At 42.1% G+C, this 72089-nt stretch overlaps 2 protein-coding genes and 1 long non-coding RNA gene across 4 annotated transcripts in view; 1 reads left to right on the plus strand and 2 right to left on the minus strand.

The window, feature by feature from the left end:
- Positions 1-7095: 7095 nt before the first annotated feature.
- On the plus strand, positions 7096-41659 carry LOC127004954 (mucin-2-like). Of its 2 annotated transcripts, none has more exons than XM_050873270.1 (3): positions 7096-7192; positions 39370-39497; positions 40166-41659. In XM_050873270.1, exons 1-3 carry the CDS (start codon positions 7169-7171, stop codon positions 41541-41543), a joined length of 1530 nt encoding a protein of 509 aa, XP_050729227.1. In that variant the 5' UTR covers positions 7096-7168; the 3' UTR covers positions 41544-41659. The 2 variants fall into 2 exon arrangements, with proteins under 2 accessions (XP_050729227.1, XP_050729233.1); XM_050873276.1 differs by having other exon boundaries at positions 7165-7253.
- LOC127004969 (uncharacterized) lies at positions 26111-27995 on the minus strand. The gene is made up of 3 exons (XR_007758173.1): positions 26885-27995; positions 26555-26662; positions 26111-26258 (listed from the first exon to the last, which is right to left on the minus strand). It is a non-coding gene; the product is annotated as an uncharacterized LOC127004969 (long non-coding RNA).
- A 13562-nt stretch (positions 41660-55221) lies between the features above and the next one.
- LOC127003257 (potassium channel subfamily K member 13-like) overlaps positions 55222-72089 on the minus strand; it is a 39833-nt gene continuing 22965 nt past the window's right edge. Inside the window, exons 2-6 of the mRNA XM_050869681.1 lie at positions 67593-67731; positions 66626-66833; positions 62779-62865; positions 60194-60385; positions 55222-55740 (exon numbers count right to left, since the gene is read on the minus strand). Coding sequence (XP_050725638.1) covers positions 55687-55740; positions 60194-60385; positions 62779-62865; positions 66626-66833; positions 67593-67731 — 680 coding nt within the window. The 3' untranslated portion in view covers positions 55222-55686. The remainder of the gene's footprint in view (positions 55741-60193; positions 60386-62778; positions 62866-66625; positions 66834-67592; positions 67732-72089) is intronic.

A 72089-nucleotide genomic window follows, 5' to 3' on the forward strand; every position in this document is an offset into this window, starting at 1 on the left:
ACTAGGTAAGGACTATTTATCCGCCGGAGGCACAAAGGTCAAGATGATTGAACTTATTCAGTTGTTTGATTCCGAGTTCACTTTAGGTTTATTAAGGAAAACCCGCATGATCACATCCACCAGAGGGTACTTGACGTCCACGAACAGTTTCGACACCTGAGCCTTGACTAACTTTCTAGTCTAATAGGTACTGCCGCAGTTATGTCTTGGTGCCATATTGAAGAATTTTAAACAAACAAATACCCCGATTCTTAAAAACCCGGACTCTCTATATCAGTGGTTCCCAAACTGGGGGCGCGCCCCGTGGGGGGGGGGTGAGCTGGATACCGGGGGGACGTGATTTCTTCTGCCAAAAAATTGCAGTTTTGCGCACACACACACACACACACACACACACACACACACACACACACACACACACACACTGTTTGAATCATCACACGTGAGTTTCAATATATATATATATATATATATATATATATATATATATATATATATATATATATATATATATATATATATATATATATATATATATATATATATATATATATATATATATATATATATATATATATATATATATATATATATATATATATATATATATATATATATATATATATATATATATATATATATATATATATATATATATATATATATATATATAAACAAAGGATGGGGGGGCGTGAGGATTTCTTAGAAATCAATAAGGGGCATCATGTAAAAAAGTTTGGGAACCACTGGTCAATACGCAATGCTTTCGTCTAAAAGAAAATGCCAGTCTTATCCGCTATGACGGCCTTTGAAATAAAGTGACGCAAACAGAAACGCTCTTTTTTATAACACGGTCAGCCTACAGTGGCGCTGCTCATACCGTGTTATCTTTCCGTGATCAAAATACAGCAGCGCCTTCCTCAGCACATCACTGATTCCAAATGCCTGGACAGCATGTCCGTGCGGAGGCGGATACCCTTTATAATAGGTCGCGCCCTTGAGGGTAGGCGTTGCCTTCAGGTATGGGCGGCGCCTCGGAGGGTAGGTGTGACCCTCGTGAAAAGGTTGACTTTATTAATAAGCAATGGGGGGTGGGGGGTGGAGGCTGCGGCAGAAACCCTGACCTTTGACCCGATAGTCGCCGTTCGAGCTGCGTCGCGGCACCAAACGCGGGATGATAAGCACCCCTCCTAGCTTTGTGGTGCTTTCTGGCCCCATTTGAAATATGGCAATGGGATTCTGGGCTGGCTTATGAGAAAGGGGAGGCCATCGTGACAATTATTTTAGCGCTCAGTAAAATAATTAGTCTTCGGCAACGTAACCGTCTTTTGGATGTCTAGGCGATGCAGTAAGATAGACGGAAAGAAAAGTCCGTCCCCGTCATTTATTGGATTTACATTGACACTGATATGAACACACTGTTGGGTACGATTATCGGTCGAGACGGCTACATGAGTTGACATAGCATCGAGGAAAAAAAAAATACGCTGGTCTAGATCTTCCTACTTCCCGCAAAGGAACAGGAAATTGCTATATAAAAGCAAACACAAAATACCCCTGTTTTTTTTGTCCCACTCTTTCCCACTCACGACACAAGGGCAATGGTGCTTCCTTGCCTCTTAACTTCCTCCATCACGCCACAATCAAGGGCGGAGCATAGCGGACTGACCCTGAAACACGGGGGGGGGGCTTTCTTCCATGTGCACCATCCACCTTGGCGAGATAATTACTGATTCCTGGTGACACATGGGTAGCAGAAGTAAACGAAACAAGCATGAAACAAACGATGTCCCAGTCCCTTTCCGAGACACTGTACCACGCCAAGCATTTCAAATAATTTTAGCGACGAAATATACCAAGGTAAATTTGAAGCAACGATGAGTCAGTGATTTTAAAGGCAAATAAGAAGCCCAGTTTGAAAGTGGCTTACATACCTCTGGCATCAACGGGTTCTTGTTGATGCTCGGGTTCATTTCAGTTGGCAGCACACCACAGCCATGGCTCCACATCACTGGTTCTGGCACTGGAAAACACACATGCAAACACATTTTAGTGGCGCTAAGCCATGCGTATCCACCATTCACACATATTGCCACAAAGAAAAACAAAATCGAGACAATGTGAGAACAGGACAACAGATTGCATCAAGATAATGTATGATGACTTTGAGGTGACATGTAAGATTCGGTGCAGAACAAGGAAAGAAAATATGAAAAAAAAACAATATTTGGTGAGAAAATGCTAACGGCAACATCCTGAAGAAGACAAGTGTTGGGAGGAGTGGATCAGGCGAGGCGGCGGGGAGGTGAGCGAGGTCAAATAGGGAGGTCAAGGCTTTAAGCAGGTCAAGACGAACGAGTGCAAGCTTACTGTCTCACTTATCTATCTATCTAACTATATATATATATATATATATATATATATATATATATATATATATATATATATATATATATATATATATATATATATATATATATATATATATATATATATATATATATATATATATATATATATATATATATATATATATATATATATATATATATATATATATATATATATATATATATATATATATATATATATATATATATATATATATATATATATATATATATATATATATATATATATATATATATATATATATATATATATATATATATACACGCGACCATCAAATCAGAGAGCCGCGATGTACACAAGTGCGTCGCCTCATCTAAGGTCACACACCCTCGCTGGCTGTTACATGGCAGCGCTGTATACTCCCCGCTGACGCTCCAGGTGAGAACATTAAAACAGGAGTCACCCCTTCTACATCAATAAAATAAGTAACGGATATTGTTTCACACTCCACCTTATCCGGGCTACGCAGCCCACCCTGTCCACCCTTTTTGTACTTCTTCCTCCCTTTCAGCTCTTCGTGGTGGAACCACAATCCAGGGAACAAAGGCCTACTCAGAAGGTGCAGGCGGGGCGTGGATTACCACCACTGGGGCGTCGCACAACAAGGCTGACGAGAGGTTTTCGCAACACCACCACTACAAAACACAGACCCTACCTTGATATTTACAGCACCTTGGTGTTTTGGGGTGAGCGCTGCCGCCGATGTCCTCATTATTTGCGATGATTGGACGCTCACGGACTGTGTGTGAGTCATACGAGGGATGAGGACGTTAGAAACACACTGGTGGGGAGTCCTCGAGAAGCAACCACACGCCTATGCAACGCCCTTCCTTATGAACTTGTCTGTGTTATTGTAATGGAAATGGTTCCTTGTCGGCCGGGACCTAAACTAAATTGGATGGAGGCGTTTGCCATTAATTTAACAACCTCTGTGTGTGTTATTGTAAGCAGAGGTTGGGCAAGAATAGAAAACAGACGGTGAAGAACTATAGTACAGTAACTTCCCATTAACCTAACAACCCATGCGTGTGTTATTGCAAAAGGAGGCTGGGCGGGAATAGAAAAGAGACGAAGAACTAGTAATGCAGTAACCTTCCATTGACTTAACAACTTCTGTACGCGCTATTGTAAAAAGAGTTTAGGCGAGAACAAAAAAACAGTTGATAAGGAACTAATAATACGGTAACCTTCTGAACATAAATGCGGTGTTCGTCTCTTCCTGCTCGAACGCATTATCTATTCTTTTCTCAGACCACACCCACGAGGCTCTTGATTGCATCTTTTTTGACGTAAAGCACGATACTGATTTCTTGTTTCCTCTCTCTCTCTCTCTCTCTCTCTCTCTCTCTCTCTCTCTCTCTCTCTCTCTCTCTCTCTCTCTCTCTCTCTCTCTCTCTCTCTCTCTCTCTCTCTCTCTCTCTCTCTCTCTCTCTCTCTCTCTCTCTCTCTCTCTCTCTCTCTCTCTCTCTCTCTCTCTCTCTCTCTCTCTCTCTCTCTCTCTCTCTCTCTCTCTCTCTCTCTCTCTCTCTCTCTCTCTCTCTCTCTCTCTCTCTCTCTCTCTCTCTCTCTCTCTCTCTCTCTCTCTCTCTCTCTCTCTCTCTCTCTCTCTCTCTCTCTCTCTCTCTCTCTCTCTCTCTCTCTCTCTCTCTCTCTCTCTCTCTCTCTCTCTCTCTCTCTCTCTCTCTCTCTCTCTCTCTCTCTCTCTCTCTCTCTCTCTCTCTCTCTCTCTCTCTCTCTCTCTCTCTCTCTCTCTCTCTCTCTCTCTCTCTCTCTCTCTCTCTCTCTCTCTCTCTCTCTCTCTCTCTCTCTCTCTCTCTCTCTCTCTCTCTCTCTCTCTCTCTCTCTCTCTCTCTCTCTCTCTCTCTCTCTCTCTCTCTCTCTCTCTCTCTCTCTCTCTCTCTCTCTCTCTCTCTCTCTCTCTCTCTCTCTCTCTCTCTCTCTCTCTCTCTCTCTCTCTCTCTCTCTCTCTCTCTCTCTCTCTCTCTCTCTCTCTCTCTCTCTCTCTCTCTCTCTCTCTCTCTCTCTCTCTCTCTCTCTCTCTCTCTCTCTGTTGCTTTCTTCCTTTTTTGTATTGCATTCATTCTTTTTTCTTCCTTTCTTTCTTTCTTTCGTTCTTTCGTATTTCTTTTTCACTTTACTCTTTCCTTTCGCCCCCCCCCCTCTCTCTCTCTCTTTATCTGTCTGTCTCTGTCTGTCTGTATGTATGTATGTCGTAGGTGTGGTTTTGGTGGCTAAAAGGTTTGGGCAGGCACTAATGTCGCTTAACGAAAGGGGTTTGAAATAGGTCTAGAAGGAGGCTGCTTGCGTCTGTTTGTGTGGTTGAGGCTGTTGTGGAGCGGCAGGACACATTGGCTAAGAGGGGATTTGGAGTTTGGAAGATGGCGGGCCGAGGGTAAGGAAGTGTGGGTTGTGGAGATGATGAGGTCAAGGATAGGAGTGGGATGGGAAGGATGCGGGGTGCGTAGGTGGTGAGGGTGAACTGCTGGGTCACGATTTAAAGGATCGGTGAAATACTGAAAATGTTGTTACTACTTTTTTTTCATTCCCTCCCGCACTAACTCACTCAGTCGCCCATTCAATTATTCACTGATGTACTTTTCTCAGTCTTGAAATTGACCTTATATACACACACACACACACACACACACACACACACACACACACACACACACACACACGTATACACGAAAAAACGTATCCATTAGCAGCCATTAAGGACAGCAAAAATTAACTTAAAAGCGCTATCGAAATTTCCTTTTTAGCAAATAACTTGGAACCGTAATAACACTACGTGTGTTTGTGTGTGTGTGTGTGTGTGTGTGTGTGTGTGTGTGTGTGTGTGTGTGTGTGTGTGTGTGTGTGTGTGTGTGTGTGTGTGTGTTTGAATTAAAACTTAAGCTCTTTAACTCTAGTCGAAATTTAGACAAGATGAAATACCATCGGCTTCCCTTTCACCCAGCCTCAACGGAGAGTGAAAATGCCTATATAAAAGTTTATTCGATAAAAGAATAATACTAAAGACCAAACCACACATGGGAGAACACTTAGATAAAGGCGAAATATCAGACGGCTTCTCTTTCACTCAACTGCATCGGTGAGTGAATATACCTTCCTATATTATTTTTCGTGTGAAGGCCAAAGTTTCATATTTTAAAGTCATAACATTGATAAAAATGAATGCTCAAACGTAACACCGATCATGCTTGGCATCAACATTAGAAACATGAACGATTAGAAAAAAGTGCGGAAAATGTCTAATGACGAAAAGGATGATGACGGCAGTTTTGACAGGTCAGTATTACACACACACACACACACACACACACACACACACCACACACACACACACACACACACACACACACACACACACACCACACACACACACACACACACACACACACACACACACACACACACACACACACACACACACACACACACCACACACACACACACACACACACACACACACACACACACACACACACACCACACACACACACACACACACACACACACACACACACACACACACACACACACACACACACACCACACACACACACACACACACACACACACACACACACACACACACACACACACACACACACACACACACACACACACACACACACACACACACACACACACACAAACACACAACACACACACACACACACAAGACTGTACATGTACTTTACCTAACTCTTGAAATGATATACATATAGCTGCACATGCCGGCACACTCTGAGCCCAAAAGGAAAGACTACAATAGAAAAAAAAGTAGCCGCCGCCGCAGCAGCAGGAGCCCAAATCTTCAATCAACCTTAACTTCAGCGACTCAGACAAGAGGAGCACCTAGGGGCAGCATGGGCCAAGCAAGGGTCATATATCACGGCAGCTACTATATATAAAAGCGCCTACGTCACTAACTAGCTGGGGGTCGTCCAAGAGATCCCTCAAGAAAGCCTACCGGCGCTACAGCCAGCACCTAAATAAAAAAGGAAAAAAGCAGCAGCAGTAGCAACTTTATTATTATTATTATTTTTATTATTATTATTATTATTATTTTTATTATTTTTATTATTATTATTATTATTATTATTATTATTATTATTATTATTATTATTATTATTATTATTATTGGTAGTAGTAGTAATAGAAGTAGTAGTAGTAGTAGTAGTTTTATAGCAGCAGCAGCAGTAGTAGTAGTAGTAGCAGCAGCAGCAGTACTAGTAGTAGCAGTAGTAATAGCAGTAGCAGCAGTAGTAGTAGTAGTAGTAGTAGTAGTAGCAGCAACAGTAGTAGTAGTAGTAGTAGTAGTAGTAGTAGTAGTAGCAGCAACAGTAGTAGTAGTAGTAGTAGTAGTAGTAGTAGTAGTAGTAGCAGCAGCAGCAACAGCAGTAGTAGTAGTAGTAGTAATAATAGTAGTAAAAATATGTTATTTTTTGTTATTGTCGTTTGTCGGTCTTGGAGGGCGAGTGATGGGTAAGGAACAGCTTTCTTTCTCACAGCCTGCATTGCTAACCCTTGACCTGTCTCCTTTTCTCGTGGAGTTTTAAGCACGAAATAATAAACAAATAATTACAGTAGCAATCTAATTGATTTTATATCTATGCAGAGACTCCACTACCACCACCGAGGCCAACCCCTGCCCCACCCCGGAAGCAGCAGCAGCAGCAGGTAAGGGAGGAGGGACGTCTGGAGAAGGGCAGCGGCTCAGTCCGCGCGTGCTCGGCTGGGCGCTAACATGAGAGGCTGGCAGATAGTGTGTGTAAGGATCTTCTCACAGTGTTCACGTGTTTCGTGGTGCTTCCCAGTGGTAATATGGTTATGTGAGTGTGGGTCTGTGTGTATGGCGGGCTGAGTATGGGCTGCCAATACGAAGGGGAGGATACAAGCAGCATAAACGTTGGGTAAGGTAAGGCAGCGCGGGACACAGGCACTGGGTGAGGAAGGCTTGGCTCCCTGGCACTGTACTGCTTGTGGCCGGGGAGGCGCAGACCAGTGCCTTGCCCTCCCCTTCCTACGCCTTCATCAAACGCCGTAACGAACCTGAAGTGGTAATAGGCGTCTGGTTATGCACGTCCCCACGGCTATCCTCTGCCAAGTGAATTCTGGAAGGGGAGGCGCAAAGCAGTGCCTGCCTCTTTCTTCCCTATGGGGTCACGTCAGCCAGCACCGTGACGTGCCTGAAGGGACACTACACGGCCAGTTATTCTCTTCCCACAACCGTCCCCCTATTAAGTACTTTAGGCGACCTACTTTAATTTCCTTCCTGTGGGTGTTTGTGAATTTCCTAAAAGCTGTATGACTTGCGATCCTGTATTTTATCTTCTGGGATTGCCTTATCATATAACCTCCTCCTGAATACTTTATATGGACTTTATATTTCTTCTGCTGGAGACAATTGTTTTATATTTTACATATTTCGCAAGAACTGAACGATAAATAAACTCTCTTTATATACATATTGTTTTCGACACTCAACTTTATTGCGTGCGAGATCTTTTAAACTTTGCTTCCAGTTTGAGGAGGAGGGAGATGCTTATAATGTAAGACGCATCAGGCGGAGCGAGAAAGCTGGTGACATTGAGTTCAGCAGGTGACAAACAGACAATTGGGTGAAGGGTTAGGGAACGGCGGGTGTGTTTTGGATGTAAAAAATCTGCACCACCGAAGATAAACTCCACCTCCCCATCCCTTCCCTCCCTCTTCCTCGCTCCACATATCCCTCCACCTACCCCCATCCGTCCCCTCCCAATATTCCCTGCCCCAAACCGCTCCACCTCCACACATCCCTCTTCTCTCTCCTCCCTGCCCCTCACATCCCTCTCCACCATCCTCACAGCCCTACACATCCCTTTAGCTCCCCAGGAACCCAACGTGTTTTTGTGCCGTTCCTTTTATACTGTTGTTCTCTTTCTTTTATCTTTCTCCCCCATCACACAAATGACATCTACCTTCAACCTTTGAGAATTTTAATTAAAGATTATGTAACCGATACACGCCCTTTCCCATGTAATAAGTTTTTTTTTTTGTATCTACACATCTAAACCTTTTTTTTCGACATTCAAGATTTACGAGGGTGAGTATTTCTTCTTATATATAGTGATGCATGTTTTGTAGTGTGCGTTTATGGCTACAATAGGAGCAACAATAACAACAATGATGACGACAAAAAACACTTAACCACCTACAGTTACTTTTACATCGTACGAGGCTAAATGGTTGGCTGGAGTGGTTGTCTCGCGGCCACACCTCACTCTATACCTACCTGTCCATATCTCTGAGCACAAAACATTCATTCACACAACTCCAGAACGATAAAAAAAAAAAATAGTGCCAGGAGTGTTGGGTGGGTGAAAGGGCCATATTTTTAAACAATTCTGCGCCCAACAACACGTAATTTACTAGTCTTTTGTGGGAGTTTAGGGCATTTCCAGGGTTACTTTTATGACCCTGGTGGTAGTCTGAGCCTTCTTCTGTACCGTGAACCTAAAAGAACACTCATTAGAACTCGATTAGCCTCCTTTTTGGCCTCTGAAAATAGTTGGTGTGAGGGGTGGGAGCAACTGACAATACCAACCAAAGGCTCGCGTCCACGCCTCACTATACACCGCCCCGTTCAAGTCTCTGAGCCCCGAGCACCGACACAGAGCGTTCACTCACAAAGACGGCAAGGTTTGACGAACGTGCACAGGTGGAAGGGCGGGGGAGAGGGGGTACAAGGGATGGAAGCGTGAATACTTCGCGGGTTTAAATAAATGAATAAACAGGTGTGTGACATTCGTGGCAACAACCAGCCCATAACCTGTAAGAAACCGTGCCTCCGTTATTTGTTATACACCACAAGAAATAAAGAAAATGGTTACGCAAGAATGACATGAAGGTGACGGTAATGACTACCACTGAGACGATGATCACAAAATAATAACAATAAAAAAATATAATAATAATAATAATAATAATAATAATAATAATAATAATAATAATAATAATAATAATAATAATAATAATAATAATAATAATGGCAATAATAACATTAGTATTGGTCATAGTATAAAAGCTATATTTATAGACGTAATAATAGATATAATCAACATTTCTCTTCCTTTCGTAATGCCAGGAGGTGAAAACACACACACACACACACACACACACACACACACACACACACACACACACACACAGAAAAAAACACGACCTCGCATCAACACCATCATTAGAGCTGCCTTGTTTCACCCATTCATAATAATAATAATAAGACATTCACTATCACTCATTACTTTCCCGCCCCTCCTTCCCCCCTTCCTCCTCATTATCTCCTTCCTCACACACTTCTTCCTCCCTCTCTCCCATGCCCCTTACTCCCTCCTTCCCTCCCTCCAACACCCCTTCCTATACTTCCTTCTTTCGCTCCCTCCCAGCCGTCCTTTCCCCGTGTCTCCCCCCACTCTCTCCTTGCCCCCCTCGGCTCCCGCCGCCTCTCCTGTATCTCTCGGGGCCGCCACGATGCGTCACGAACTCAGAAGAAAGTCCTTCCTGTATTGGTGTCATTAGTCTACCCCCGAGGACTGGGCCGCCGCTGCTAACCTCCCCCCTCAGCCTAACCTTACGCGGTAGGTAGTAGATGGAGAGATAGATAGACAGATAGATAGATAGATCGACAGATAGATTGAGAGAGAATGTAAAGGTCAAAGAACACCAACAAAGGAATTGATTGGTTGGTTAAACGGAAATGACCAAAGAAAACAATTAAGCAAGATTACATACATTGCCTGCCCTTCTCTCCTTCCTCTCCCCTCATGCCATCCCTTTCCTCTCTCCTCTCCCCCACCTCCCCCCGTCGCTCCTGTGCATTCAGCCCCCTTAACCTTCCCTCCTCCTTGCTAAAACAGTGTCTTTCTTGTCTTGGGCTTTTCTTCGCTCGTACTCCCACACATCCGTTTTCATTACTGCCTCCCACTTCCCACATTATCCTTCCCACGTCGCCCCTTCCCCTCCTTGGCCTTCTCCTGCTGGTTAAAGTGCGACAGACTTCTGATATAACGATACTCTCACTTAACATACCATTATACTACCATCACCACCACCATCACTACTACTACTACTACTACTACTACTACTACTACTACTACTACTACAACTACTATATATATATTAGCATACCCTTTACCTTCCATTAACCCCTTTTTGACCGGCAAACTGTCACTTTCACATCCCAAGTCTGTCGTACGAACTAATTCTTTTTTGTCTTCGTCTTCCGTGTCCTTCACATTTCCTCCTCGTCATTTGGCCACCAGTCTTTATTTGCCCCATTTCTTTCCGTCCATATCCTTGAGTCAACCTTACCATCACGCATCGTACCGTTTCATCCCCTTTTGTCCTAATGGCTCACATCGTTTCTTGCGTTCTCGGGACCTCTTCTTATCATCGCGTCGCCTACAAGTTCAACATTAACATCCCAACGGTCCTATCCAAGTCTTCAAGTCTTCTGTAGCTACCATACTATAGAGCCAAAGCTTCGCGCACACACACACACACACACACACACACACACACACACACAGCGATAGGCACACAAATCAGTCACATTCAAATACAAACACTTTCGTACAAACACAGCCTTCTGGGATCTTAAAACAGTCAAATACGAGTCTCTCTCTCTCTCTCTCTCTCTCTCTCTCTCTCTCTCTCTCTCTCTCTCTCTCTCTCTCTCTCTCTCTCTCTCTCTCTCTCTCTCTCTCTCTCTCTCTCTCTCTCTCTCTCTCTCTCCTCTCTCTCTCCTCTCTCTCTCTCTCCTCTCTCTCTCACTCCTATCTCTCTCTCTCCTCTCTCTCTCTCTCTCACTCTCTCTCTAGCTCTCTCTCTCTCTCTCTCTCTCTCTCTCTCCCTCTCTCTCTCTCTCTCTCTCTCTCTCTCTCTCTCTCTCTCTCCTCTCTCTCTCTCTCTCTCCTCTCTCTCTCTCTCTCTCTCTCTCTCTCTCTCTCTCTCTCTCTCTCACTCTCTCTCTCATCTATCTCTCTCCTCACTCTCTCATCTCTCTCCTCTCTCACCTCTCTCTCTCTCTCTCTCTCTCTCTCTCTCTCTCTCTCTCTCTCTCTCTCCCCCCCACTATTTCTTTCTTCACCTAAACCAAGCGTGGCAGGTTCATCCCAGCCCCACCCTACCCCACCCTGCCCCGCCCGCCTCAACACGCTGGAAAGGACAAGGTCGCGAGGTACAGTTACCCTTCACCAGCCCGCCACACAGCCAACAAAACAGCCAACTCAGCCTCGGTTTTAGCCTCTATAGCCACCACTACCCCCAACACCATTCTCCTCCAGCCTTGCCCTACCCCTCAACTGCCGTGGATCCCTCCCGATAATACCCCAGCCTTGAAAGAGGACACACGTAGAGGGCATAGGGCGAGGGGTGAGTGGTTTTGGGGCGGGGGACACACCAGAACAAGCCTACGTAATAAAATTTGGGCTGTGGATACCCGCTGGGCTTGTGACCTTAGGAGCTTGCCACGACCCTCACCCGGCCCGGTCTGATCCCCCTCCAGCTCCCTTCTACGCTCCCTCTTCCTTCGCCCGCCTCCCTCCTCTCTCTCTCATCTCTTCCTGCCGCTCTCCTCCTCAAGACCACTCTCACTCTCGCACCCTCACTCTCCATGCCCCAACCCCGTCAGTATTCTTGTCTGTCTTAATTTTCCTTCCTCTTACCTCTTCCACGTTGTCGCTAATTTTCCTTTCTCTTCGATCTCCCTCACTCTCGTTACTCTTTTCTTCCTCTGCAACCTCCCACACGATCCTAACTTTTCCTTCCTCTTCAATCTTCCACACCATCGTAATCATTCAAGGTCAACGTTAATGTAATAATACTACACCTTTTATCTTATGCCTATTAACTCTTTGTCCCTTTATCGTTTTCTTAGGCAGTTTTATTTATAACATCAATAAATATCACGTTCAGTAGTAACCTTAATTCATCAGTTTGTTAATAAATCCTCGCGTGGTATTTATGTATAAAGTTTTTAATCAACCCGAAGACGTCAGCGTGTACCTTTAGCCCACCTTTAAGTTCACCTGCCCAAGACACCACCTTGACTTATACAATTACTACTATAACCCACTGGTCCGGTTCTCCTTCCCTCTCGCTCTCTCTCCCTCCCTCCGGTCCATAGTCCCTAGCCCCGTGTGATAGTCTAGTTTAGGAAGGCGGCAGGGGTGTGTTGGCTGGTGTGTGGCGGGAAAAGATTGGGGGCACACACACACACACACCAAGGCTTCCTCCCTCCCCCCCCTCTCCACACACACACCTCTCACCTACGCCACCCTTCCGCCAGGTGTTTGCATGCGCTGAACGAATTTTCTAAACATGTTTGCTCGCCCTGCTTCTAATGCCGATGGCGAGTGTGTTTTCCTTGTTTGCCTGGCTGAGTCCTGCCCGAGTTTTTCTACGTTGGCCTTCTAAGAGCTGTTCTCCCTCCATCCCCTTCCTTCTTAACACACACACACACACACAACACACACGCACACACACACACACACACAAACCCATTATCTTCGCATTGCATGGCTCACCTTTTACCATTAAGTCCTTCCTTCCTTTCTTCCTTCCTTCATTTCTTCTTCAGTCTTCCACACTGTCATTATCATTCAAAACCTTTTTATTTTTATACTTTAGATAAGCGTTCTCATTGCAAGGCCAACGATAATGCGATCATAAGTACTTTTTTTTCGTATCTTATGCCTATTAACTAGTTACCCCCCGGTCTTTTTATTAATCTTTTCTTAATCGTTTTCTTGCCGCTTCCCTTGTTACTGTGACGAAAAACAACTGTGCAATATTTTATTCCTTTCTCTCCCTGTTCACTGTGGTCGTTAGTGTTACAAGCCCTTAGGAATTCAATTATTTACTTCTGAATGGTCTACTTGTATTTTTTTATTATATTTAACTCACATTTATCACTTTATGAAATTCGTAAATATTTTTTCCCGCTCGTCGGTTACAGCGCACGACTTTCTATTATAATCGTCACAAATGAGCTTGTAAACCTCCATCTTCATAATCATTACTATCATCATCGTCGTCAGGAGCAGAGCACGTACGCCTAAGCAGTCTAAGAGGACAGCAACAGCCGGCAGCTCCTCCTCGCCCACAGTCCCGTTGCCGCCGCCCTGCCTGAGTGTGTGTGTGTGTGTGTGTGTGTGTGTGTGTGTGTGTAGGGACCTACGGGCGGCAACAGAAGGCAGGTTATAACTCACATTGTTTTAATAACTACATACGAGAGGACCTTCACCCCTTCCCTGCACCGACCTTACACAGGAGGAATCGCTTAGCTATCACCGGCCATGAACAGTTACTTCAACTAAAATTTGCTCGACCTCTCTCTTTCTCCTCCTCCCTGCCTCCCTGCTGATAACTTACGTCACGATACGAGGTCAGGGGCCAGGCTGGGGTCAAGTACAAGACATGGAGGTAGCTGGGTGTGGGAAGGGTTGAGGGGAGGGTGGCAAAAACGAATCATGGCGCAGAGGCTGATACGGACGGCTTTCCAAAGACCTGAATGGTGAGAAACAATAGTTCATGACAAAAACAGATGCGTGGATTCACTTAATAATCAAAGCCATAACACACGGTGCAGAACTGCTTAGGCGGCCCACGCGCACTGGCGTAGGTCAAAGGTAATGTTAGGAAGAGAGGTTTGAATGTTTAAGGCAACCATCGCTCGCTCGCCTTCTGGATTTGGCAACTCGAAGATGCATATAAAAAAAAAAAATATTTGCTCTTCTCTGATACTGTTCCTCATCCTTCGGCTTTTGGCTCTCCTGTTGACCTGAGGAGCAGAGAGGATCGGACAGGTGTCTTCATGCTGCCCTGCTGGGGCAGGCGAGAGGACCCTTGCAGCATCCTTCGCGGCGTGACTGCATGGGTGGCGTCCCCCGCCTCCACCCCCCCCACCCCCCGCCCCAGCAGGAACACGAGCAGTAAGCTGTGTTTCTTCCGCGACTCGATCAACACTTCCTGCTGCCTGTCATGTGTTGCTTAAAGGAGAAAATAAGTAATCAAGATGTAACCTTGGGAAGTCTGATTATCAGTGCAGAAAGTTTGTGCTGCGACAGAACTGAATCTAATTACGAATACCATTCATTGTCAACATTCTTACCCCTTCCACCTTGGGGCATAAGCACTAATTGTGCGTTGCGTCGGCGCGCATCTCCGCTACCTCCGTCCTTGAGCCTGGCTGGAAATAACTCTGGGCCACAGGGGCAGTGTGACATCCGGGTTACCACAGTTTACCTTTCCTTGGTTTCCCCAATTACGCATTTATCGACCAACCCGAAAGTAACGATGAGTAGGTGGATGGGCAGCGTGCCGACTGCCCTGCCCCGTGGTAAAGTGGCTTACCACGCATAATGTCACTCTAGTGATGAGTTACAACAATTCACATCACAACTGTAAGATCAACCAACGAAAAATATTTTTTTTACAGGAATAGTAACATGACAAGGGCGAAATAAAACAATAAAACCACGCCGACTCTATAAAAAGAATACATTAGATGCCGAAAGAATTATATATTTAAATTGATTGGTGTCTTGATTCTCTTCTCTTGATATACATAAGCCATAGGAAGGAAGGACGGTCCAGAGTTTACCAGTGCAAGGAATGAAAGAGTGGAGATCCTTATTAACTAATGGATTAGTAAGTAGAGAGCATAGGGATGAGCTCGTGTAATAAGCTTCGTGCGGAGGCAGCAGGAGTGGTGGAGGCACGGAACTGGCAAACTTAGAAGAACAGTTAACATGAAAATTACGATGAAATATGGGAAGGGGACCAACACTTCAAGAGACTTTTTGACTAAAAAAAGTCCCGAGTATTGCATAACCACTTGTAAAAAAAACTGTGGCAGGAGACAATAAGTAGCTATCGTATTATTGCTGTGCAGAACCGCAGTGACCGATACCAACAATGCCAGATCAACAACAGGAAGTGTGTCTCCTGCGGCATTACATAATCAGCCGTATGGAGCATCACGAGAGTGTCTCGCTGCTATGGACACGTGAGCAGAGCCTGGAAGTCTATAAATAGTGAGGGTTTAGACCTACCTGATCACCCGCCTGACTCAAGCGTTGCCAGCTATCCGGAATATCCAAAGTAGTTCACCTTCGTACTTGCGGCAAAAAGAAAGGGGGAAAAAACAGCAACGGTCGTGGCAAGAGTATCAGCGTCGCTCGAGTTTTTCTATTCTTCCTCTACTAGACGCCGCACTGAACAAAGGCTGGGCCAGCATAAACACTGACACGTGTGTGTGTGTGTGTGTGTGTGTGTGTGTGTGTGTGTGTAAACAATACCGAGGAGGGTTAATCAAAGGAACGAACGAATATACACATAAAAGCCATCTCGAGTATCAGATTCGTTCTCGATTTTCATTTCCGCGTCCAGTGTTGTTCTTTAAAAGACAAAAAAAACTCTGTCTGTTTGTCTTCACTGGGTATGTTTGAGTAATGGGTAAAGGATAAAAACGATGACGATTACAATGAATGGACGTATATCTGGTTTCCAATGCTTTCCGTGATACACTTGTCGTCTCAACTTACCACATATTCTGTAAAGTCAATGTCCTCTTTACTAGACAGATTAGTTGAATGTACTGAGAAGCTTTCAAGTGTGCGTGTGTGAGGGGGGGGGGGGGGGGGGGGGGAGTTCATACAAAAAAGGCGAGTATGTTATGAACGTATACAAGCAGGAGGGTATGGGAGACATGTAAACCGACAATTAAAGCCTTCTGCAGAAACATAATGTGGAGTGTAAGAACAAGAACACGCCGTGACAAAAAATAATAAAGGGACGGAGAACGGCGGGAAAACAAAATGGTGAGGATGGGGAGGGGGAAGAGGGTGGGGGAGGAGGAGGGGGGCAGGGCACCACAAGAAGAGGTATAGGTTCTTTTATAGTCTTTCAAACAGAGGACAAGTGACGTTACGTGCCCTTCCAAGATAAAGTAAAAAAAATCTTGGGATCTACAAAGCCGTATGCGGTCTGTTTTTTTTGAGCGGCGCGAGTGTGGTCAGCAAGAACATAAAGGCTAGTTCCTTAGTTATTATTATTCACTTGCTTTCACAACTCAGATGAGTTTTCCTACAACGCCCACTCAGCATCTCTCTCTCTCTCTCTGTGGTATTCCCTCTGTGAGCCTGGGTGTCTGTCAATGGCCAGCGCGATGGTGTGGGCGGCCTTGTAATCTTCAAGGCTGCTTATGATGGTCGAGACTGCAGACCCCGCCCAGACCAGTTCCCAGAGCATCTCGAGTCACCAGTATTTGTGGCCGATTGTAATGCTCTCTTGAGGTCCCCGTATTTGGCTGGGATATATAGCTGCTACTAGTGTTTGATGGGAGGATGGGAGATGTATTAATAGCAAGTAGAGATGCGTAAAGAAGACGATGGTTTGGTATTCATGTTATACACAACAAACGCCTCTGCCCAGCGGCGCCCGAGGCTCGCATGTCCTCCACGGTCCGCGCCACCTTCACTATCGTTGGAGCTATGCGCCGGCCACTCCCTGCTGAATGTCAAGGGAAGAACTAGCTGCGGCCTTGAAGAAAAGGGAAAAAGTGCACTACGACCCTGAACACCAATATTAGATTGTTATGCGCATGTCCTCTCTCAACATCGTTTGCGTCAAATGAGAAATAAGTACAGTAAAGAGTTGTACCTTTCAGATAATGTTGGAGTTAAGCCTCAAATACACTGCCGAATTTTGGCCACAAACTTGACGCCGAATCAGTTCGTGAAAAAATTCGGCGACCGGTTCGCCAACATGATCAAGATTCCTTCAGTTCGTGACCATTCGGCGACATGTCGGCGAATGCTCAAGACAATTCGGGGACAGTTCGGAGACATGTCGCCGACTATTCGGCGTCCATGTCGCCGAGCTCAAAATCTGAAATTTTAACGTTTTTTTTTTTTTTCTTGTCGCGGAATAACTGGCGACAAGTCTCCGAATTGTCTTCGCATGTCCCCGAAGTGTCGGCGACATGTCGGGGACAATTCTCCGACAGTGCCAAGATTTCTGACAGCTGATCATCTGATGCCCATGTGGCATATAAAAGCATGGGAATCCGCGCCTACCTCATGAACTACTACAACACCCGGGGAGCAGTGGCCTGGCAGGACAGAGTTGTGGGCGAGTAAATAACATGTGTGGTAATGTGTGGTAATATGTATGATAGTATGTGTAATAAAATGTATAAATGTGACTTGTTTTTGTTTTGCCCTCCTATAAATATTTTAGAATGAATAAATATTTACGTAATATCAGTAAACAAACCAGTAACTGAAAGAAGAAATAAATCTAAATATCTGAAATTAAAACAAAGGTTAAATAATGGCAGAATAATGATATTAAGAAATAAATAAAGTAATAAATAGTAAATTAATTATGAAATAAATGAAAATGTTAGTTCCATACCTATTTTATATATTCAGATTCTTCTTGTTTTTCATATTTTCTTGTTTACTATTTATTATTATAGTATTATTTTATTCCGTATATATATATATATATATATATATATATATATATATATATATATATATATATATATATATATATATATATATATATATATATATATATATATATATATATATATATATATATATATATATATATATATATATATATATATATATATATATATATTTATAGATAGATAGATAGATAGATAGATAGATAGATAGATAGATAAATAGACTGACCCCCGTGTACACCTCCCACCGCGACCCGTTTGCCGTGTCGTGATTAATTCGCTGAATATTCGGGAACATGTCCCCGAATAGTCTTGGCCATTCGGCGACATGTCGGAGACATGTCTCCGAATAGTCGGCGACATGTCGGCGACATGTCGGCGACAAATTTGCCAATAAAATTTAAATTTCAACGGTCAAAATTCGGCGACAATTCGCCGAACACCACGGATCGGACGCCGAATTGTCTGCGACATGTCGGCGACAATTCGGCGTCCATTTTGCATTCGTGCGATTTCATGCAACATGAAACTTTCGTGAAGTCGTGACCAACTGTCAAAAAGTCGCGGTGGACGCAGACATGTAAGAAAGATGCCGAACTTGTTCGCGACCCCGGATGACTTGCATATTCGCGCACATTCGTGAGACAAAATTCGGCAGTGTATTTGGGGCTTAAAGCCCCAAATACACTGCCGAATTTGGAATGTTCTGGCTGTTCGGGGATCATGTCTGCGTCCACCGCGCGACTTTTGTCAGTTGGTCACGACAGCCACGAAAGTTTCATGTTGCATAAATTCGCTGCCGTTCGCCGAATGTGTGAATGCTGGCGGGATCGCGGACTGTCGCCGACATGTCGCCGACATGTCCCAGACAATTCGACGTCCAATTCGCGGTGTTTTGACCGTTGAAATTTTAATTTTGTTGGCGAATTTGTCGCCGACATGTCGCCAACTATTCGGGACATGTCGCCGAAGGGCCAAGACTATTCGGGCACATGTCCCCGAATATTTGGCGAACATTCGGCGAATTAATCACGACACGGCAATCGGGTCGCGGTGGGAGTACACCTCTATATATATATATATATATATATATATATATATATATATATATATATATATATATATATATATATATATATATATATATATATATATATATATATATATGTAATAAAATAATAAATAGTAAACAAGAGAATATGAAAAAAACAAGAAGAATCATGAATTTATAAAACAGGTATGAAACTAACATTCTCATTTATTTCATAATTTATTTACTATTTATTACTTTATTTATTTCTTAATATCATTATTCTGCCATTATTTAACCTTTGTTTCATTTTTTTAGTTATCTAAATTTATTTCTTCTTTCAGTTAATTACTGGTTTGTTTATTAATATTACGTAAACATTCATTCGTTCTAAAATATTTGTAGGAGAGCAAAACAAAAACAAGTCACATTTATACATTTTATTACACATGCTATCATACATATTACCGCATATTATCACACACGGTATTTACTCGCCCACAACAAGTTGCGAGAGACGAGGTGGGCTCTTCAGCTGCCGGTGAAGAAGTGTGTTGCACCCCGGATTCCCGTGCATTTATATGTCACATGGGCATCAGGTGATCAGCTGTCAGAAATCTTGGCACTGTCGGAGAATTGTCCCCGAAATGTCGCCGACACTTTGGGGACATACGAAGACAATTCGGAGACTTGTCAATTATTCCGCGACCAAAAAAAAAAAAAAAACCACGTTAAAATTTCAGATTATAAACTCGGCGACATGGACGCCGAATAGTCGGCGACATGTCTCAGAATTGTCCCCGAATTGTCTAGAGCATTCCCCGACATGTCGCCGAATGGTCACGAACTGTAAGAATCATGGTCATGTCTGCGAACCGGTCGCCGAATTTTTTCACGAACTGATTCGGCGACAAGTTCGCGGCCAAAATTCGGCAGTGTATTTGGGGCTTAAGGAGTTCGATTTGTTTGTGGATGGATTAATACGTTTGATGACAAGACTGAACGAATAGTACACTTGTGGGGTTCGAAGTGCTGGTGCGAGGGTAAGAAATCAATACTTGGCTATTACGATGGACGAACAAAAAAATACCACTGAGAATAGCATCGTGTGTGTGTGTGTGTGTGTGTGTGTGTGAGAGAGAGAGAGAGAGAGAGAGAGAGAGAGAGAGAGAGAGAGAGAGAGAGAGAGAGAGAGAGAGAGAGAGAGAGAGAGAGAGAGAGAGAGAGAGAGAGAGAGAGAGAGAGAGAGAGAGAGAGAGACCAGTGGCCTTCAAACAGCTACTATTTGGTTCGTGTGGTCTGCCAATCCAATAACCGCAATAACCTAAGAACGTGTCACATTTTTCATCTCTCTCTCTCTCTTCTCTGCAACACTATTATATAGTAATTCGTCTCATATGCAGACGTCTCGTATCCGTATCCCGATACTTGGTCTTGGCTCTATTACCTCCGTATCTGAATTCACTTGTCCGTCTCTGGACTTAAAGTTCTGACATGGCTGGTTGGGCCGGCCTACAAATTTAAAAAAAGAATGTTGGTAAGCTAACCGGTCTCTCTTGATGTGCACAGATAATGGCCCCGAGCCCGCCAGCTTAGCAACTACATATGGCTGTCCACCTCCTTACCCAACACTGGACATTGTCGCCACATTGTTTTTAGCAACCTTCATCTTCATTTACAGCGCTGTAATTTAAAGGTGGAATTTGTTGTTTATGCAATGTTTTCCTGTTTAAGTAGTGCAACTTGGATGCCTAAAATTACAGGAGAGGTGCTACTCATTGTGCATATTGTGTCGGTAGTTTGTCCGGATACTGTTCCGTATCGGGATGGTCCCGTGGCTCTATTATGTAGCACACTGAAAGGTTACTGTAATGCCACAGCCACGGTTTGCTAAGAATCGTAAGGTTGCATCATACCTCCAGGTTTAGGCACTACTGTCGTATATTTTAGATATGCAGTTTTACTCATACTTATTGGTTTTGACTACTAGCTCTACTACTACTACTACTACTACTACTACTAATAATAATAATAATAATAATAATAATAATAATAATAATAATACAACTATTCCTACTACTACTACTATTCCTACTACTGCTACTACGCATAATTACTTCGGTTAGATTTCCTAAAGCTACGCGTAATTTCTTGAACGGCAAATACTATTGAGTAATAGACTATCATAAACATCTTCATCCATCCCTGGCCCCAACACCTTGTGCTTGGCTAAGGTTAAAACACAACGCCCCTCTCCCCTGTAACTTAGGCGGCGGCGAGGGTGCCAACGCCTGACCATTAGATAAGTGGTCACGACTTCTGCCGCCTCGCCCCTCAGCATCCTTGTAGCGACCAGACACCTGACACCTTCTACATACCTGGAGGCCTTAACTAAAAGGTCTGGGTGACTCAGCAGAAAGCGTATAAAGGGTAAACTAGGGGAGTGTGCTGAGTTCAACAATGCTGCGACGATGAATTCTGCCCTTTTGACCTTTAACCTTGAGAGGGATTAAAATTTCTTGCTCCTGAGGCCTCTGTACGGTTATGACACTCGATTACTAGCGGCTATACCTTTCCAACGCTTTCCCAGACACTATAAGCATTCATTAGACCAGTGGGTACGGTGGCAAACATAAGACAGTAAGAGAAGAGATCTATAACTATACTTTCTCCTTTTGGCAGTGTAGCTTTCCTATGCTTTCCCAGACACTACTCCTTCAATAGACTAGTGCGTAGATGGCGAACACAAGACAGTAAGAGTAGGGAGTCTCAGTACTGTACTCTATCCGTTTGGTAGAATATCTTTCCCACGCTTTCCCAGACACTGCAAGTTATCCGACCACTGCGTAGATGGCAAACACAAAACACAGTACGATTCTACAGCCGGACTCACTTATCCATTTACGTAAGGAGTTCTGTTTCATGACGGAGCGTAAAAAGTACTGGAGTGAAAGTGGGGTGATAGGATGAAGGGGAAGAAATAGATATGCCTTTTGATGCGAGGAAAAAAGGACGAACATAGAAAAATACAGAATAAAATAATACACTGTTATAATACGAGACTGCACTCGACAAGCGGATGAAACGCAATCCAGGACAGCTACTTCGCAGTGAAAAGATGGAGAAAAGAGTACACGAAAAACAAACAGGCATGCAGATAGATGGGTAAAAGATAACACACACACACACACACACACACACACACACATGAGTACCAATTAGAGAGAGAAAGTGAAATGACTTGCCCTTCTGGCGGCGTAAGACAAACGTTTTCTTCCTCAACACTCCTTCCCTTCCTCTCCTTCCTCCTCCTCCTCTTCCTCCTTTTTACCCTGCCACACCCATGCCCCACCCTTGTTTATATTTTTTTGTGTGTAGGTGGTCTATATATTTTTTTTGTCTGCTTATCACTTATCATATTTATTTTTCTTCTCCGTAAACCTGATCTTCCCTTTTCTAATTTTCTTTCTTCTTTATTATTATTATCATCATCATTTTCTTCTTTTTCTTCTTCTTCTGGGCCACACTCCCTTCCTATCGTTATTTATTAATAATTATTATTTCTAATGTAACACTTCTATTGAGGTTGTCACTGTTTATTTTTATTTTCTAGCTTATTTATTTTTAGCTCGAAGTCTTAACGCATCACCTTTGTTTTGTTTTCTTTTTTATAATTTTATCAAGGTCTGCGCTGCATATCATTCGTTCTATATAAAGTTTCCCTTCCGCGTTCTTCACTACTCATTGTCTTCAGTTATCTTCTCCATTTTCACTTTTTATCATAACAATTAACGTAAGTAGCAGACTCAACGCAAAGGACTAATCATTCACCTCTCTCGCATAATATTCACAAACACACCTAGCCAAATGCCTCTTATATTATATTTTACAAGCCAGCCTATATAGATAAATACCTCGTAGAAAATTGTCACACCACAACCTACCCTGATGCCTCATACAATTTTCATAACTCCACCTAGCCAAATGCCTCACTCATAATCTTCCCAACCCTTCATAGCCGAATGCCTCTCATAATCTTCACAACCCTACTTAGCCAAAAGCCCTGGACACATAACCTTCACAACTTAACTTAGACAAATGCCTCTCACATAATCATCACAGCTCGACCTAGCCAAATGCCTCACACATAACCCTCTTAACCCTACTTAGCCAAATGTCTCACACAAGCTTCACAACTCCACCTACCCAAATGCCTCTTATAACTTTCACAGCCCTACCTAGCCAAATGCCTCTTATAATATTCACAGCCCTACCCAGACGCCTCTCTTCACAGCTCCACCTACCCAGATGACACACATAATCTTGACAACTCCATCTAGCTTCTTATACAAATTTCAGAACCCCACCTACACAAACGGCCCCCTGCCCCGCCCAGTCCAGCCCCGCCCCGCTCCGTCATGCTCAGCTAGGTCATCCACACACTATCACACGAGGCAAAAAAGTGATTAATTGTCCAGACCTTCAGACAAGACCACAAAATACTATGCATGGATATTAGTGCAGACTGTAATCAAGGTAATCACAGATGAGAGAGAGAGAGAGAGAGAGAGAGAGAGAGAGAGAGAGAGAGAGAGAGAGAGAGAGAGAGAGAGAGAGAGAGAGAGAGAGAGAGAGAGAGAGAGAGAGAGTGGTAATGGGTACGGTAAGAAGTTAGGTTTGAGGCGTATACATTCTAGCTGCGCGTGGCTTCGGTGTTCATCTTCGTTTCATTGACCCTTAACCCTTTATTTGCCGTACCTTAAGCGCCAACCCGTACCATACTATACGTTTTCACCATTTCTTGTCATCATCACCTTGGTCTCCCCCATGGAGGTAGAATAGGCGCACCTAACATCATCGTAGCCGATCCAGGATTCAGTACGTTTCCTAACTAGTAGAAGGTAATGTTATAATTGTATTTCGTAAAGAATCCTTATAACCAAAAACTAACTAAAATTATGAGTATTCTTTTTCTTGAATACGACAGTGAATAAACAACAGAACAATAATATGAAAATGCGTATAGCCACCGTTGCCAGATTGTCGTACTCCGAGCATATTCTTTACCTGTTTCTGACGCCTAACTATTGCCAAGAAATATCAGAATCTAACTCTTTTAACGATAACTATAAATTAGTTTCGTTATTGGAGCCCAGAAGACAGTTTAGGGGTAGGAAGTCGGGAAACATAATCGGCTGAGTACGACAATCTGGCAACGTTGAGGCTGTAGCCCTGAGGACCGAGGCTGCTCCCACGCCATTTTGCGGGTGTCAGATACCTGAAATAGCATATTTTTACTGCGCAAAGCAGGTGATGTCACTTATTGTGACTTCGTGAGCTTTCATATTTATCTATTTGTGTATATTTCATGGAGGCAAAACTTACATTACCTGTTTCATTTTTTACTAGTGACCCGAACTGGTGCCTGTTTATCACAACAGAATTTCACTCAAACAAGTGAATCAGACACCACAGAAATATTACCTGTGTGTGGATGAGTGAATACAAAGATAAGCACATACTTTGATTTAACTAGGATGTCTCGTGGATCATTAATAAATAAAAACAAAACATCTGGATAGGCTACTCTTTAGCCCGCTATCGGCTATGGCTGCCAAAAAAGTCCCTCCGCCAAGTTTGTACCCCCCATTTGGTGATTGTTCGGTACGCCTATTGGTGGAGTCGACACGGCAGGCTCCAGTAAACACTCTAGGACCAAAAAAGCCAGACAAGACCCCGAGTTGGTGGCGGCAGCGCAGACTTCTTTCAAAAGGTTGTTGTGTACCTGAGGACTTGGAGGGCGATGACAGCTTGGAGGTAGAATTGGTGGAGTCGACACGGCCCGCTAATCCGACGAACTGTCAAATTTACGGCCAAAAGATCGGGGTGGGCGAGCCTGACCGAGCCCATTAAGAGGGAGCCTGACATGACAACACCTGACACCTGGCCGTAAAAATGACAGCTCGGGCGGATTCACTTAATTGGGGTGATGTCGACTCCACCAATTCTACTTCCATGGTCTCCCCATCTACTTTACTCTCTGCCCTTCCTACTCTATCTTTACCACAGCGCTGCGCATCTCCATTCTGTCGATATATAGATGATCATGCGACGGAGACGAGTATCACAGTCACCCGAAGCAGTAGCGTATTCCCCCAACTTTATCTTCACCAGCCACCCTTTCCCACTTCTTTATTTCAATCCTTTCTCGCACTACGTCATTTTTTACCTTGTCTACCTTAAATACTCTACAGCAATTTTTATTTTTTACAACAGAGGAGTCAGTTCAAGGGCACAAAAAAAGGAATCAAATGTGAAAAAAAGCCCGCTACTCGCTGCTCCTAATGTATAACTTCCGTTTGTATTTTACCTGTATGTACTAAACGTGCCGCTCCCCCCCCCCCCCCCCACACACACGCACACTCTTCAGCCTGCCCAGAGCCAATGTTATCACCTCTGACTTTTCCTCTTCGTGCCACACAAGTTGTTCACGTCTCCATTACAAGGTCGGCACCCGAATACTTCCATGCACGTAAACCTCTTGCTTCCTATATAGTTTTTTTTATTTTATTTTATTATCCAAGCCTTGTGCTACTTTGTTACGCTCTCTTTATTTATCAGTGGGTGGGGGGGGGGGAGATTGCTCCCTCTTGCACGAGGGAGCACGGGCCTTTGCCAAAGGCGGCCCGTAGCAGGGAGCCGACAGACCGACTCTATCGGCGATCGAAATCTAGCCGACCAAGTCGGTACGTCGACGAGGACTGGCGTGTGTCTATTTTTATCAGTGACAACACGTGGTTCCTTCATCCTTGTAACATGCACATAGCTTGATAGCCACTCGTGATAGCTATAACTCTTGAGAACTTAACTTTTCCTACTACACCTTTCTTACCTAATAATACCTCCATTTTTCCCTACTACACCTTTCTTACCTAATTATACCTTCATTTTTCCCTACTACACCTTTCTTACCTAATAATACCTCCATTTTTCCCTACTACATTTCTTACCTAATAATACCTCCATTTTTCCCTACTACATTTCTTACCTAATAATACCTCCATTTTTTCCTATTACATATTTCTTACCTAACCATAACACATTTCCCTATTATATCTTTCTTACAATACCTGCACTTTTCCCTACTACATCTTTCTTACCTAACCATAACACAACATTTCCCTATCACATCTTTCTTAACTAACTCAACATTTCCTAATTACATTCTTCTTAGCTGACCATAACTCAACCTTTATGTATTATATCTTTCTTAACTAACTCAACCTTTCCCTGATACATCCTTCTTAGCTGATAATACCTCAACTTTTCTCTATTACATCTTTCTTAACTGACTCAACCTTTCCCTGATACATCTTTCTAAGCTGACAATATCTCAACTTTTCTCTATTACATCTTTCTTAACTGACTCAACCTTTCCCTGATACATCTTTCTAAGCTGACAATATCTCAACTTTTCTCTATTACATCTTTCTTAACTGACTCAACCTTTCCCTGATACATCTTTCTAAGCTGACAATATCTCAACTTTTCTCTATTACATCTTTCTTAACTGACTCAACCTTTCCCTGATACATCATTCTTAGCTGACAATACCTCAACTTTTCTCTATTACATCTTTCTTAACTAACTCAACCTTTCCCTGATACATCATTCTTAACTGACAATACCTCAACTTTTCTCTATTACATCTTTCTTAACTAACTCAACCTTTCCCTGTTACATCATTCTAAGCTGACAATACCTCAACTTTTCTCTATTACATCTTTCTTAACTAACTCAACCTTTCCCCGATACATCATTCTTAGCTGATAATACCTCAACTTTTCTCTATTACATCTTTCTTAACTAACTCAACCTTTCCCTGTTGCATCCTTCTTAGCTGACAATACCTCAACTTTTCTCTATTACATCTTTCTTAACTGACTCAACCTTTCCCTGATACATCATTCTTAGCTGATAATACCTCAACTTTTCTCTATTACATCTTTCTTAACTAACTCAACCTTTCCCTGATACATCATTCTTAGCTGATAATACCTCAACTTTTCTCTATTACATCTTTCTTAACTAACTCAACCTTTCCCTGATACATCATTCTTAGCTGATAATACCTCAACTTTTCTCTATTACATCTTTCTTAACTAACTCAACCTTTCCCTGATACATCCTTCTTAGCTGACAATACCTCAACTTTTCTCTATTACATCTTTCTTAACTAACTCAACCTTTCCCTGATACATCATTCTAAGCTCACAATACCTCAACTTTTCTCTATTACATCTTTCTTAACTAACTCAACCTTTCCCTGTTACATCCTTCTTAGCTGACAATACCTCAACTTTTCTCTATTACATCTTTCTTAACTAACTCAACCTTTCCCTGATACATCATTCTTAACTGACAATACCTCAACTTTTCTCTATTACATCTTTCTTAACTGACTCAATCTTTCCCTGATACATCATTCTTAGCTGATAATACCTCATATTTTTTCTATTACATCTTTCTTCCCTAGCCATAACTCAACCTTTATATATTACATTTTTTTATAACTAACTCAGCCTTTCCCCACTACATATCCATTCACTCAAGCCGTAGAAGAACGAGCGCCGCCTACATCCACACCTACATCACGTTAACACTTCATACTTAATACAGAAATACACGGGGGAGGATTTATGGTAAGTAACTATAAACAGCAAATATAAGGCGTCTAACCTAAACTAACCTAACCTAATGATGATGGTCCACGGAGCCCACGTGAGCAGCGGAGAATAAAAAGAATATCGTTGAGTCCATGTTAGCCTTTCAATTCCACTTCGTAGTATCATGTAAAATAATAACAATACGCATTCTTTCTTCTATCACACCAGCTCTTTGTCAGACCAGGGACATTTCAACCAAGGTCTTGAAGCTTAGAACAAAGAAAATAAAAACGACCTCCGGTAGCATTCGGCATTTTTTTTATCTCATTGAATTTTTAAAACAGTCGCAAGATACAAGGACAGATACATTTAATATTGGTGTATATACTAATATTTGTTATAGTCTCTACTTTTTTATTGGACTTCTTCAAGGCTAGAAGATATTTTACAGTAGGCTAAATATACAGGTTAGCATTTTCACTAATAGGACGGACAAAAAAGTGCGTGGGTGCGCGTGTACGCGTGTGTGTGTGTGTGTGTGTGAGAGACTGTGAGTGTGTGTGTGTGCGTGTGTGTGTGTGTGTGTGTGTGTGTGTGTGTGTGTATGTGGAGGTATACACTTGAAACTCACAATACTGACTGACCGACCGAGTTGCTAGATCACAGAGTGTCTTCATGTCTATAGTACTTACTGACTAGTTTAACCTTATCAAATGATCATAGGGATAAAATGTCAAATGTCAAATGCCATTTACTCAATGCCGGAACGTTCTCAACATATGCAAAAAAAAAAAAAAATAAGTGAGGCAACAATCAAGTAAGGGCTCAGTGGATAAAAAAAATACCTCTTTCTAAATTAATGGTCATGAAACTTAATAGAAGGGTTTTTGCCACTTCTTCGATTGATATTTTTTTTTAAACACGCAATGAAACTCGGGACGTGACTTCCAACGCGGTGCTATTTAAAACGGGGTTAACATGTAAAAGGTGAAGGAAGAAAAACGCTGCATATAAAAAAATACACACGATTTGACAGATAATCGAGAAGCAGCAGAAAAAAAAAGGGACAGGGAAGAGGAGTAAAAAGAAGAAGAAAAAGAAGTAGTAGTAGAAGAGGAAGAAAGAGAAGAAGAGAAAGAAGAAGAAGAAGAAGAAGAAGAAAAGAAGAAAAAGATGATGATGATGTTGATGATGATGATGAATTAGAAGAGGAAGAAGAAAAAGAAGAAGAAGGAAATGTTGAAGAAGGTTAAAAAGGCAAAAGATAACTAAAACAACCAACCACCAACTTCAGCACAGCACTGTAGAATCATCATCAGCAACAACAACAACAGCAACAAGGCCACCTGCATGTAGCTGCACTCACAAGCCCTTCAAGGAGAAGTGTCGGAAGCGGCTAAATAAACAAAAAAAAATATCTGCGTGTGTGTTCGAGCGACGGTACGTGCGTGCTTGTGTGTGTGTGTGTGTGTGTGTGTGTGTGTGTGTGTGTGTGTGTGTGTGTGTGTGAGTTAATCAGTCCACAGTCATAACACATAATTTTTTTGGTTTGGATTTGTCAACTCGATGGCGATAATATGACAACGTTGATGATACTGACCATACTGATGATGATAGTGATGATGATGGTAGTAGTGGTAAGGACAATGATGGTGACAGTAATCATGATAAGGCCAATAAGATAATTGCGGAACGGTCGAAGTGTGTACCTGCAGCTCCACAATTTCGTCTGCGTGCGAGCGTGCAAAAGAATCTTCTTACATGGGGGTCAGATGACATTGCAAGACATGTCATTCAAAAGCTACTGAGGCAGAGAAAATGCAAAAAGTGCGAGGAAAACGAAATGATGAAATTGCAGGAATATGCTCCACTACTCCACGGTTGTTATTAACAGTGGATTAGGTAGCGCCGAGGAGCAGACATACTGTAAGTAAAAAGTGTATCACCCCGACACACCAGAGACGAAGGCAAAACTACGGCGCGAATTCCTGCAATTTTTTCAACTCGTTGGAATCTCAAATCTCGCGCAAGCTCTTCCTCTTCGTCAAGAAGACCTAGTTGTAAGAATAATGTCTATCATTGTAACGATATCAAAGTAATATTATTGATTATAGTAATAATTATAGCAATAATAATAATAATAATAATAATAATAATAATAATAATAATAATAATAATAATAATAATAATAATAATAATAATAATAATAATAATAATAATAATAATTGTAATATCAACTGTAATTAGAAATATTAGTAATATCAATATTATAATAATAATAATAATAATAATAATAATAATAATAATAATAATAATAATAATAATAATAATAATAATAATAATAATAATAATAATAACTGTAATATTAACTGTAATTAGAAATAGTAATAATATCAATATGATAATAATAATAATAATAATAATAATAATAATAATAATAATAATAATAATAATAATAATAATAATAATAATAATGATAATAATAAGAACAATAACAATAGTAATAGCAGTAACAGCAGGAGCAGGAGCAGAGGAAGCAACAGTAGCAGCAACAATACCATCAACACTTTCTTCTGTTTTGGAATTACTTTTGATTTCAGCAAGTTAAAAAAAAAAGGATCTGACCACGACCACGAGCCTGTATATGCTAAGCGACTTGAATCCATTTAGTACCACGACATCACGAGGGGGCGTGCGGCATCTTAGACGTAGAGTAGAACATGAAGACAATTATAGCGAAGGCCGTTGCGCGTTTCATCTTCAGTAATTAACAAAGCACTGGATGGGAAGCTGTGATTTTTTTTTAAAGGGGAGGATAGTTGCGAACGGTAATCAATAAGAAAAATAAAAACTTACATAATATATTTACCTATTTATCTATCTAGACACATACACATACCTCCCCCCCCACACACACACACAAACACAAACACAAACACAGGAGCAACGCACCCGCTCCCCCCCACACACACACGCAAACACAAGACCAACACACACACACACAAACACAAGAGCAACGCATCCCCCCTCACACACAAACAAACACAAATACAGGAGCAATGCACCCCCCCCCCCCCCACACACAAACACAAGAGCTACACCCCCCACATACACAAACACAAACACAGGAGCAACGCACCCCCCCCCCACACACACAAACACAAGAGCTACACCCCCCACATACACAAACACAAACCCAGGAGCAACGCACCCCCACACACACAAACACAAACACAGGAGCAACACCCCACACACACACACAAACACAAAAGCAACACCCCCCCACACAAACACAAACACAGAGCAACACCCCCCCACACACACACAAACACAAACACAGGAGCAACGCAAACCCCCCCACACACACACACAAACACAAACACAGGAGCAACGCACCCCCCACACACACACAAACACAGAGCAACGCACCCCCCCCACACACACAAACACAAACACAGGAGCAACACACCCCCCACACACAAACACAAACACAGGAGCAACGCACCCCCCTCCCCACACACAAACACAAACACAGAACGCACCCCCCACACACACACAAAAACACAAACACAGGAGCAACACCCCCCCCACACACACACAGGACAACACCCCCCACACCCACACACACACACCAACAGAGGAGCAACGAACAAAACTCCCCCCCCGCAGACACTCACACACATACCTGCACAGAAAAATATACAAACACACATACTAACATCAGTCCATTTTGTTCAACATAAAAAAGCAAAAAGGAATACCCGAGGAAAGGTGAGGAGAGCATTAGACGATTAAGGCAAGGTTCATCAGGAAGAGGAAAATATGCAGGAAGACAAAATATATATATAAAAAAAAGACAAATGTTAAAGGAAGGAAGACACTAGTGAACAAAAAAGAGCCACCGAGATGATAAAACAAAAACAAGGAAGAGAAAGGCAAAGAATTTAAACTTAACAAACTGGAGCTGCGGAGGACATTTATAGGCTCTCTCTGAAGGTCTAGAAGGGCGGGGCGGGAGAAGAATGGGGGAGACTGGGGAAGGGCGGGTCTGGCTGGGGGGAGGCTCCTTCTTGCGGCTGCTCTTGTGCCTTGGGATGACCTCGTGGTGGCGGCGGTAACAATAACACACGCAAAACACGGCTTGGCCCGCCCCACGCCTCCTCGCCCTGGATGGTGGGTTTTTGTCCGTAGACTGTGGAGGAAGGAGAACCAATGGAGGCTTTTTTTTTTTTTGTCTCTCTCTCTCTCTCTCTCTCTCTCTCTCTCTCTCTCTCTCTCTCTCTCTCTCTCTCTCTCTCTCTCTCTCTCTCTCTCTCTCTCTCTCTCTCTCTCTCTCTCTCTCTCTCTCTCTCTCTCTCTCTCTCTCTCTCTCTCTCTCTCTCTCTCTCTCTCTCTCTCTCTCTCTCTCAGATGTGATCCCTTGGCCGCCTGGCAAGGGCATGTGAAAGAAATCTAAAAGGCTCTCAAGGGTTTTCTGGATCGGGTGTGGTATTTATCGCCCCCTCCCCCCCTCTCTCTCTCTCTCTCTCTCTCTCTCTCTCTCTCTCTCTCTCTCTCTCTCTCTCTCTCTCTCTCTCTCTCTCTCTCTCTCTCTCTCTCTCTCTCTCTTAAATGACATGTAACTTACATCACAATCTTTTTTCGTGCTATATATTTATCCTTGATATTTCGCATATCATAAGTTACGCTTTTTTCCGGGTGTTTTTACGTCATATATATGAAACACACACACACACACACACACACACACACACGAGCGGTGCAGGAGCTACGCGCAACACACAACAATGGGTGGCGCTGGTAGTGAATAGTGGTACAAGTACATCTGTCCTCCCCCGGGGCTCGAACACGTACTCAGCGTTCCATATTTCATTACTAAACTGCCACTTTTTATGACGAATATACGAGTTCAACATTGACCACAGATATGAAAGTTTAACACTGACAACATACGCAATACTCTCCACAAAAGGTTAAGACATTGTAAGTGGAATTTGAGCACCTGATTCCAACTTTCTGCAGAGGTAAGATCAGCGTAAGGGATGCTAGTATTTGCTTTAAGCCAAGGAGGCAGAACTAAGCGAAGTGGCCGTCAGATACTGGTAATTACAACTAATCCTCATATTTTCAGTTTTTTTCTTTTTATTTCACTCATCCTTGAGCCCTCACCAAACTGTGGCATTACAGGGAGGCGCCCACCCCTATCGCTGTCTGAGACCCTCGCCTTGTATCTAATCCTTGCCAGAGCATCACACAGAGTTTTCTCCTAACTAATGGCGTACACACTGAAGGACCACTGAATATAATGAGTTCTTCCTGAAAACAATAAGCACTTTCTCAATATCACCCCCATTCACGGGTAGGAAACTCCTTATTCTCTAAATACTCCATTCTTCTATTCCTGTACATTGCCATCATAAATATCTTTGGATAAGTAATACTTTGGGCAGAATAAATCGTTATATGTTAATTATATACCTGTTTTTACATACTTCTTACATCCAGTTGCTTCCATTTGTTTTCAGCTGAAATCTACTTACGAATTCTAAACTTCTCAAGTGAATTAACTAAAATTTCAACTCATCATAAATAAAAGAAATGTTCACCCTTGTGGTTCTTGAAAACTGGTTATCCTCTGGATCATGTCATTCCTCTGGTACACACACACACACACACACACACACACACACACACACACACACACACACACACACACACACACACACAGATATATATATTCATGCATCTATCTAAATATTTAAACACACGTGCAATATTATTTCTTTATTCATATATTCATTAAACCATCACCGCGGACGACCATTACTCATATACTCCGACATTACGTCAGGAATTTGTCTGAAGGGAATAGAAGCCGTCGCGCGTGACTGAAGCAGCCCAGACAGCGTGACTCCCACACCGCCTACCTACACCCCCAACAACCTACCCTCCGTGCCCCCGACCCCTCTGATGCCGGAAGTGCTGATAATGCAGGAGTCTTATATTCTCACGTCGGGGATTTCCAATACGTCGAATTAAATGGGGCAGCCTTGGGTAGTATAAATATATCTCTAGGCCCCCCTCTCTCTCTCTCTCTCTCTCTCTCTCTCTCTCTCTCTCTCTCTCTCTCTCTCTCTCTCTCTCTCTCACACACACACACACACACACACACACACACACACACACACACACACACACACACAGAGCGATAGATCCACCCTTCGTCAATCATCTTCTCTTCATTCTTCCCTCCCTCTCCTTTGCTTCCTCACACACAGACTCCTCACTTCCCTCCCCTTCTCTCCACCACCACCACCACCACCGCTGCCATCATCCCCTCCTCCCGGCTCCTCCCTTCCTTGCCACGACCACTTTCGCTTTCCCGCTGCATCACCGCGACCTCTGAACGCAAAAAAGGGCAAAACACTTCTTTGTCCCACTGGCATTCACTTCCTGCCACTTCTTTACATATCGTTCAGGGCGTGGACTTACATCAGGGTCAAGAACTTCTGTTTGGGAAGGAAGGTGTTGGCTTAGTGTGTGTGTGTGTGTGTGTGTGTGTGTTCAGTTGATTTGTGCAGGATGATAAAATGTTCTTCGTTTCCGTCTTTAATGCAATGATAAGTATGAATGGTAGAAGTTATGCGTATGTGGTTGCAAATGTTCAGGCTTCGAGCAGTAAAACGAGAACGCAACCTACACACACACACACACACACACACACACACACACACACACACACACACACACACACACACACCACCCCCACCCCTACCTCCATCCTGTCACAGAAAGCCGATTCAAGATTGAGAATCAATTTGAGATTATCGTCCATCTTTACGTGCGTATACGAGACAAAAAAAATTCTCTCTCTCTCTCTCTCTCTCTCTCTCTCACACACACACGCACAAAAAAAAAAAAAACATGCATTAATTTTATGAGATTTTGAAGATAGTGTTTTCTTGTGTGTGTGTGTGTGTGTGTGTGTGTGTGTGTGTGTGTGTGTGTGTGTGTGTGTGTGTGTGTGTGTGTGTGTGTTTATTAGAAAGTATATGTGTTTTAAGTATGAAATAAAGCTTTGTGGGAATTATAAGTAATGAAAACCTGTATAGTATCCTGTCGGTAAGGGCGGAGCCAAAACCACCACCACCACCACCACCTCCTACTGCTTCTCCCTCCTCCCTGCCGTTGTGGAGTCACTTGTCGTCCTTCGCTCAGCAGCCTCAGCCACAACCACCTTAGCCGTGGAGGCCGTGAGAGCACCGAGCACCTCCGCCAAGCCCGCCAGCACATACAATGATTTTATACTTCACGCGGAAGGGAGAGAAGGGACTTTAAGGGAAGGCAATACCCTGTTTTTGCTGAACCATAAATCGGGCGTCATATTCTCAAGCCGTTAACTGAAGCTCTACGTGGCCAAATTTTAGACCCGTAAAACAAATTGTACCATCATCAACTGGTGGAAGACAACATTTTTTACAGAACCTTTTATCGATGAGGCAGCTACCATTTATATATTTTACTAATCATGGAATTTAGGAAGGCACTTTCATAGCATCAGCTCATCGCTTGAAGCAGCATATCTGAACGTGAAGTGAGATAGCGACACCTAGGCTACACTTACGAGGCGATTATGGACGTCGACGCTGAAGCAATTAAGTTGTCCAATCTCTTCCGCCGCGTTTGAACACCAAAGAAGGAAAACTCTAGGTGTGTGTGTGTGTGTGTGTGTGTGTGTGTGTGTGTGTGTGTGTGTGTGTGTGAGAGAGAGAGAGAGAGAGCAAAAGTGTGCAGTGAACAGGAAATTAGAGCAATGGTTACGCCCTCCTCCCTCTCGATAACTCGCCAAAGAGGAAACACAGGGATAGACGTTGTTACAGATAGTGCAGTGAAAACGAGTATCTTCACCTCACCTAATTTACTTACATCTGACTTCCTCGCTCCTGTCAGCGCACACATCGGTACAGTGACACCCACTTCACGAGCTTTGTCATCAGAATAATTTAAATGATACGTATTTTTCCTGCTGACAACTCAAGAACTTCTCTCTCTCTCTCTCTCTCTCTCTCTCTCTCTCTCTCTCTCTCTCTCTCTCTCTCTCTCTCTCTCTCAAGAAGAAGAAGAAGAAGAAGAAGAAGAAGAAGAAGAAAAGAACAAGAAGAAGAAGAAGAAGAACAAGAAGAAGAAGAAAAGAACAAGAAGAAGAAGAAAAGAACAACAAGAACAAGAAGAACAGCTACACATACACACATAACGTGGTTTGACTTAATTTTGCTTTATTAACCGGTAAATATTCAATGATATACTTAAAATAATCCATTAGTCCTAAAGAGCCATTCAATAATCAACTGGTCTATCATAAAACTTACCCGGTAGATGCGGGGGTCATGTTTCATAGGTTAGGTTAGGTTAGGTTAGGTTAAAGGCCCCTCAAAGTAAAATAATGAGAAAGAATCATCACTCACGCAAACTATTTCATGATATATATCAACGCATGTGTGATCAGTTTATGCATCATCTATTTTGGGAGGTTTATATCATGGCAGAAATTTGGCCCATCGCTGGCACACGGTAGTCACAAAGTTGGCCCGTCGCTGGTACACGGTAAAGTCACAAATTTGGCCCGTCGCTGGCACACGGTAGTCACAAAGTTGGCCCGTCGCTGGTACACGGTAAAGTCGCAAATTTGGCCCGTCGCTGCTACCGGGTTAAAAATTGATTCTATTTACAGTCGCATGGTCTTCCTTGTACCAGGTAATGACTATTAAAACCATTTCCAAACAAATCGCTCGCCTCATGGGAGCACTATGACAACCAATCCGCCATCCAATATGTCAAGTAATCCAATAACAACTCACCATGCAAACATTAACCAAGACTTGTAAGCTAAGGGAGGAAGGAGAGAGGCGGGGCAAGGCAGGGTATGGCAGGCGGGCGTGTCAGGGAAGCAGGAAAGGCCATCACTAATAAAAGGTGGCTTATAGGGGCTGCGCTTGTCACGCGTGCAGGCTTTCCTTAACCCCCCGCGGCCCGCGTACAGTTATGAGTGTGCAGAGCTTGGCCTCACACGGGCACGGGGAGTCACGCATGTTCAGAGCCCGTAACGACTATATAATGGGAAGGCTGAAATTGACCTTTTGACTTTTTCATTGTTTCTGTTCTTGAGCAGCAAGAGAAGAAAAGCTACAGTGTATAAGAAAATACAGTGCATATAGGTAAAAATAAAAGTAAATAAAAAAATAAAGAATACTTAATAAAAGGAGTTAAAATAACCCATATGCAAATAAAAGTATCTCACCCACTCACACACGCACCCACACAGGTTACTACTATTGTTAACAGCTTCCCCGTGGACCACTTGGCCACGCAGGGCCAGGAAAGTCTCGAGCAGCGAGGCTCGTCCATGACATTTTACTTCCCTGCCTCCTCCCTCCCTCCGCACACCCCCTAATCCGCTGCCGCCAGACCTATACTATTTCATAACGCATTGATCGGATGGCTTCTTATGTAATGAGTAGCTTTGACTTTACCGTATGCCACACAATTTCAGAAAACTAATGGCTTTACTCTAATTAATAAAGAGGCTCATCTCCGTCTCCTTATTTTTTTTCTTCGGGATCGTTTGAGACAGAGCAACGATCCATACTGTAGAATATAGGGTCTAAATTACCTCAGTTTACCAGTTACTCTTACTGACCAACCCACAAGAGAAAAATAATAATGCCACCGGCCAGTCATGGAGGCCTGTGGACTTGTTGCCATCCCTGGCCTTCACCGTGCACGGGATGAACTGTCTGGCTGTGCTGCGTCGCCACGCCGCGTACAGTATGAAGAGTAGAGCGGAACAATCTGGAAACTCCATCATCAACTCCGTCAGACAGAGCTCGGCCTATGTATGTGGATCTATGCGGCGGGAGTGGCTGGGCCTTCTGTACGTGTAGATTGTGCATAAGTGTGCCGTGCACACGCATATATAATCATAAAGCTGTCATCTATTTAAGTGTATATGTATCTCGATTTTGTTCTCGCTCGTTTACTTGTCTTGTTCCTTGTAAATGCCGATGGCGAAATAAAACTACTATTATTATTATTATTATTATTATTATTATTATTATTATTATTATTATTATTACTATTATTATAAAGACGCGCAAACCATCAAGTCTGGCCCAGGGAGGAGCAGGTGCCTTTCTTTGCGACAGTTGTAGTGGACGCATGTTTTTTCGCTAATACCAACTATACTGAGCCTAAACAAAGAAGTTTGTGAAAAATAACTGCATATCATCAGCAATAAATGCCCATTTATCTCAGGATGAGATTTAACTACACCAACGTTTGGACATACCGTAAAGCGCAAAAGGATGAGGTGACTGTTATGAAGAGCGAAAACTAAAGGGGACGCCCACAACGGCTTGAACTACACTGTTTTGCTACAAAACATGCTATAGAACAGATGTATGTGTGAAAGGAAGATGACAGTCACCATACCTCAGTAAACTGTTAGTCCTCGTGTGGACCAGCATTCAGTCTAGGGGCGTTCCTACGAGCATTTTATCACAAACTCACGATTATGCATGAAACCTGACGTTCGTTCTTTAATATGCGAGGATGCCTCTCATATTAGAGATGGTGACATCTAAGGTTGCCGGACTACTACTGTGTGGCGTGTGAGGTCCATGTCTAGCCTACAGATAGGTCACTTTGGAGTTCCAATCTCTTTCCGGGAGTGGGAGCGGCTGGCGATCACAGATCCAGCATGTTGTCAAACCATGGATGGGTGAATTACACACACACACACACACACACACACACACACACACACACACACACACACACACACACGTTGGTGAATTGGTACCTTCAGGATCCTTAATTTTAAAGACGCGATTTCCGACGGGATGTTTTGGGTTATCTTCTATCTCTGTGTGCGAGACTTTAAAGCGACGAACCCTTCCTCCTCTTTCTTCTTTCTTCCTCAATGATACATTACTTTTAGACTGGCCAGTCCACACCTTTTTTCTTGCCTCTGGCCTGTGTAGCTGTTAACAAGTCCAAACATGTTACGTAAATAGAATAAGAATCCAATGTAATTACAGCAGCCATGTAACGTGATAGATATGGAGTCAACAAGTAACATATTTATGCAAAAATAAAAGTGTTGCAAGAACACTTAAATATACATTTTTGAGGGGCCCTGCTAGTTTATGTTTGGCCTTTTCTGGGATTTGACCATTAGGATATAAAGTCTTCACAATGACCTTATGTAAAAAAATTGTTGCATGTGTGTGTGTGTGTGTGTGTGTGTGTGTGTGTGTGTGTGTGTGTGTGTGTGTGTGAGAGTGTGTGTGTTTTGTGTGTGCGTGCGTGCGTGCGTGCGTGTCTATGTGTGTGTGTGTGTGTGTGTGTGTGTGTGTGTGTGTGTGTGTGTGTGTGTGTGTGTGTGTGTAACTGCATTTATATTCAAAGGAAAAAGTGTTCCAGACTAACAACTTGGCCCTTCTAGAAATCAAACTGCAATACAAACGACATTTTTAGGATTATCAGTTGAAGTGAAATCATCCAACTATGTTAATGTTCAGTTTCAAAAGTGAAGCATATGCCATACCATCCTTCCCTTTCCCTTTTTCTGGTTCTCTTTCACTCAATAGTATTTTGTTCCTAATAAATTTGAACTTGACAATGGACATGCATGCTGAATATCAACACTGAATTGCAAACTACTTCCACAGTTGATGGTGGTGGTGACTGCGGCGGGGCACAGCGGGACTCATGCGGCACAGATTCTCCGGTACACAGAGTCCCGGCACTCCAGGAGCGAGGAGGGAGTACCGGGCAGCAATGTCACCGGGGGCTGGAGGTAACACAGGCACAACTTCCTTTATACATTAACAGTTGAATGCGCCTCTGCTAGTTAATATATAGTGGCTACTGTCCACGAGCACCCAGCAATAATTCAGTAAATAAAATTAGTGTCTTTGAGTAATAGGAAATACTTGTGGTTATTCTGAAGGCTTCTTCTAATCTACCAATTCTTTCCTTTTAGGGGCAGCAGGCAGTGGCTTTCTCGCAAAAAAATTCAATTTACTTAACTGAGGTGTCTCCTAGGATTATAGGACATTACTAATGATAATAACAACAATAATAATAATAATAATAATAATAATAATAATAATAATAATAATAATAATAATAATATAGTTATAACAAAAATAATATTAGTAATGATATAATTACTACTACTACTACTACTAATAATAATAATAATAATAATAATAATAGTAATAATAATAAAAAATAATAACAATAATAATAAAATAATTATAACAAAATAATATAAGATAATATAATTAACAGTAATAATAATAATAATAATAATAATAATAATAATAATAATAATAATAATAATAATAATAATAATAATAATAATAATAATAATAATAATAATAATAATAATAATAATAATAATAATAATAATAATAATAATAATAATAATAATAATAATAATAATAACAATAATCTCCACAGCTGGGTGGACCACCATGGGCAGCGCCGCCACGTATGGTATGTGGCTGACACTGGAGGGTTTAGGGCCTTTGGGGACATAACACCACAGGGTGACTCTGCGCCCCTTCATATTGGTGTTCCCGTTGTGGTGGCCATCCTTCCCGCCCCGCCACCCTCAAGGCCCCAGCTGAAGGGAAGCTCTGCAACACAGAGCACCCTGACCCTTGACCCTGCACAGGGAGGCAGCCAACAACAGGACTCAACAGGGACGAGGATAGAGTCTGTCACCATTCAAGCAGAACATGAAAAGATAACTCCAGTGACTGATACAAACCTTCAAAAAAATTTTGAAGCCTCTTTACAAGATGGGATAATAGAGAATCCAAATGCTACAACAAGTGTTGGTCAGGAAAAAGAGACCATTACTGCCACCACTGATACCACCACCACCACAAGCCCTGCCAAGACTGCTTCTACCAAAACACAAGACTCGATCACAGAGACACCTATCCCTTGTGCAACTCACCCTCCCAGAACAAGCCCAAATGGAGAGCCTCTGACTCCAACGGATGATACAAAACATGGGTTGCCGAAGAGTTTGTCACCTGCTGAATCAAATTTCCAGAAGGATAAATCAACAGATCACCTTCCCATTGCCAGCTTTCTCACTGCTAAACAAAGCCCCATCACTCCCTCAGACAACAACTTTGTAGCATCAGTGTTTGATAAGCTCAGCACAGTACTTGGGGCCCCTGCTGACAACATGCAAAAGCCTCTCCTTCACAGTCAACAAGAGAATGAAGTGGTTAGTGTCAGCAGTACCCCTGAGATTGCCTTAAGCCCTCCTTCGGACTTTGTATTAATCAACCGCTTACGGGCACCAACTATTCCAAAGCCCCGGGTGGGCACACAAAGACTAGTGCCCAAACCTGTGAGTGTGGTAGGCCGAACAGCCCCCGTCGTGATGGGTCTCCACAGTTCTGGCAAGCCTTCCACTGTGACACCACAGACACATGCTGCCAGTGACCTTGAACCTTTAGGGATCCACCTGTTGAACTTGGTGCCAACCCCACAGAAAACTGTGACTGCAAACAGACCAGTGCCTCGGCCAGCACGGGTAGTTGGAGAGCCCAACTTGGACACCTTCTGGAGTCCAGCACGTGAGGCACGGAGAACATCCCCACCCTTCAAACAATCACGCCCAAGTGAAGACTACGACTATTTGTATTATGATTATTATGACTACACTGACACCGGAGGTGAAAACACTGGGGGGCCAGTGGGAAGTCCATCTCATAAAATGAAAACTAAAACAGTTCGTAGTAATAGTGAAGAATACTCTTTAGAAACAGACTACTCAGGCAGTGAAGAGAGTGAAGACTCAAGTGATAGTCAGTAATGCATTTCTCTGTGATTTTAGGAAGGGGATGTTTTATACTCAGCATAGGTACTAGTGATCTAGTGCAGCTCTTGGTGAAGCTCTAACCAAAAACACAAAGGCAGGCTGCCCCTCACAGCAGAAGGAGGCTGAGTGAGGAGTGAGGCAAGCAGAAGACTGTGCAAGGGACAGAAGAAGAGGTCGGGTTGGTGACGATGGAGTCTTTTGAGTTATGCCAAGTGGAGAGTCTAGCCTTGATGAAGTTAGTTTCTTCAGTTTCTCTTCATGTAAATAAACAAAACTGTAATAAAATAATTCTATGAACCATAAAGGCCACTGAGTCTGGAGAATCAACCCTATGAATGTCTACAGAAATTGATTTGCGACTTTGAAAATGTGGATTTGTTTTAATGATTGAAAAATAATCTAAGTGTGTGTGTGTGTGTGTGTGTGTTCATATGACAGTCCCTCCAGTTCTGGAACCATCTTTGGTGCCATCCTTTGTATTCTTTGTAGTTTTTTCACGTGTTTCTTATGGGGAGACAACACAGTTTCTGCATATTCCAACTTTGGTCTCATCACAGTGGTAATCACCTTTTTCATCATATCATTATCCATGTAGTGGAATGCTATTCCTATATTCCTTAGCATTCTATATGTATCCCCGAATATACTATTTACATGACTCACTGACTGTTGATCATCTTGTATTATCACTCCCAGATCTCTCTCTTCTTGAGCTTGTAATATTTCTCCATCTCCATTCTATATGTCCATTTTGATCTCCCTTCACTCTTTCCCATTTCCATTATATGACACTTCTTCACATTAAATTCCATCTCCCATTTCTTACTCCAATCCCAAATCTTATTTAGGTCTTCTTGCAGAATTTCGATCTTTATTATTTCTTATGTGTCTCAGCAATTTCGCATCATCCGCAAACAAACTCATATATCTATTTACTTTCTCCAGCATATCATTTATACTAGGAAAAATATTGGTGCCAATATCCGATCCTTGAGGCACCCCACTATCTACATTTTTCCATTCCGACTTCATGTCCTTTACCACTGTTCTCATTTATCTTCCCTTTAAGTAACTTTCCATCCAATTTTTCATTTTCCCTTTGAATCCTCCTCTGTTTTCCAGCTTCCATAATAATCTTGTATGTAGAACTCTGTCGAAAGCCATTTTCAAGTCTAAGTACACGCAGTCCACCCATCCATCCCTCTCCTGTGTTATGTCCGTCACTCTCGAGTAAAAGCTCAATAAGTTTGTTACACATGAACGCCCCTGTCTAAAGCCATATTGTTTTTCTGTAATGTCTGTCTGTGTGTGTATGTGTGTGTGTGTGTGTGTGTATTTACCTATTTGTGGCTTACAAGGCACGAGCTAAGCTTGGATAGTCCTGTCTCCTTGTCAATATTTGTCCAACCTCTCCTTCATTTGACGGACACTCCTCGCCTCCACAATCTGTACCTTTAGACCATTCTACTCATCTACACTTCTGCATGGGAAACTGTACTTTTTATTTTGTTTATGTTCCCCTTTTTCAGCTTCTTACTGTGTCCTCTCAGCCCCCTCTTCCCCTCTGTCACAACCAGGTCACTTGTATCCAATTCGTCCAGTCCACTAGTAAATTTATAAAAAGCTATTAGAACTCCTCTCCTCAGTGTCATCAGTTCCATTTCTTCCAATTTGTTCTCATATGGCAGACTCAACAACTCCGGTACCATTTTGGTCGCTATCCTCTGTATCCTTTCCAGCTTCCTTATATCTTTTTCCTGTGGGGGGACCAAACCAACGCTGCATATTCCTGTCTTGGTCTTATCATTGCCATTATAATTTTTTCATCATATCCTTACCCATATAATGAAATGCCATTCTAATGTTTTACAACAGACTATATGTGTCTCCAAATATTTTATTTATGAGCTTATCAGGGGTCAGTGTATTAAACAATCACTCCAAGGCCCTTTTCATTGTTTACTGCATCTATATTATCTCACTCATCTTATATGTTCCTATGTGTTTGTTCTTACTCTTTCCCATTCTCATTATATGGCATTTCTTTGTGTTGAGTTCCATTTCCCACTGCTTGCTCCATTCATGTATCTCATTCAAGTCATTTTGAACCCTCTCACAATCTTCTTTTTCCTTTATCCTTAGGAGCTTGACATCATCTGCAAACAAACTCATATAACTTGTCACTTTTTCCAGTAAATCATTCATGAATATTAAAAACATTATTGGTGCCAGCACTGACCCCTGTGGCGCTCCACTCGTCACTGTTCTCCACTCTGAGTTTTCGTCCCTCACCACCCTTCTTATTTCTCTGTTTATCATCAATCAATCCCTCATCCAGTTCCTTATACATCCTCCCTCCTCTTCTGTGTTCCAGTTTCCATAGTAATCTATTATGGAGTACTTTGTCAAATGCTTATTTAAAATCCAGATAATGCAATCCACCCATCCATCTCTCTCCTGCACTATGTCAATTACTCTCGAGAAGAATCAGACAAGTTTGTAACACATGACCTTCCTTGTTGAAAACCAAACTGGCTGTTACTTATTATAAATCTCTTCATTTTCCAAGTGGTCAACCCATTTCCTTTTGATTACTCTTTCACATAATTTACAAACACTTGTGAGTGAGACAAGTCTCTTATGTAGTGTTTTTTCTCTTATTCCATTTTTATACATGGGAATTACATTGGCCCTCTTCCATTATCTTGGTACTGCAGCAGTCCTAATTGAGCAATTTATAATGTCATAAATTGGCTCTATCAGTTCTTCACTACATTCCTTTAATACTTGGCCTAATATAATTATCATCTGGTCAAATTGCCTTTCTGCCATCCAGTGACTTCATAAGGTTTAATTAATCATATCTGTCCACATCTATGTTTTCCAATTTTTTAACTGTTCTTCCACCTATCGTCATGGGTTCAAATTCAGACTCATTATTGAATTCCTTTTGAAAGCTTTTGTCTGACACTTTTCTGATCTTTTTCACATCATACACCTGCTCAGTATCCCTTATCCTAATTACACTCTCACTCTTTTTAGTTTAGTCTTAAGGTATTGATAGAACAATTTTGGTTCACCCTTACAGTTTTCCACTATGTTCTTTCAAAAAATTTTCTTCTTCTCTTCTCACTCTTTTATATTCATTTCTAAGATGTTTATATCTTTCTTTGTTGGTTTCATTCTTTCTTCTTTTCCAAATTCTCCAAGGTCTATCTCTATTTTGTGTTACCTCAAAACATCTTGCATTAAACCATTAATGTTTTTCCATTCTTCTTTACTACATAGAATGGCACACATTCATTTACTACTTCATTATACACCTTTATGAAATAGTCGTATTTCTCTTACACACACTTATAAATTGCTTCATCGCCATCCAGTTTCTGCTATTAAAAAAATCTGTTATTTCCTTCTACTTTGCCGTGTTATAATTTCTCCTCTTAGTTTTATGTTCTTTAACCCATCCCCTGCAAATGTCTGGGATTTGGCCTTCACTGGTAGCCTGGTAACACATACTCCCATGTCTTTCCCTGGCTCTGTGGTGGATAGTGGAGTGTTTCCCATGTGGTATTGGTATGCTGGATATCCCCTCCCAAGGTGCAGGAATTTACATTTTTTTTCATTGAATTGTAACAGCCACTTTTTGTTCCATTCCTGAAGCTTGGTAATGTCTTCTGGTAGGAAATCTGCAGTCAAGGGGTTAAAGTAATCTTGATATTCTTCATCCAGTTCGATTTCCAGGATTTCCTGGTCACTTTTCTAAATGGGCATTCATGTTTCACTTCTGATATCTGAGTCCTCTTTGTAAATATTAAATCCAGTCTTGCTGGTTCATCTCTACCTCTATGTCTAGTTTCCTCCTCTACCCATTGTGTCAAGGTTACTCTCTATCATTTCCAGTAACTTTTCTCCCCATGTATTTTCATCTCCTGCTTCAAACAACTCCCAGTTCACTCCCTTGCAATTAAACTCTCCAATAAGCATAACACTTCTGGTATCATATTTCTTTATCCAACACAAGCACTGTATCCTCTATCATCCTCACATATCCTTTATCCAGTGTGTCGTGTGTGTGTGTGTGTGTGCGTGTTATCCACCATAGCATGATCACGAGTTGTACTCGTCATCACAAGCAAGTACCCTTCTGTCAAGAGCCAGGCTCATTATAGTCGATCTCTGGGAAATGATGGGACCTCCCACACCACACACCCCATCCCCCTTGCTCAAGGGGGAAATAAATGCTCCTTTTTCAGCGGAAAAATCTAAGCCTGAGCGGGGCTCAAACCTCCTCCTGTCAGGCTGCAAAGCATGGGAGGGAAGAGCTTTAACCGATTGAGCTATTGGATCGATGTGTGTGTGTGTGTGTGTGTGTGTGTGTGTGTGTGTGTGTGTGTGTGTGCGTGTGTGTGTGTTTTCACACATCAGTAAGCTGTGGGAGCAGTACATTTCTTGATGATAGTAATGGATAGGAATTCTGTTTAAGATATGCTAAGTGCATAATAAAAAATATGCTACACACTTTGATCCAAGAAAACCTCTTGATTACTGCATACCAGCTTAATATCTTGATAAAGCACTTTGAGATCTCTTAGGATATGCTACATGCATAATGAGTAATATATTAGACACATTATGATTCAAGAATAACTCTTATTAAAGAACTTCAAGATTTCAACGGATAAAAAAGTTCTTAACTAGACAAAACAGATGTGTTCACATTCATGTAATTATAAAAAGATAAAGGTAAGGTTGGAGGCATAAAGTACACCAAAAATGTGCATGGCCTCGGCGCTCAGCATTATCACATTGGCCCTTGACCTAGTAGCAGGAAAAAACATTACCTCAGGACACGGCCAGTGTGACACCTGGGTTACCACAGTTTACCTTTCCCAGGTTTCCCCAGGTACCCATTTATTGACCAGTCCAAAAGGGAGGATGAACAGCTGGGTGGGCTGTGTGCTGACTCCCCAGGCCGGGATTCAAACCCAGGCCCATGAATTTGTAGCTAGCCATACTAACCACTTCACCACAGAGGCAAATGTACTACTGTAATATTGAGCATGCTTACAATGCAACATTTTTCATTTGTGAATAAAATCATCACTTATGTATGGTAACTATAAGACACCTGCCAAAGTAACAAAAATCCATTACTCTCATGTACTGTTTCATATGATTTCACTCATCCTCCTCTCAGGTAATTCATCTCCAGTTTTCACTGCATGTAACACTGTCTCTTAAGCCTAACTCCTTGACTATGCCTGGGGTACAACTTGGGCCCTCAGCAGCTACACTATTCCTCACCTTATTTTCTGCCTCCACACAATTACTCCTGCCTCTCAGAATTCCTCATAATCCCAACTAACTCCCCCCCCCCCCTTTTTTTTTCTACCATAGCCCAATATTCAAATTTACTTTTTTCTTTCTACAGAAATATGTTTTCTCCATCCTGTTTTTACTCTACAACATGGGTTCCCAAACCCTTTGAACAGCTTCAGTATTTCATCAGCTCCGAAAGATTTGTTGAATGAAAATAATTTTATAAGTATTACTATGATTAATTAATAATACTATGAATGATACAAGTAATAATAGTAATAAAAAAATAATAATAATATGTAATAATAATAATAATAATAATAATTATCATTATTATATTAATAATATATCCTTCATGGGACAAGGGGGATGAGATACAGGTACTCAGAAGATGCAGAGTTCAGGTAAACAGGGCTGAATCAGATTGGGCTTTCATTATTTCTGGCATCCCACAAGGATCAGTTTTAGTTTCATTACTACTTGTTATCTACATAAAAAATCTTGTTTCCTGTATAAAAAAGTGATATCAGTAAGTTTGCTGATGACACAAAAATAAAAAGATTAACTTGATCAACAACACTGATACTACAGGAGGAACTAAACGTCCTGTACGAGTGGTCCAATAAATGGATGATCCACACATTAAATAACACAATCTTTGTCCACTCCAGCTGTGAAGGGATTTGCGTGAGCCTTAATCTTTAACCCAGGTAGCCTATGCCTATTACTGCCTGAAACCATTCACATATAAGTCTTGGGTTTTATTTCTAGAAGTGTTACAGACCAGAGTGCAGAAATAATTCTTAAATTGTATCTGGAACTAGTTAGGGCTCATTTAGATTATGCTGTTCAGTTTTGGCACCCCTACCACAGAAAGGATATAGATTCCCTTGAGGCAATACAAAAAATGACTTACTAAATGACCAAAGGACTTAGGAACTTGTCATACAGAAAAAAAAAGACTAAAAAAACTATACTCGCATTCTTTGAAGAGACAGAGACTGCGAAGTGATATAATTAAAGTTTTAAAATGGGTTAAGGAAATTAATAAGAGCAATTTAAATGAAGTAATAATTTTAAATACATGTAAAAACTTGCAGCGATGAGTACAGCAGATATATGTAGATTCAGGAAGAAGACAGGCAAAAACTGGTTCTGGAATAGGGTGGTGGATGAAATTGAGTGGATATGCAGCTGAGGTAAGGACACTGAAGATTTTGAAGTAAACATTTATGGACAAGGAGGGAAGTTGGTGAATAACCCACTCTCAGGAGATGCCATGTGAAGGTTTTTCTGGCCTCTTGTAGACTCCTCATATCCTTTTGTAGCCCGATACTACACCTATGGGTGTGGGGGGGGAGGGGTCCCAATGTCTGTGTCATTCTAGGACAGAATCTCAGATATGTAGGCTACCTGAGGCCTTCACAGTTTGCCATATGGGGATGCATCAGATAGCAGTGGGATCCTGCCACTGGGAAGTTGGGCTCTGACATACGCTAAGGGCCTCCAAAAGACAATTTCTTATGTGTGGTCCAACTGACAGGGACCTGGGAAGACCTACTACTAAGAATACATTCTTTGACAAAACAATGCCTAAATTGGATATGGAAACCTTCTGAGTATTGTATGAAAGTGACTATATTGTCGGTCATGAGATTATGGAAAATATAAGCCCTCATTGAAGTAAATGTTGCTACCAACTACAGAATGGAATGGTTCAGTGCAAAATCAAAATCAACCTGAGAAGAGACAACTATCTTGATATAAAAGTCACTGACAAACTTAATGAACTTGCATAATAGAAAAAAAAAATTAATTTAGCATCTATAACAGATAAGCAGCCCTCAGCGGCAGTCTTGATATGAAAGCAATTAATAAAAACTATGAAATTTATGAAAGAAATAATGCTCAAAGAGGAAGGTAAAGACAAAATAAAAAAATACTGAAGGCTTTCTTCAGAAACTAAACTTCTTAGAAAGGTGCAGAAACATGAAAGTACAGTCAGCAAGAAACAAAATATAAGCAGCAGAACCTACAAAAAATATAAATAAGAAAAAGCAAAAGAACATGAGAAGATTCAACATGACCAGAATCAGTGAATACAGTATTAATTTTGGAATTTAATGTAATTTATTTAAAAAGAAACTTGGTATGCAGAAAAAAATATAATATTCTATTAGAGACCAAACGGAAAACTCACATAAAACATGAACAAAATAATAATGGTCGCTGAAGAATTATATGGTGAACTGCATCATTCAAATATGCAGCTCCAGAATAAAGTAGGAATGGATATTACAGAAATCCCAGCACAAACAAAAGACAAAATTAAAGAAAATCCGTGGTGTAGTGATTTCCATGCCTAGCTATTAATCCACTGGCCTGGGTTCATTCTATCCTGGTCAGTCACATTACCCAGCAGTTCATTCTCCCTTTTATTTTTTGAATGGTTGATAAATGGGTACCTGGGAGAAGCTAACTGTGGTAACTTGAATACTACCTTTGCCCTGTGTCCCAAGGTAGGGTTTTTTACAACAACAGGGTTAATATAACAAGTGGCCAAAGGATTCTGATGTGTGCTGATTCTAATTTTACTCTCAGAATTGTGGAAAATTACCTATCTGACACTTAGAAGGCTCTATGACGAATCTTAACCAAAAAGTCATCTCCACATGAAAAGGCAGCATACTTTAAGCTCACTATAGTTTATCAATTTTAACTTGAGCCCTTTTGCGTGACTCAGGGATTCCCCACGAGACCGCGCTGGTGCCACATCACCCCATTACTCTCCTCACAGAGGGTCGCTACCTCTCTCTCTCTCTCTCTTTTGCATGGCTGTGCAGGGCGCGAGAGTGAGATCTACTTGAGTTGTCCATTGTGGCGTAACGCTGAAAGGTGCTGCCTGACACCTGTTGCCAAGGTCTGTCAGGCGGCAACGTCGCATGAGCCACATTGCCAAGTGATATGGAAGGTTTACTGAGTCGTTATCTTTCCCTCTAATCCTAAGCCATTCATAACACCATGCAATCATATTATGAATGTACGTATAAATATTCCATAAATAGATAACGTACAGTCTGACAGTGAGACAGATCACCATGCACAGGTCATCGCTAGATCTATATACAACGGGAGTTTCCCCAGGTGCATGAATGGCTGGAGATTAGAGGGAAAGACAATGACTTAGTAAACCTTCCATATCACTTGGCAACGTGTCTCATGTGACGTTGCCGCCTGACAGACCTTGGCAACAGGTGCCAGGCTGCACCATTCAGCGTTATGCCACAATGGACAACTCAAGTAGATCTCACTCTCGTGACCTGCACAGCCATGCAAAAGAGAGAGAGAAAGAGGTAGCAACCCTCTCTGGGGAGAGTAATGGAGTGATGTGGCATCAGTGCAGTCTCGTGGGGAATCCCTGAGTCGCACCCAAGGGCTCAAGTTAAAATCGATAGACTATAGTAATTACATTCATGCTGAATTAACCCAAAGGCTCTGCTACAGGGGGCTTCAACCCCCTTGCATCATTAAAAGATGGGTGAAACTGCAGACACCCCCTGATTCCCTGGCACAATGAAGTGTTGCCAATGGTATTCAATGTGATTGTCATAATTAACAAATAAAAATACACTGAGGAAACCACAGAAACAATTACTAGCTAAAAGACTCAATATACTACCATGCCCTGTGCTCTCCAAATTGTTCGGGAAAGCACATCTTAAAAACATCAAGTAGCTAACTAACAACCTGACTAAATAAAAACTTATCAAGTCTGCTTAATAACATGAATGGTACACCTAAACAGCCATCCACTTCCCACAAATAGCATCATAGCCTTATAAAATAGTTGTGTAGCACAACACTACTCCTAATCCACTCTCCAAAACATACAAGGCAGAATCATCATCGTAGCGGTTAGTGAGTAAACACTACCTCGTATGATGCAATTCACTACAGTTATCACCAGAAAAACATGAACCACGTGAGAAAATCATTGGTTGGGTGAAACTGTAAATTGTCCAATAATATTTACCAATCTGTGCACTCTTTCCTTTTCTGGGAGGTCTTAACCCAGTAGCAGCAACGGGCCAAATTTGTGCCATGATTTAAGCCCCCAAAATAGATGATACATAATCTGATCACAAATGCTTTGATATGTATTATGAAATGGTTTGTGTGAGGGTTTTTTTTCTCATTTTTCTCGCTTGGGGGGACCATTAAGAAACATGATCTCCGCTGCTACCAGGTTAAGGTTAGTTGAAGACATATGACAACAGAAGATTACTTCATTACCCATTAAGTAGGAAACGAGATGTGGGCGAGTTGATATAACCAATCTTAACAAAACTTACCTGCCAGGTGTTCCTTCGGCCTGCCTGTGCCTGAGAAGAAGGATGCCCCAGCTGTCCGTCCTGCCACGGCGCCCCTCAGAAAACCACCAATACCTGAACAGTCGAAACCCACGTGCCATTGCTTACAGACACGAGTGGAGGTGGGCGTGGCGCAAAACCTCACTCCCTGGGGCCTGTCATCCATGGAGGTAGAATTGGTGTTGTCGACATCAGCCCAATTAAGTGAATCCGCCCGAGCTGTCACTTTTACGACCAGGTGTCAGGTGTTGTCAGGTCAGGCTCCCTCTTAATGGGCTCGGTCAGGCTCGCCCACCCCCATCTTTTGGCCGTAAATTTGACAGTTCGTCGGCTTCACCTCAATGAATGGGATTAGCGGGCCGTGTCGATTCCACCAATTCTACCTCCATGCTGTCATCGTCCTCCAAGTCCTCAGGTACACAACAACCATTTGAAAGAAGTATGCGCTGCCGCCACCAACTCGGGGTCTTGTCTGGCTTTTTTGTCCTAGAGTGTTTACTGGACCCTGCACTCTTATACATCACGGAGACAACAACCTACAACTATTTGAAAGAGGAAGGTACCACAGCACTCCGCTATGTAACACGTGATACAGAAAACTCTGGCGGCCTTCCTCAGCCCGCTCGCCGCCCCCAGCTGACCGATGTAAACAATGACACGTGACTTCTTCTTCTTCTTCCCCCAGCTGACCGATGTAAACAATGACACGTGACTTCTTCTTCTTCTTCGCCCAGCTGACCGGTGTAAACAATGACACGTGACTTCTTCTTCTTCTCCCAGCTGACCGATGTAAACAATGACACGTGACTTCTTCTTCTTCTTCCCCCAGCTGACCGATGTAAACAATGACACGTGACTTCTTCTTCTTCTCCCAGCTGACCGGTGTAAACAATGACACGTGACTTCTTCTTCTTGTTCTTCTTCTACCAGCTGACCGGTGTAAACAATGACACGTGACTTCTTCTTCTTCCCCCAGCTGACCGATGTAAATAATGACACGTGACTTCTTCTTGTTCTTCTTCTCCCAGCTGACCGATGTAAACAAAGACACGTGACTTCTTCTTCTTGTTCTTCTTCTCCCAGCTGACCGGTGTAAACAATGACACGTGACTTCTTCTTCTTCTTCATCTTCTTCTTCATCTTTTTCATCTTCTTCTTCTTCTTCTTCTCCATCTTCTTCTTCTTCTTCTTCTTCTTCTTCTTCTTCTTCTTCTTCTTCTTCTTCTTCTTCTTCTTCTTCTTAATTCTTCTCTATAATCTTCTTCTTCCTCTTCTTCTTCTTCTTCTTCTTCTTCTTCTTCTTCTTCTTCTTCTTCTTCTTCTTCTTCTTTTGAGCTGGATCGCTTTAATATTATGTATCGCTTCGTAGGTCCTCCTCCTCTCGGTCCTCTCTTCTGCTTATTCACACACACTGCTTTTCAATGGCATGATATTATTTAACTGTCCTCACTGTAATGCAATATATCGCACCATAATTTTTCAGCTTTGTTGCATGAGTCACTTGTTTTCAATCTTTTTCCATTTACAGACTTTTTTTCCCAGCACTGCGTTAGGAACACTTTTGTTATCTTTACATTTTTTCTGTCTTCTTTTTGTCTCCATACAGCCCCAACACGTACCGCACAGATTGCTCCGTTATCGTCTTCTAGCCATTCCTTTCTGCCTATTACTGTCCCTACCGAGGCTATTAACTCTTCCTCTCTGTCTCTTATAATTCCTCTCCTGTCCCGTGACGAGCTGCAGCATCCCCCCCCCCCCCCCTCCACTTGCACCACTGCTATATAATAAGGTAGGGCTGGGGATCCTTTGTCCTATCAAAAATCATTAGGATATTTTTAGCATCATTTGCGAGCCATACAACAATTACCAATTTAAAATAAAGTTGTTTTTGAATCACATTTTATAACTCATCTGTAATAAACAGTAATGTTTTTTTCTTATTGTTGGACCTTCCACAAGTTTAATTTGCCTTCAGCCTCTCAATGCATAACAATATAGACTGAATTGGTCTGAATAACGTTGTCTCAAAGCGAGGTTTCATGACAACGGCTTCATATGATTCAAACCCTGCCGAAGAGCACTGCTTTTATCCAGAGGCCTCCCAACTCACTGACTTTTATCACGTTTTACCTGTTCTGACGTTCATGTTGGCCTTTTTCACTGCTGATAACGCATCCCCACAAACTAAACACTCTCATTTTCCTTTCACTTCATCATATAACTAATCGTTTGTCCACTTTTCTTACAAAGCTTGAAATTCTGGGGTATTTTGGGATATTTTTTGCCCCATCTCTCTGTCCCTCCATTTTATAATCTTCTAAATTATCTTGTCCTCTTCCTACTTCTCTCATTGCTTTCGCTTTCGTTTTCTTTCTCTCGCGTCTCAGGTATTTGGGGGCAGATGAGCAGGCAACTTATTGTGCCCGCACTTCTCCCTCTCTGCCTAATTCGTCTCATAATGTTAATAATGATAATATCACATTTTCTCTGCAGTCGCCATTTGTTGGACGTCACACCACGTGATAACTAATTAGTGTGTCTTTATTTACTTGCCTGCTCCACAACGCGACGCGTACATTCCAATTAATCTACCTGACTCTGACTGCCGCCAACTAGCTATAATCCTTGCAGTACAGACTATTTTTTTATAGTCATGAATCGGATGTCCGCATCCGCATCCTCGGAACATTCGCATAATTTTTCACATCCGCATCCGCATTTTTGATGAAGTAAATATCCGCATCCGCATCCGCATCCGCACAACACAAAGAGGATGTAGCGGATATATTTTCTACATTACAGAGTTACAGATTCAGAGTGTAGAGTGCAGACTACATAGTAAAAAGCTTGCGAAGTTGAAGAAAATGAATTAATGCATGTTTTGCTTAACTATGTAGCTGCTAAAATATTACACCTTGTATTCTTTTTTTTAAATTTACACAACCTAATGTGTCAAGAGTTTTGCGGAAGGGCAGGAGTATGGAGATAATTTTACATAGTGACTATGTAGTACGTAGTGTCATGTAATTTGTAAAAGTATGTATGTATGTACTGTGTAATAGTACTGTATTATGTAATATTATGTAAGTATAAATGGAAGCAGCAGAGAGAGAGAGAGAGAGAGAGAGAGAGAGAGAGAGAGAGAGAGAGAGAGAGAGAGAGAGAGAGAGAGAGGGGTTGTGTGTGTGGCTGAGAATGTGCGTGTGACTGTGTGTGTCGTGTGACGGTGTGTGTATGTACGTATTTGTGTTTGTAGAAAATATATACATGCATTATACATGTCTTTGTAATGCGTATGTAGACCCTACTCCATCTTAAAGTTTACAAGAAAGATTTCAGTGCCTCGTCATTAACTATATATTGTATAATTATATAAAAATAGGACTTTAAAAAATATGAACTGTCAGCGCTGAGCACTTCTTATCGTATGAGTGTTGTGTTGTGGCGTGTGCCCGGTGGTGTTGCGGGGTATGAGCAGGGTTACCGATGAGGCGGATTTTTCTCAGCGGAAGTGTAATTACCATGTGTACAGGAATTTGGTAATTCTCTATATAGTATATAATGAATTATCAAACATCTGCATCTGCATCCGCATCCGCAACCGTGAGGATGTCATAATTTGATATCCGCATCGGCATCCGGAATTTGGTAGAAACTGATCTCCACATCCGCTTCCGCATCCGCAAAATATGTACATATGACATCCGCATACACATCCGCATCTGCAGATCTCTAAAATCTGCCATCCGATACAACTACTCTAGTACAGACGGACGGGGAGCTGACGAGAAGCATAGGTGTATTTTCCTGCTTGTGGTTGCTGTGACAACCACTCATGGCCGCGCAGTGTTGGCTGACGAGCAGAAGAAAACCCAACCACAAAATAACAATTCGATTTATTTAATTTCATGAGTATGACATTCATGCACATGGGGTCATAGAGCATTGGAGGCAGTCTTTATGACTACAATGGTGAAAAAATGAAACATACAAGTGCAAAGTGATTTTTTATTTATTTATGTTAGACAGAGGGTATACATCAGTAAGTCCAGTATACTGTAGAGTTGAAACAAGACAAATGATCTCTCTAGTTAATTCGCTACCTTGTTCATAAAAAAAATCACTATAACATAGGGAACAAAGTATTTCTGAGCAAGATTTCTCTGGAGTACCACAACCTTCCTCTAATTACTTATCACTACAGATGAACAAACACGCCAATAACATTTACATTTGGCAAAAATAACCATGGGTATGAAAATATGTATAACTCTACTACATTTGCACCTTTGCTTTTCAGCAGAGGTGAAACAAATGCCACTCAAAGTAGTTTGTTAGGAGCGACCCTCAAACAGCTTAGAGGAGGCGATGGCCAGCGGCCCAACCTTGCCTGGGGTGAAGCGCTCGTCCGAGGGTGGCCTTTGGTGGCTGGCCGCGGCCTGTCCTCAACCTAGCTGTGCTGTCTCGTACAGTTGTTTCTGCATCACCGCCAGAGAAACCTGTCGAGTTGAGCACAGTCAGTACCAAAGCAAAGCAAAGTTCATCTATGATTGGTGGGCCATATGTAATATACCTATGTTGGTAGCTATGTGTGTGTGTGTGTGTGTGAGAGAGAGAGATGATAACCCGGCCATCATGTGATTTATTGATTGGTTCTAGGGAGATAATGTGTCAGGACTCTTGTGCTTGTATATGTTGACAAATTATTTGTCTACAAGATAACAATTCACGCAACCACCATCACCGTCATCATCAGCATCCTCGTTATATTTATCATTATCAGGTGAAAATCTCTCTCTCTCTCTCTCTCTCTCTCTCTCTCTCTCTCTCTCTCTCTCTCTCTCTCTCTCTCTCTCTCTCTCTCTCTCTCTCTCTCTCTCTCTCTCTCTCTCTCTCTCTCTCCACCACAATCAAAGTAGGGGGTGCCTTAGTAAAACCTTGCCAAAATGTCAAAAACTTGGGGCTACATTTCGACAGTAACATGTTGTTTGATATGCACGTGACAGAAATTAGTAAAAAAGTATTTGGCATGCTTATGTACATCAGTCATTTTCAAGACTTGCTCAGCAGAGAAGCCAGGCTAATAGTGGTTCAGACACTTGCGTTAAGTCACCTTAACTATGGGATAACTGTTTGGGGCACCACAAATATCACACAGCTGAATAGGGTTCAGAAGCTACAGAATTTTGCTGCAAAAGTGGTAACTGGAGGAGCCAAGTTTGACCATGTTAGCCCACTCTTAAAGGAACTACAATGGCCAAATATTAAGCAGAAGTGCATTTTTGAACAGTGCATCATAGTATTCAAAGCACTGAAGAAGCATTTTCCTAAATGGCTATTCTCCTTTCCAAAAGTAGGACAAATAGTTGACACAAACACAAGACAACAAAATCTCCTCTACGTACCAAAAACACACACTGACATCGGGTCCCGATCAATCACGGTCAGAGGGCCAAAACTATGGAATAACCTCCCCACAAAAGTAAATAATTGTCACAGTTTGCATACCTTAAAGGTCAATCTGAAGAAGCACCTCTCGCAAGATAGCTCAGGAAACTAATCATACTGAATACTCTTATTACATTTTATCATATAATGTTTTGCATGATGTCCTACATAATAGTCCACACTTTATTTTTAGCAGCAATTATATTCTAGTTATATTTTAGGGATTATCTGTAATTTTTATCGTACTCCATATACCGTGTTCAATAGTTTTAAGCCAGTAAAAAATAACCATTGCATAAATGGAAATAAAGTTTCTGATTCTGATTCTGATTCTCTCTCTCTCTCTCTCTCTCTCTCTCTCTCTCTCTCTCTCTCTCTCTCTCTCTCTCTCTCTCTCTCTCTCTCTCTCTCTCTCTCTCTCTCTCTTTGGTGGCAGGTGAAGATTATAAAACTAGCGGTGACAAGGTCTGGTGTGGAGGCTGCCGCAGACAAGACACTCTTGTGATGGCAGTGCAACAGAAGTGTGTTAGTGCATAAATTCAGCGAATTTTTTTTTTAAATACTGAAGTTGTGGTCTCATAAAAAAACAATACTGAACAGGCGTAATAAGAAATGCAATATTCATTGCCGTTGACAGAAGCAGGCCAGTGAGAAATCGTTTGTAAGACAAAATTATACATTACAGAATTTTACTATGATAACCTTCAAATAACGACGAGAGAAGACAGCCCCATGTTGGGGGAATCTGAGGAAATTACACAAAAAATATTACTACTAAAGTAACTACTACTGCTATTTACTCTTATTACTAACGCTACTACTACTACTACTACTACTGCTACTACTACTACTACTATTATTGCTACTGTTGCTGCTGGTGATGCTGCTTTGGTTTTTGTAACATCTCAGTGACACTTTTTTTTGTACAACTTGCCCTTTCTCGTACACGTGAGGCGGCACCCCAGAAAGAAGTAAGTTTGTTTGTCTCTTGCTCTGGGGAAATACAAAAACTCTCGTGGGGGGGGTTTCCAGTCAGGGAGCTCAGGCTGGAAATAAGGCCCCTGCTTGAACACTAAACACTGACAAGTTTAAAACTCCCTCTCCGCAGGAACCCATGATGCCTAAAGCTACATTTTCCTTTAAGCCATAATGATTAAGAAAGCCTATTACTATGACGGAAGGTGTAACTATAGCTCTCGGGGAGAGACAGAAAATGCATCAAATTAGTTCTAAGGAATACTTTGATCGCCACCATTTACTATATATTTTCAAATTCTATCTCAGCTCTGATAGTTCCCACTACTCCGGACACTTTTGTTTTGCTCATTTAACTATTTGGGAATTCGTAAACAATTGTGTATATAAACATACATGCACAAGCATGGCCCAGACGCTTCAAGATTACCTGAGAGAAAAAATATATTTATACTTTTATGGAGGGTTGTTTAAAATTTAAAATGATGAATTTGATTTTAAACATTATGAATAGGTAATTTAGTTCTATTGTTTTACTCGGTCTTCTCTTTCGCCTAATATATATATATATATATATATATATATATATATATATATATATATATATATATATATATATATATATATATATATATATATTGCCAGGACTAATTTTATATTCCTACATAAAAGGTCAACTGATGATCTAAACCCCCTAAATGGCATACAAAAATCTTACTGGCCAATAAGAATAAGGGATGAAATGCACACCGCTACAACTCTTCTGTCCTTCAAAACAGCACGGAGAGTCCGGTGGTTCAGAGATATGAATGGCTGCACATGGTAAGCTTCAAACTACATGTATCAAAGCTTAAGAGTCAATAAGGTTAGATACGTGTATCACATTTATGACTGCGTGTGATAAACTTGAGAATACTTATCAATTCCTGATGCTATAGAACAGCCCTATGGTTGAAATATTTGACTACGTGAGTACATGAGTACAGCTACATGAGTGTGGTTTATGAAGCCCAACAGAGTGCTGCAGTGAGTACGTGGATACATGCACGAGTGTGTACCTGTTCTTGTATTCGGGAGGTCCAGTACCTGTATCTGTACCAGAGGGCAAAGCAACATTATAAAAGTAGAAACTTTAATTAATTACATGACATTTTCCTATTTATGATGTGACGTCACAGGAATATATAAATACGAAAGACAAAAGAAAACAAATGAAAAAAAGACAAGAGTAAAAAAAGACAAAAGAAAGACAAAAAGAAAGAAATATGAAATATAAAGACTAAATAGAAACTTAAAGAAAATAATATTTCCATTAGTGTGCTCAAGTTATGTTCACGCAGCCTCTGTTGGTGAGGCAAGTTAAATATTCATAACAGTTATACATAGCTCTTCATGTAAGTCAATATCATCCTAAACAAGTTTGTGGCTATACGCAAGAAAACAATGTAATTAACCAATCAACTCCTGATGACGTGACTTAGATCTTGTTGGTCAAGGGGCTCAAACTAAATGGTTTCAAGCAAGTTCACGAACTTCTTTCAAGGTAAAAATATATAGTATATACAATATAGTGAAAATTTGCTGCAAAGGAAACCGGTACCATGTGAATGGTTTTGAAGTATGTTGTGGTAAGTTATTTTCACTCCCACTGAAGTATGGGAAGAATGGCCAAACATCGAGCAGAACTAATACATAAAATTTCTGGTCACAACGATAGTGTTCAGACCAGTAGAACTCGAAGACCTATAACTAGTTATAAATAGATACTATGCATAAACAATATAAATCTTTACTCGTCTTGTCTTATCCGAAAAAAAAAAACCTATTCCCAACCATCACATTTTTTCCCCTGCAGTTAGTATTTAACTTTTTACTTCAACACATAAACCATATCCCTTGTATGGAGTATGCATCTCACGTGTCGAGGGGCTCCACTCACACAGCTCTCCGGGACAGAGTGGAGTCTATAAGGCTTTTCGTCTCATCAGCTCTCCTCCTCTTACTGACAACCTTCTACCTCTTAAATTCCGCCGCCATGTTGCCTCTCTTTCTATCTTCTATCGATATTTTCATGCTGACTGCTCTTCTGAATTTGCTAACTGCATTCCTCCCCTCCTCCCGCGGCCCCGCTGCACACGACTTTCTACTCATGCTCATCACTATACTGTCCAAACCCCTTATGCAAGAGTTAACCAGCATCTCCACTCTTTCATCCCCTTCACTGGTAAACTCTGGAACAGCCTTCCTTCGTCTGTATTTCCTGCTGCCTATGACTTGACCTCTTTCAAGAAGAGTGTATCAAGACACCTCTCCACCCGAAATTGACCTCTCTTTTGACTGATCTTTACTTTTATCTTTTATGGGAGCGACGAGTAGCGGGCTTTTTTTGTACTCATTTTGTTGCCCTTGAGTCGTGTCCTTTGATGTAAAAAGAAAAAAAATATATCGATCCCTTTCCCTCGATTTCTAATTCTGTACCCGCCCCCTAAACATTACTCCCTCCCCATACTCTGGCCTGCAGTTCCTCACCTTGTTCGTGGAGATGTATTCCCTCATGGACACCATCTCGCCGGACAGCTTTCTCTCCGTCTCCGATCCGTACACGGAGTCAATGTCTCCATCCAACCGCTTGATGGAGAGTTTCTGTTGACGTGAGGGGGACACTGTGTTTCTGCGCCCTGCTGATGTGCACTGGCCGCCCGCGCAGCAAGTTGCAGTCCGCTGTGGTGGGAATATTATTTATATATATATATATATATATATATATATATATATATATATATATATATATATATATATATATATATTACATACAAGAACACGATTGGCATGTGGGATTCAATGAAAATTCAGTCAGAATCATTTGCTCAAAATTGAAAATACATTTAACACCTTTAGCTTGTCTTTTCCTTCTCCTCCACACTGTGACCCGTCACCCACACACAACACGGCTCGTCAACACACTGCATCATAAATCACATAATGATAGACGAGTAGCAAGTAATCTGTGCTCAAAGGATGATAAAAATATAACAACATATGATCGATGGAGCTCCTCTTCATCATTTTTTTTATTGTTATTATTATTAGATACCATTCTTCTTCTTTTTCTTCTTCTTCTTCTTCTTCTTCTTCTTCTTTTTCTTTTTCTTTTCTTTTCTTTTCTTTTTCTTTTCTTTTTTCTTTTTTTCTTTATCTTTTTCTTTTTCTTTTTCTTCTTCTTCTTCTTCTTCTTCTTCTTCTTCTTCTTCTTCTTCTTCTTCTTCTTCTTCTTCTTCTTCTTCTTCTTCTTCTTCTTCTTCTTCTTCTTCTTCTTCTTCTTCTTCTTCTTCTTCTTCTTCTTCTTCTTCTTCTTCTTCTTATTATTATTATTATTATTATTATTATTATTATTATTATTATTATTATTATTATTATTATTATTATTATTATTATTATTATTATTATTATTATTATTATTATTATTATTATTATTATTATTATTATTATTATTATTATTATTATTATTATTATTATTATTATTATTATTATTATTATTATTATTATTATTAACGATTCATCTATTTATTTACTTTTTATTCATTTATTTAATTTTCGTTCAGTTCGCCTCGGCTGCTTGACGAGCGCCGGGTGAGTGCCTGCCATGGAGCGTCTCCTTCAGCCACAGAACTTGCTAATATACTCATCTTCTCACACTGACATTTGCATCAACCTTTCATTTTAACAGCGGACATTTTATGCAGTATTGAAAAGACAAGTGAGTAATCGAGTTCTACAAAGTTGCTTTTATGCTTTCGTCATCAAAGAGTAAATCGTCTGCAAATAAAAAACGAGTGTAACAAGTAGTGTTTCAAAGGTTCCGCAAGAAAAAAAGATAAAAAAGTGGATGCTAGTTAAGGCTTTGAGTATCTGAAACTTCAGGTGATAAGATAATGAGGAGGGGGGAGGAAACTAGCATCAACAGGCCGCACACTTAAAGCGCGGATTTACATTTCTTTGCGGGTGGGTGGGGGGGGGGGAGGGGGTCAGACAACGGCTGGGGAGGCAGTGCGTGGCCCGTAGTAACGAAGATGGCGGACAAAGGCTCAAATCTCTCCTTCCTCTATCAATGCTGGAAGTACTAGAAGCACTTCCAGACCGTTTATGACGCTCACCACCAACGGCAATGATGTGGGTAGTAGTCTCATTGTAGAATGCTTATCTCAAGTAGTTAACTGAAAATAGTCGAACATGATGAAAACAAGTGGGACACTGTCACCTCAGCATAATCCCTCACCCTCAAGATTCAGCCTCTTTTGCATCCTCCTACTGCTTTGGATAACCGCAGGCTTGCCTGGGTGTTGCTGTCCGCCATCTTTATGTGGGCCGTCAACTGTGTTCATCCCATGGTTCCAACCCTGCCCTACCCTTGGGTCACGGGACAAGCGTTTAATAATGCCATAGTGCGGGGGAGGCAGCTACGGAACTCGACCAATATTTTCATATATGTGCTATTTTCAATCGTAGGAAATTTAAAAAAAATATATAAGCAACACTGAAAAGTCTCTTTTGAAATGTAAGGATGCGTGGCGATGAGTTACCTTAATGATAAAGTTGAGAAATTGTTTGATGATTATGGAGATAACGTTAAAGAGGGAGTAGATGCAGCAGCCCAACCCCAGGACAATGAAGTTGAAGAAGCGGTAGGTGTGCAGGGCTGGCCCGTAGAACACGTTGGGTTGCTGAAGCACAAGACACCGTCAAGAAGCAGCACAACACATCTCACTCTAATTGAGTGTGTTCACTGGTTATACTATTATAATTTACGGGTGGCAAGGAATATATTAAATGTTATTATTGATATGTTTATACTATGTTAGATGTCCCAGTAATATATTACTATTAAATATTAGTAGCTTAGTATGCCATTACGAGGGCCTTGCACTTATTACGTTATAAATCAGCGAGCAGAGTAAGAAATATGAATCACACCGGGAATGCAAAGCCATGACACTACCCTTGACTGTGCTGAAGTAGAGAACCACATAATACAAACGTAACTGTGTGCTAGTGTGAGTGTTGACGGATATTAGATTAGCTGGTGTGGATAGCTTGTCATATAGAAAGCAGCCTACCTGAGCGGAGACAAAGTCGCCAAACCCAATGGTAGAGAAGGACACAAAGCAGAAGTAGATGGCGTTCTCGTAAGTCCACTCCTCGACCTGCAAAGATGGAAGATGGGAGATAATGTTAGGCAACTCTTGACCACCGCTCATCATCTTCACTCCATCCCGTGACTTCTGGCATCTAGCCAAAAACATCTCCTCCAACATCACTTCTTCATCTTTCCCTCCACTCCTCAGTCCTGACGGCAACACTGCCGTCTCATCTATCTCTAAGGCTGAACTCTTCTCTCAAACTTTTCTAAAACTCCACTCTGGAATATTCTGGGCATATTCCTCCTTCTCATCCACCCTCTGACTATTTTATGCCTGTTATAAAAATTCTTCAAAATGATGTTTTCTGTGTCCTTTCTGGCCTCAATCCTCAGAAAGCTTATGGACCTGATGGAGTGCCTCCTATTGTCCTTAAAAACTGTGCCTCCGTGCTGTCACCCTGCCTGGTCAAATTCTTTCGTCTCTTCCTGTTAACATCTACCTTTCCTTCCTGCTGGAAGTATGCCTTCATACAGCCTATGTCTAAGAAGGGTGACCGTTCCAATCCCTCAAACTATCGTCCTAAAGCTTTACTTTCTTGTCTATCTAAAGCTTTTGAATCAATCCTTAACCGGAAGATTCAAAAGCACCTTTCTACTTCTGACCTTCTATCTGATCGCCAGTATGGGTTCCGCAAGGGGCGTTCTACTGGTGATCTCCCAGCCTTCTTAACTGACTCTTGGTCATCCTCTCTTAGCCGTTTCGGTGAAACCTTTGCTATTGCGCTGGACATATCAAAAGCTTTTGATAGGGTCTGGCAAAAATCTTTGCTTTCCAAACTACCCTCCTACGGTTTCTATCCTTCTCTCTGTACCTTTATCTCCAGTTTCCTTTCTGACCGTTCTATTTCTGCTGTGGTGGACGGTCACTGTTCTTCTCCTAAACCTATTAACAGTGGTGTCCCACATGGTTCTGTCCTATCTCCCACTCTCTTTCTGTTGTTCATTGATGATCTTCTTTCCAAAACGAACTGTCCTTTCCTTTCTTACGCCGATGACTCCACTCTGCATTACTCAACTTCTTTTAATAGAAGACCCACCCTACAGGAACTTAACGATTCAAGGCTGGAGGCAACAGAACGCTTAGCCTCAGACCTTACTATTATTTCCGATTGGGGCAAGAGGAACCTGGTGTTCTTCAACGCCTCAAAAACACAGTTTTTCCACCTATCCACTCGACACAATCTTCCAAACAACTATCCCCTATTCTTTGACAACACTCAGCTATCACCTTCAACACTAAACATCCTCGGTCTATCCTTAACTCAAAATTTCAACTGGAAACTTCATATCTCATCTCTTACTAAATCAGCTTCCTCGAGGCTGGGCGTTCTGTACCGTCTCCGCCAGTTCTTCTCCCCCGCACAGTTGCTATCCATTTACAGGGGCCTTGTCCGCCCTCGTATGGAGTATGCATCTCATGTGTGTGGGGGCTCCACTCACACAGCTCTCCTTGACAGAGTGGAGTCAAAGGCTCTTCGTCTCATCAGCTCTCCTCCTCATACTGATAGTCTTCTACCTCTTAAATTCCGCCGCCATGTTGCCTCTCTTTCTATCTTCTATCGATATTTTCATGCTGACTGCTCTTCTGAACTTGCTAATTGCATGCCTTCCACCCTCCCGCGGCCCCGCTGCAAACGACTTTCTACTCATGCTCATCCCTATACTGTCCAAACCCCTTATGCAAGAGCCAACCAGCATCTTCACTCTTTCATCCCTCACGCTGGTAAACTCTGGAACAATCTTCCTTCATCTGTATTTCCTCTTGCCTACGACTTGAACTCTTTCAAGAGGAGGGTATCAGGACACCTCTCCTCCCGAAATTGACCTCTCTTTTGGACACTCCTTTGACCTCTATTCAGGAGCAGTAAGTAGCGGACCTTTTTTTTATATTTTTCTTTACGCCCTTGAACTGTCTCCTCAGCTGTAAAAAAAAAAAAAAAAAAAAAAAATCAACCACTACACATCATCCTCACCATATCAAACTCGACCACAGCACATTATCTTTACTCAGTCAAACTCGACCACAACACATCATCTTCCACTTCATCAAACTCGACCACCACACATCATCTTCCACTTCATCAAACTCGACCACCACACATCATCTTCCACTTCATCAAAGTCGACCACCACACATCATCTTCCACTTCATCAAACTCGACCACCACACATCATCTTCCACTTCATCAAACTCGACCACCACAAACCACCTTCCACTTCATCGAACTCGACCACCACAAACCACCTTCCACTTCATCAAACTCGACCACCACACATCATCTTCCACTTCATTAAACTCGACCACCACAAACCACCTTCTACTTCATCAAACTCGACCACCACACATCATCTTCCACTTCATCAAACTCGACCACCACAAACCACCTTCCACTTCATCAAACTCGACCACCACACATCATCTTCACTCACTCTCGACCACCACATCATTTTCACCATATCAAACTCGCGTTCCATATTCTCTTCGAGGGCATAGACAAAAAAATAGGAAAATAAGAAGAACAATGATATCGCAAAATGATTCTGTCTCGGTCGGTGAAAGGAAGAGAACGGATGAGAAGAGAGAGAAAAAAAAAAAAGGCAGAAAGGGAATATGCAAGGGATAATCGAGGTGAAAGATAAAAATAAAGGAAAGGAAAAGGAGAATAAAAAGGACGAGAAAGAGGAGGGAAGGAAGGTGTGAATGTTGGGCAGTACTAACCGAGGCAAAAATACGTGCTTCATAATCTTAAAAGGTATACTGTGGCAAATCAGTTACTCTGCAACTCGCCAACAACCCAACGGCGTTCCAGTGAGATGTACAGCCATTCTTTAGAGTGTTATTGTCTAGTGGTTTGATAAAACTTTGGTATTTCTTTCGTCGGTTCTTTTAAATCAGCTTTGAATATGCTGAGCTACATATTTCTTTACGATATAGATTTAAAGATTTCAAATATTTGTGAGATATAGGCCCATATTCTAAACGAGAGAGAGAGAGAGAGAGAGAGAGAGAGAGAGAGAGAGAGAGAGAGAGAGAGAGAGAGAGAGAGAGAGAGAGAGAGAGAGAGAGAGAGAGAGAGAGAGAGAGAGAGAGAGAGAGAGAGAGAGAGAGAGAGGTTGGGGGATGGGGGAAGGGATAGTAAAGGTGCGTGAGGATAAGGGGGCCGTCAGGGAGTCATTAGCAGGGCACATTTGACAAGGCTTTCATAGGGATTTTGAACATTTTCTTGGGAAGTCTGGGAAGGTGGTAGTTTGACCTTTCCTCTGTAACCTGGACCTAAGAAAGCACTCATGAGAACGCAACTGATTTCCTTTTTGGCCTTTGTAAATAGTTAATGTGAGAGGCGAAGGGGTGTAGGTGAGTATTCGGTGGCTGAGTGGTAGCGTGCTGGGCCCACATTCACCGCGTGATGGACGACGCGAATTCGAATCCCCACGCTACCACCTCCGATTTTTCAGTCACCGCCGAGTGGCTTAAAACTACCCACATGCTGTCATGAAGACCATCCTTCAACCCGGACTCTAGGGGAAACCGTCCAAGTTAATCAAGAACGAGTTCCGGGGGGCAGCATGAGCCAAGAGAAGATGGCGCCACTATAAACACTTGCCTGCGCCATGACGGGCTGGGGACGACTACTCTCCAGGCCCCTCAGGCAAGCCTACCGGCGCTATAGGCGTAGACGTAAAAAAAAAATATCAACCATGATATTCTCTCTCTCTGTCTTTCTCTCACTCACTCACTCACACACACACACACACACACACACCTCCATGAACATGATGGCCCCCAGGAAGGCGACGATGATGGAGGCGATGGAGAGGTAGAACATCACCCAGTACACGGAGGGCTTCCAGGCGCTGAGGCTCCCGTCCTCCATGGAGTCCTGCGAGGTTCTCCTTTGGCCGTTCTCCACCACACCCTGGGCCCTTTGTATGGCCGCCATTCGCTTCCGCTGATTCCTCTCGTGGCGTCTCCTGTTGGGGGCACAAAAGAAAACACCAACATTTATCAATACGCACAGTTTTCACACTCATGGCTCGGTCAGAAAAAAAATGGTATTGATTTGGAAAATTAAGTTTGTGTATGGAAATGAACCTTTGCCAAATGAAGGATTTTTTTAAATATATATTTTTGACAATAGTTAGTTTTTGTGCCCCCGCTCATTTTCCAGAATATTCCTAAGTACGAACTAGCAAACATACTCTATATGGACATACTTCTAGCGCACGTTTATACTTAGACTGTGCTTATGAATGAAAAAGAAAAAAAATCAAAAGTAATAGTACACCTGAATGAACACTAACGCGATTAGTTTCAACGAACAAAGCTTTTTTTTTTTTTTTACGGAAGCGAGGCTCGTCTACCTACATGTATGAATGTGTGGGTGTAGGTGTCTGTATTTTTCTCTCTTTCTTTCCTTCCTTCTTTCTTTTTTCCTCTCTCTCTCTCTCTCTCTCTCTCTCTCTCTCTCTCTCTCTCTCTCTCTCTCTCTCTCTCTCTCTCTCTCTCTCTCTCTCTCTCTCTCTCTCTCTCTCTCTCTCTCTCTCTCTCTCTCTCTCTCTCTCTCTCTCTCTCTCTCTCTCTCTCTCTCTCTCTCTCTCTCTCTCTCTCTCTCCTCTCTCCTCTCTCTCTCTCTCTCTCTCTCTCTCTCTCTCTCTCTCTCTCTCTCTCTCTCTCTCTCTCTACAAAACATAAAACGAGGTCAGGAGAGGCCGAGGATGCACGTCACTGACCTCATGATGAAGGCGAGCAGGGTGATGATGCGCTCCAGGAACAGGTTGAAGAAGAGGATCCCGGAGGAGCAGCCGACGAGGCCATAAAAAATGCAAAAGATCTTCCCCTTCTGAGTCTTGGGGGCCGCCGCACCGTAGCCTGGAGGAAGGAAAGGAGGTTACACTTCAACCCATATACACACGCAAAGGAGAGATGCAGTACATGTTAGGAAGAGGATGATGAGGATGGAGTTGCCAGGGAATAGAAGAGGGAAGCCAAGGAAGAGATGCAGCATATGTTAGGGAGAGTATGATGAGGATGAAGCTGCCAGGGAAGAGAAGAAGAGAAAGGTCAAAGAAATGCAGCATATGTTAAGAAGAGGATGCTGAGAATGAAGCTGCCAGGGAAGAGAAGAAGAGGAAGGCCAAGGATGAAATGAAGCATATGTTACGAAGAGGATGCTGAGAATGGAGTTGCCAGGGAATAGAAGAGGGAGGCCAAGGAAGAGATGCAGCATATGTTAGGAAGAAGATGATGAGGATGGAGTTGCTAAGGAGGAAAAGGAGGGAAGGGTCAAATAAATGCAGCATATGTTAGGAAGAGGATGCTGAGAATGGAGTTGCCAGGGAATAGAAGAGGGAGGCCAAGGAAGAGATGTAGAATATGTTGGGAAGAGAATGTTGAGGATGGAGCTGCCAGGGAGGAGAAGAAGAGAAAGGTCAAAGAAATGCAGCATATGTTAGGAAGAGGATGCTGAGGATGTAGTTGCCAGGGAGGAGAAGAGAAAGGTCAAAGAAATGCAGCATATGTTAAGAAGAGGATGCTGAAAATGGAGTTGCCAGGGAGGAAAAGGAGAGGAAAGTTAAGGATGAGATGCAGCATATGTTAGGAAGAGGATGCTGAGGATGTATCTGCCAAGGAGGAGAAGAGAAAGGTCAAAGAAATGCAGCATATGTTAAGAAGAGGATGCTGAAAATGGAGTTGCCAGGGAGGAAAAGGAGAGGAAAGTTAAGGATGAGATGCAGCATATGTTAGGAAGAGGATGCTGAGGATGTATCTGCCAGGGAGGAGAAGAGAAAGGTCAAAGAAATGCAGCATATGTTAGGAAGAGGATGCTGAAAATGGAGTTGCCAGGGAGGAAAAGGAGAGGAAAGTTAAGGATGAGATGCAGCATATGTTAGGAAGAGGATGCTGAAGATGGAGTTGCCAGGGAGGAGAAGAGAAAGGTCAAAGAAATGCAGCATATGTTAGGAAGAGGATGCTGAGGATGGAGGTGCCAGGGAGGAAAAGGAGAGGAAAGTTAAGGATGAGATGCAGCATATGTTAGGAAGAGGATGCTGAGGATGGAGGTGCCAGGGAGGAAAAGAGGAGGAAGGCCAAGGAGGAGGTTTGCAGAATATGATGGGAGGAGAATGCTGAGGATGGAGCTGCCAGGATGGAGAAGAAGACAAAGACCAAGGATGAGGACGCCATAGAGGAGGATATAATTATAGGAAGTTGAAGTGACAAACGGAGAGGCAGAGGACAGAGACGGGTGGAGAGAGACGATGCGCTTTGGTGACTCCTAACATAAACAAGACATAAGAAGACAAATGTGGAGGAAATGGTGACGAAAGAAGAAAATATGAGCTGTGAGTATGGAGTGATGACTGTTCAAAGAGAGGCAGAAGATGGAGAGAGGTGGAGAGAGATGATCCGTTGTGGTGACCCCTAGCATGGACAAAACAAAAGAAGACAAACGTGGAGGGATTATTAAAAAATAGAGGCTGTGAATAAGTAGTAGTGGCTGTTCATATTATCCATCACTTCTTTAATACCGACGATGTTTTACGACTTAAGTTCCAGAGACAATAAAGGACAATGGAAAAAGGGGCCGTTGTCGAAGGAGATGCTTGGATACGATTGGATGTTAGTCTGTTACCCCCTCAAGATTTGTTTACATTGCCGGCCTGTCATGCCATCATCTACCTGTTCCTTAATTGAAACCGGAGACGTTTACCAAGAGAGGTGATGGTAATAAGTGTTGTCAAGAGAGGGGGTTGGGTACTCTAGTCTTAAACTTTGGCAGGCATTATAAGACACTTTCCCTTCTCACATCAGCTATTTCTGAAGGTCAAAGAGGGGGTCAGTCGGGTTCTAATGGGTGTTTCTTGAGGTTCACGGTACAGAAGAAGGGTCACACTATCACCAGGGTCATATAACTTCCCCTGGAAATGCCCACAACTCCTACGAAAGCCTTGTCAGATAGGTGTTCTTGGGCGGCGAAATGTCTGATAATATGGCCCTTAGTGTTTCCCCGGTCAAGCTGTTTACGTTCCCCACTGCTTCTTTCAAATACAGCTGTTCCTTAATTAAAACAGAAGGTGGGAAAAGGGATATGTGTGTAACGGCCATCGTCACCCAACTCACGCAGCTGAACTAAGCGATATTTAAGTGCGAACATCACCTTCATCGTTATCATCATCGTTATCGTCATCACTGTGAGACATATTAAGTGTTGAGGAGGAGAGAGGATGGACGAGGAGGACAGAAGAAGATAAAGAAGAGGAGAGAGAGAGAGAGAGAGAGAGAGAGAGAGAGAGAGAGAGAGAGAGAGAGAGAGAGAGAGAGAGAGAGAGAGAGAGAGAGAGAGAGAGAGAGAGAGAGAGAGGCCTTGGGGACACTGATACTGTTCTACTGATGTCCTCGCCGCGAACTCTGATTTCTAGCGACTTGTTTTTGATGCTGATGGTGGTTGTAGTGGTGGTGGTGGCAGTGGTGGTGATGGTAGTAGACGCGGTGGTGATGGTGCTGGAGACGGTGGTGGTGATGGGGGTGATGGTAAGGAGGAGGAGGGAAAGGAAGAGGGGATGGGATTAAGGGGAAACAGAGGACGATGATGTAGAGGTAGAGAGGAGAGAGGGAGAGGAAAGGAAGAGGGAGGAATGAGGTGAAGAGTGGAAGAGGAAGCAAAGGTAGTGGAGGGGGGGAGTGAGGTAAGGATGAAGGAAGGGGAAGAGGGGAAGAGAAGGCAATGGAAGAGAGTTGAGATGGTTGAGAGGAAAGGAAGAGGGAAGGGAATGAGGGGAAGAGGGGAAGACGAGGTAAGGAGGAGGTGAGAGGGGAGAGAGGAAAGGAAGAGAAGTTATGATGGGAAGAGAGGAAGAAGAAATAAAAGAAGAGATAGGTGAGGGAGGGAAAGAAGGGAGGAAAGAGGAGAGGGGAAAGGAAAAGGAGAGAGGGGAGAGAGGGAAAGGAAGGGAGAAAGAAGAAAGGGGAAAGGAAAATGGGAGATAAATATGTGAGGGAAAAGTACACAAACGGAAGGGGAAACAGAGGAAGAGGAAGAGGAGAAAGTGGAGGACGATGATTATTCAAAGTTACACAAAAATTAACTATAAGAGTAACCGTTCGAGCATTCTCCTACGTCCTTCTCAAGCTTTTTTGGGTCCCTCTCGTCTTCCTTTCTATCCCATTAATGGTGCGGCTTAGGATGCTAGTAATTCGAGCTTGTGTGAAAGTCTTGCTGTCTGTTTACGTTGTTGAGATCTTGCTAGGAGGAGGAGGAGGAGGAGGAGGAAGATTAGAAGGAGGAGGGAATAAGAAGGAGGAAGAGGATCACAGAAACGTCTCATCTGACTCAAGACTTCATGAGGAAATGCCGAGTCCTTGCCAAGCGATTTTCCACAGAGGGCGGCATGCATAACTTGGTTCTCTGGCGGGCTCTTGCTTGCTTGCTTTATTCCCCCTCCCGCCGCTTTCTTCCTCAGTGCCCTTATTTTTTTTTTTTAACGTGAATCTTGTCTCCTCAGTCCCTCCTTCTTAAGTATCTGCTGTGCCTGTGTCAAGCCGAACCCTATGCCTTTTCCCACCGCCACCATGATAAGTAGATGAACAGCACTCAAGTGGAAGCCGGAACGTGAGGAGAAATGACAAAATAAAGAATAGGGTATATATCTGCTTTTCTTTTCCAACCGAATACACGCACTCTCACGGAAGCAGCCCAAGGTGTCCATCGTCCATCCTGACAGTTACTTCATGTTTTTTTTTCTTTGTGCTTTGACCTGCAAGAACCATTTTGCATCACCTGCTCTGTACCTTATGTAACCTAGGTAGTTGTAATGTATTAATTATGTCTGATGGTCAAAGTGTTTTCTGTAATCAAAAGAAAAAAAGTATCTTTGCAATAGTTAACTACAAGGAAATAAATTTTGAAAAAAAATCTTCTTAAAAGTCAGCTGCACGCCGCTGAAAATTTACTAATATATCGAAAAATGTTTTTAAATCAGTTTACTATAAAGAAGGAAAGTGTAGGTTAGAGAAAGAAAAGTGCTCGTGAGTAAGTAACAACTTGCTACATGACTCTCAAAGGTACACCACAAGAATGTCAATCAAGCTAATTTTCAAAGTAATTTCCATCGTAGAGAGTCAAGCGGTGCGGCTGATCACTCGATACGCAAACCTCCCTTTACTCACTAATTCCCCTGTTCTCTCTTCTCCCCTTCCTTGGGACGGGAGGACGCACGGTCGGACCGGCG

This window comes from Eriocheir sinensis, chromosome 3 (genome assembly GCF_024679095.1).
Source record: "Eriocheir sinensis breed Jianghai 21 chromosome 3, ASM2467909v1, whole genome shotgun sequence".
NCBI lineage: Eukaryota > Metazoa > Arthropoda > Malacostraca > Decapoda > Varunidae > Eriocheir > Eriocheir sinensis.

Coding starts and splice junctions, on each gene's coding strand:
- LOC127004954 (XM_050873270.1), top strand. CDS start 7,169: ATGAGAGGCTGGCAGATAGTGTGT. Junction 7,193..39,369: donor GAGGCTGGCAGATAGTGTGT/GTAAGGATCTTC, acceptor CTACTTCCACAG/TTGATGGTGGTGGTGACTGC. Junction 39,498..40,165: donor AATGTCACCGGGGGCTGGAG/GTAACACAGGCA, acceptor TAATCTCCACAG/CTGGGTGGACCACCATGGGC.